This window comes from Phocoena phocoena, chromosome 19 (assembly GCF_963924675.1).
Source record: "Phocoena phocoena chromosome 19, mPhoPho1.1, whole genome shotgun sequence".
NCBI classification, from domain to species: domain Eukaryota; kingdom Metazoa; phylum Chordata; class Mammalia; order Artiodactyla; family Phocoenidae; genus Phocoena; species Phocoena phocoena.
In genome coordinates this window covers 1,821,430-1,893,042 of record NC_089237.1, presented here as the reverse complement: position 1 = coordinate 1,893,042, position 71,613 = coordinate 1,821,430, and the positions used below count along the sequence as shown (strand labels likewise).

General features: G+C 47.6%; 2 protein-coding genes across 2 annotated transcripts; one reads left to right on the top strand and one right to left on the bottom strand.

The window, feature by feature from the left end:
* Positions 1–14,133: 14,133 nt before the first annotated feature.
* Positions 14,134–29,478, top strand: SLC16A6 (solute carrier family 16 member 6). The gene is made up of 6 exons (XM_065897477.1): positions 14,134–14,303; positions 21,314–21,552; positions 23,921–24,064; positions 24,906–25,034; positions 27,263–28,078; positions 29,228–29,478. The coding sequence occupies exons 1-6, from the start codon at positions 14,257–14,259 to the stop codon at positions 29,476–29,478; spliced, it is 1,626 nt and encodes a 541-aa protein (XP_065753549.1). The 5' UTR covers positions 14,134–14,256.
* An 18,524-nt stretch (positions 29,479–48,002) lies between these two features.
* Positions 48,003–54,935, bottom strand: AMZ2 (archaelysin family metallopeptidase 2). Its single transcript, XM_065897157.1, has 6 exons — positions 54,653–54,935; positions 54,165–54,338; positions 53,933–54,061; positions 50,931–51,091; positions 49,452–49,628; positions 48,003–48,203 (listed from the first exon to the last, which is right to left on the bottom strand). Exons 1-6 carry the CDS (start codon positions 54,933–54,935, stop codon positions 48,048–48,050), a joined length of 1,080 nt encoding a protein of 359 aa, XP_065753229.1. The 3' UTR covers positions 48,003–48,047.
* Between the last annotated feature and the right edge of the window lie 16,678 nt (positions 54,936–71,613).

Genomic DNA, 71,613 nt, shown 5'->3' with positions numbered 1-71,613 from the left:
AACCCAGATGGATGGGAGTGGTTGGAGGTATGTAAGTTCTGGAAGACCCAGATAAACTCAAGGATAGGCAGCTATGCACTTAATCAAAATAAAAGGAATTCCGAGTCAACAGTCATGGTCATCTGGAGGGCAATGAATCAATTGTTCAGCAACGCGAATTCTTCTGTTTTCCAAAAGGAAAGTTATTATTTCAAACTCAATTAGATTCAACTGGTATTTGTTGATCTTGAGGCCCCAAAGACTTCTCCCTTTCTAGAAGAAAGAGGCTTTGCACAAGCAGGGTGCCTAACAAACACTTGTTGACCTGCCTTATTCTACTGGCTTCTGACCATGAGCAACAGTTGCAGGAAGCTTTCCTTCCTAAAGCTACTTAGCTTGGAACACTAGAGCCTCCTCACTCTTCACCCATAATCCACTTCAGAATGACCCAACACAAAACGCCCCGGGGGGGGGGGGAGAAAAAAACCACTTGAGAAGGAAGTTAAAATTAAGGTGGGAACATAAGTAAACAGATTGTTTTTCTTAAGAATTCTGTGGATAAAACATTCCTCTGAGGTTTTCAAAGAGAATCATTAATACTTAAAATTTTTATGGCATGGAAATAAGCTAATTTAGCCAGTACACCATTGCCCTAGCCTTCACGCCCACACCTCCAGGGAGACATTTAATCCTTTCCCCACTTATTGTTTTTAACTAAAGGGAAAAAGCAAGTCAGACATTCAAAGAATGGACTTCAAGCCACGGACCTTGATTAAGATCCAAGCTGACATTATGGAAAACAGTATGGAGGTTCCTCAAATTAAAACTAGACCAAACATATGATCCAGCAATCCCACTTCTGGGTATACATCCACAGGAAGTGAAATTAATATCTTGAAGAGCTCCTGGCACCCCCATGTTTATTGTAGCATTATTCACAATAGCCCAAGTACCCAGTAATGGGTGAAGAGGTAAAGAAAATGAGCTGTGTGCATTGTACACACATAATGGAATTATTGGGCCTTTAAAAAGAAGGAAATTCTTCTCCATTCGTAACAACCTGGATGAACCTGGCGGATACTGTGTGAGGTGAAACAAGCCAGGCACAGAAAGACAAATACCACATGACCTCACTCACATGTGGAATCTAAAAAAGCAGAGCTCACAAGAGCAGAGAGGAGAACGATGGTTGCCAGGGGCTGGGGGGTGGGGGAGATGGAAGGGAGTTTGTCAACGTACAAACAACCAGTTACGTAGAATCAATCCCTTCTGGGACTCCCCTGGCGGTCCAGTGGCTAAGACGCCGCTTCCAATGCAAGGGGCCCAGGTTCGATCCCTGGTCAGGGAACTAGATCCCACATGCCTGCCACAACTAAAGATCCACGTGCCGCAACGAAGATCTCACGCGGGGCAACAAAGATCCCACGTGCCGCAACTAAGACCTGGCACAGCCAAATAAGTAAATAAATATTAAAAAAAAAAAAAGAATCACTTCTGAGGATCTAATGTATAGCACGGTGACTAGAGTTTGTAAAACTGTATTACGTAGTTGAAATTTTGCAAAGAAAGCAGATCTTCAATGTTTCCACCACCAAAAAAATGTATAAGGTAACTATGTACGGTGACGGGTGTGTTAAATTAGCTTGATTGTGGTCATTTTATAATGTGTATGTATATCAAAACATCACGTTGTATATAATTTTTATTTGTCGATCCTACTTCAATAAGGCTGGGTCGTTGTGCTTTTTTTTTAAAAGATCCAAGATCTTTTTTAAAGCTCTTTTTTTAAAGACTACCGGCTCAGTGTCTTATCTGAATTTACTCTCCCAAACTTTCTTTACACGTCACACTCCCCATCTCAGAAGGGAGAGTGAGGACTTCCCTGGGGGTCCAGTGGTTAAGAATCTGCCTTCCAATGCAGGGGACACGGGTTCGATCCCTGGTCGGGGAACTAAGATCCCACAAGCCACGGGGCGACTAGGCCCATGTGCCACAACTAGAGAGCCCGCGCGCTGCAACTAAGACCCGACACAGCCAAATAAATAAAAGAAGGGAGAGTGGACACAGGCAAGGAGCACTCCTGGGGGCTTAGGAAGAAGGGGGAGCATTTGACAAATAAAGCCTTTGCCCCTCCTTCCACTGGGCTGGAAGGTAATCCACCACCTTACTCAACGTGCACGCCCGAGGAAGGGCCATCTGAGCTGACTGGGATAGATGTTGCTGAGCACAGCACCAACCCCGCCCGTGTCCTCAGGAGCTCCGGCTGCCAATCAGCTCTGCGATGGTCTGTGCTCTTTTCCACGACCCCGCCGTAAAGCAAGGCCGCTGGGCCTGCTAACGTCTGGCCTCCCTTTGGGTTCCGGGCTTGCTGATGGGGAAGGGTACTCATCACGGAAACGACTCACAGGCGGGGCTGTGGGCCTTGGAAAGGAGGAGCTGCCCTGAAGATGTGCTCTGCAGGCTGCACACCCGGGCCGGCTGCCCATCACCTGACCCTGGCTCCCCGTGGGCCCCCCGTGGCCAAGCAGCCCGCAAGAGTGCCTTGCAAACAGCTGAAGCAACAAGACAGTCGAGCAGACCTTTCTGGCAGAGGGCTCTGTTGGTTTTCCAAAGACAAAGCTTCGGATGAGCTAAGGCCAAGAAAGACAAAGGCGCAGAGGGAGTGTGATCTCTGGTTGCAGAGTTCTGTGGTTTCACCCGCCCAGTCGGACCACGGTCACTGGGGGCGCTGGCTGCAGCCAGGAGTCACGCGGGGGTCCCAGGGCACCAGCTGCCCACGTCTGTCGGAAATGATTCCCCCCCCGCCCCCCCCCGCAAACCCCGTGCCTTCAGTGATCCATCCGGCGAATGGGGACCGAGGCACAGGTCTCGATCTGGGCGCTGTGCGTTCAGCAGTGAATGACACACAGACCCCACTGCCCTCCTGCCACTTACCTGCTGGGGGGAGGAGGGGAAGACGTGGACCCAGGAAACGCATCAGGGAGAAAATCACCACAGGAAGGGGACTGGGGAGGGCAAGCCAGTGAGCAGGGGCGAGTTAAAGGAGAAGGGCGGGGACCACCTCACTGACAAGGTGATCTTTCTAGGTGGATCCAGGAGAGAAGGGGAGGAAGCTCTGCGGCTCTGGGAGGTTCAGTCGGGAAGGGATGCCGCGGGCAGAGAACCCAGCAGGGCGCAGGGCTGGGGCACGTGAGGGCAGCCGAGAAGCCGCAGGAGAAGCCTCGGAGTGAGGAAGGGCGAGGATTAGTTGGAATCGGGAGGAAGACAGCCTCTCCTGAGCCAGAGGATTCAGGCAAGAGCACCAAGCTCTGACTTTCAACGTAACAGAATCCCTCTGGCTGCTCTACTGAGAGATTAAGAGTCCATTGTCACAGTCCAGGTGAGTCCAGGTGAGCCCAGGTGAGTCCAGGTGAGAGACAGTGCTGGAGTGAGGCAAGCCAAGCGCCCAGGGCGCAAAACTTAAGGAGGTGGCGCTGCAGCTCAGGTGCCCTGACCGCAAGCGCAGCCCTGCCGGTGAGCACCTCCTTAAATTTTGCCTCACCCTCATCCAAGCCCAAGGGCAGAGGAAAATCCAGTTACCTTGGCGGCCAACATCAGATGGTCATTTAACATCTATGTGTAATAAACATCCTCAAGGCCCCTTCCCTTTGCCTCTAGACCCCAACATGTCAGCTTGGGGCTGGCCCAACTCAGGAAGATTTCTTAGAGCGTACGCGCGGGGTCGCAGTCTTAGCCCAACAGGGGATGCACAGGACATCTGTTTTCTGTCATCTTTTTTCTTTTCATTTTATTGAGATATCTTTGACGTACAGCACCTGTGTAAGTCTAACGCACGCAGCGTAATGACTTGACACACATATATTGTGAAACGATGACCACAGTAAATTTAGTTACCAGCCATCATCTCATAGAGACTCAAGAAAATGAGAGACAGAGAAGAAAAACAAATGCTTTTTCCCTGTAGTGAGAACTTTGAGAATCTACTCTCCTAACAACTTGCAAATATTCCACACGGCAGGTTCACTATAGTCACCCTGTTGTACAGTACATCCCCTGACTCATTTATCTTCTAACTGGAGCAAAAGAAATCTTTCAGTACCTCCATCCAAACTGGGAGAGCAATTCCACTTAGATAATTTTTTTTAAAATGTTAAGCTTGAAGACCTATAGCCACACCCTGTTGGGAATATCAACCTCTGTGACCCCAGGGATGCCAGGAAACTCATCCACAGGAACAGATGACATCCTGCCTGGCTTTAGGCTGGAACCACTTGTTGGGACTGACCCAGAAGGAAGCCATGTGGCAAGAGTCAACTTGGGAAATCAGAGGTGACATCACACCACGCATCTAAAACTCAGTAGCCCTGCAGAAATTACATCTGGGTCCTTGAACACGGGTCAGAAAAACAGAGAGAGCAGGTGGGTCTCTGAATAACATCCTTCCTATAAAACTCCATCCTCCACTTGAGAAGAAAAATCATGAGGGGTGGGATCCAATGAAAAGGGCTTACAGTCAATTACCTGAAATCCACTCCCTTAAAGCCTGTTTGCCAAATGTCTAAGGACTTTTTACAAAGCGGTGTTTATTATTAAATTATTAAACTTTTTGTTATGAAAGTTGTCAAAATACAGAAGTTGAGAAACTCACACATACCTACCCAACATCTAGATTCAACAATTGTCAACACAGGGCCAGTCTGGTTTTACCCGTCTCCCCTCCTACTTGTCTTTCCCTCATCCTCCACTTATACTGGATTACTTGGAAACAAATCTCAGATATCATGCAACTTCATCAACAAACATTTCTATGTAGCTCTCTAAATTATAAGAATTATTTTAAAATATAATCACAGGGACTTCCCTGGCGGTCCAGTGGGTAAAACTTTGCCTTCCAATGCAGGGGGTGCAGTTTCGATCCCTGGTCAGGGAGCTAAGATCCCATATGCCTCGCGACCAAAAAACCAAGACATAAAGCAGAAGCAATATTGTAACAAATTCAATAAAGGCTTTAAAAAAATTCAAAAATTAAAAAATAAAATAAAGTATGATTGCAATTCTAGTAAAGCCCCCCTTTTTTAAATAAACCATCATTTGTTAGTATCATCAAAAATCTGATTGGGGCTTCTCTGGTGGCACAGTGGTCTAAGAATCTGCCTGTCAGTGCAGGGGACACGGGTTCGAGCCCTGGTCCGGGAAGATTCCACATGCCGCGGAGCAACTAAGCCCGTGCGCCACAACTACTGAAGCCCGTGTGCCTAGAGCCTGTGCTCCACAACAAGAGAAGCCACCACAAGGAGCAGCCCGTGCACCACAATGAAGGGTAGCCCCTGCTCACTGCGACTAGAGAAAGCCCACGCACAGCAACAAAGACCCAACGCAGCCAAAAATAAATAAATAAATAAATTTGTGAAGAAAGAAAAAGAAGACTGATTGGGGTTCATGTGTCAAAGCTTCATTTTTTCCTGTCTCATTTTTGCATGAGAAGAGGGAAAACTTTCTCTTAAACGCTACCTACTGTCTCTTCTGTTTTTGCAGATTTATCCTTTCCCCAGATCTGTTGCACCTCTGCAATGAAATATGTCAGGTTCCATTATGGACTGAATGCTGGTGTCCTTTCCAAGTTCCTGTGTTGGAGCCTTACCCCTCAGTAGGGTAGTATTTGGAGATGGGCCTTTGGAAGACAATCAGGGTTAGAGGAGGTCACTGAGGGGGCAGCCCTCACGATGGGATTAGTGCCCTTATTTGAAGAGACAGGGGAGAGCTCTCTCTCTTCTCTCTCTCTCTCTCTCCTCCCCAAGAACCAAATCAGCCGGCATCTTGATCTTAGACTTCCCAGCCTCCAGAACTGTGAGAAACAAAGTTCTGTGTGTAAGCCCCCATTCTGTGGTATTTTGCTATGGCAGCCCAAGCCTGATAAGAGAGATTCGAACTAAGTTTGTTTTTTTTTAAATAAATTTATTTATTTGTTTATGTTTGGCTGCGTTGGGTCTTTGTTGCTGCGTGCGGGCTTTCTCTAGCTGTGGCGAGAGGGGGCTACTCTTCGTTGCGGGTGCGCGGGCTTCTCATTGCAGTGGCTTCTCTTGTTGCGGAGCACAGGCCCTAGGTGTGCGGGCTTCAGTAGTTGTGGCACACGGGCTCAGCAGTTGTGGCACACGGGCTTATTTGCTCCGCTGCATGTGGGATCTTCCCGGACCAGGGCTCGAACCTGTGTCCCTTGCACTGGTGGGTGGATTCTTAACCACTGCGCCACCAGGGAAGTCCTCGAGCTAAGTTTTATCTGAGAACCTCTGCGGCTGAAGCAGGGGCAGAAGTAAGGATAAGACCAAAACTTGGGGGAAAAAAAACGCTTAATTCAGGGAATTCCCTGGCAGTCCAGTGGTCCAGTGGTTAGGACTCTGTGCTCTCACTGCCATGGGCCGGGGTTCGATCCCCAGTTGGGGAACTAAGATCCCGCAAGCCATGCGGTCTGGCCAAAAAAAAAAAAAAAGCTCAATTCAGTGAAGTAGTTACTTGGCAAATCTGCTTTTTGGAGAATTGGCTTTGGGGATGTGATGGCCTGTCTGCAGAAGAATATGTGTCCAGGATGCAGAAGAGTCATTTCCTAGCTGTGTGACTTTGGATAGGTTGTGGAATTTCTCTGGGCCTCAGTTTCTCCACTTACCTGAAAAACAGCCATAGAAAAGTTCCTCCACCCCAAACCCAGCATGAGGATGAAATAACCCAACACGAGTGCCTGCTCCCAATAAGTGCTCAGAGATGTGGACTCTTATTCTCCCCTCTCTCAACTGGCTTGAGGATAAGGAGATAACAGACATGAGAATGCTCTGAAAAAGTACCATATGCAAAGTCAGAGCGTTACTACAATTAATATTAAGCAAAACTGTTCCGAGTTAGATGGTGAGACCAGACGCCCTCCAGCTCTTGGCTGACTCTTGGTCGTAACTGTCTGTCAGCATTCTTGGCTGTTGGATTCTGAACCCAGAAAAGGTAAAAGATACAAACACCATGGTTACAACAAGGCCAAAGGGAAAGTGAAGAGTCATCCTGATTTGCATTTTCAAAGCTCCAAACTATAGTTCCTGCTCACACAGTCCCATGGTTGTCGGTGCTGTTTTGGGAAAACCTGAGCTGGGTCCTTCTGTCCCGGGCAGACTCTGGTGACACCTAGCATGGTCCTTGGAGTACACTGCCTACCAGCAAACCTGGTTCTGGACAGCGTAGCAGTACGAGGTCAAGACGTAGAGGGGCTGTGAGGGAAACCGTCCTTTGCTGATGCTGCCAGTTGAAAGTGGGAATTACGTAACACCATTTGCAGCCACATGGACGGACCTAGAGACTGTCATCCTGCGTGAAGTAAGCCAGACAGAGCGAGACAAATACCACATGATATCGCTTATATGTGAAATCTAAAAAAAAAAAAGGGGTACAAATGAACTTACCCATAACACAGAAATAGAGTCACACGCGTAGAAAACAAACTCATGGTTACCAGGGTAACAGGGGAAGGGATAAACTGGGAGATTGGGATTGACATATACACACTACTATATATAAAACAGATAACTAATAAGGACCTACTGTATGGCACCGGGAACTCTACTCAATACTCTATAACGGCCTATATGGGAAAAGAATCCGAAAAAGCACAGATATATGTATAGGTACAACAGATTCACTTTGCTGTACATCTGAAACTAACACAACATTGTAAATCAACTATACTCCCATAAAAATTTTTTTAAGAAGAAAGTGGGAATTACATTTTAATATCAGAAACACCCAAAAGGATTACCTGTCCACGACACTGAGCTAACTGCTCCGACAAGAAAACACCACAACTCTAAGGTGTGAATTCCACGAGGGAAGGGATGTCTATCTGCTTCACACACTGTATAATCCGGTTACCCAACCCAGGAAGCGCTCAGCCCATATTTGCCAAATGAGCGCCTCTGACCTGAACCACTACGGCCGAGCCTCCATTCCACCCTGAAAACTCAGCTTCATCTCGTCACTTCCCTAAATTCAGATGACCTTTCTCAGTTCCCCTGCCTCTGAGATTCTCACTTGCAAAAGCGCCCTTGCTGACGTGCCGCTTTAGGTGACAATCACATATGTGTCCTCTCTTCTAAACTGGAGTAAACACTTTGAGAGTAAGGACCACATCCTCCGAGGTGTGGTTTTGTGGCCTGGGAAAATACTGCATTCGCCAGTGCGCATGAGCGGGCTGTGTGAGCAGAGGCTGTCCGGACAGAGGAGCAATGGACGTGGGCTGGAAGGACGGACGGATGTTGCCTGTACCCAGCCCCGCCCCAGATCCCTACTAAGCATCTGAGCTCAACACAGAGGCCAGAGCCCTCCACCGACCACAGCAGGGCAGTGTCCCTCCTTGCCTCAAACGCCTAACACAGCCCTGGAGCATCCTTCTAGCTTCTTTGCCTCATCCCGCTAGCCACCTGGAAATGCATGGATGCACTGCTCTGACAGGGTTAAAATAGAAGCTTGACGGTGTGTATTGTTCCAGGGAGCAGCCGGACAGGCTGTGCGTGTTTAGACAAGATGGGGAAAGCTAGCTTCTCCCTTTAGGCAAGAAACATAGCAGGAGAGCAGGTTTTCATTCCTTGGACTTTGAGGAACATGATGGGTGGGACGTCAACAATTATCCAAAGGAAGTCTGGTTTGGTGGGGACAAAACCCAGTGGTCCCACACCCAGCACTTGCCAAAACTTCATGACTCACGACCGTGCCATGAGTCTAATATGACATGTATTTGTTCCTGAAAGCAATGTGATTAAAATTACTTGGTTCCGAGAATTTTAATTTTTGTTTTGTTCTGTTTTTAGGACTCTTGCAACAGGCTTGAGATCATTTATAGAGGCCTCCTCAAGGCCATTGTTCTCTCATTTTTTTTCTTTATAAGCAGTGAGAAGATGACAAAACTACAGGAGCAGTAAACAATGGAGACAAAAAAGGACAAATGTCAGTGTTAACATCCAAGTAAAAGTTACTCCAGAGTGAACGCAATGCACACAGTGATACATCAACACTGCCCAGAATGGTAACCAGGCGTGAGAGAATTCAGATCACCAGAGGCCCCTGGTACCCTGGGTGGGGAGGTGACCTCCCTGTCCCCGAATCCAGCATACTCTCCCCCCCCCCACCACCTTCCTCTCATTCTCTTCATCCTTCTCCCCTCCGCCTTGCCAGTGCTTGCAAGAACTTTCCTACCCATTCTAGGCCCACCGAGCTCCATCTTCCTCAACGCCCCCAGCCTCTTACACAGGTTAATTCCGTTAACCTAGCAACACAGCACTAAGCTCCCCACACAACTACCCTCTGAGGGAGGTATTATTATTATTATTATTATCATCCCCCTTTCGTGGATGAGCAGACGGAGGTGGAGAGCAGTTAATTCGCCCAAGGTGACACAGCTACCAGGGCAGACCTGGGATTCCAAGTCGGGCCTTGGAGTCCATGTTCACATGCATCTTAACATTTATAGCATCTTCCACCAAACCTCTCAATTACACAGCCCCTTCCCTTGCCTTTCACAGTCCAGTGTGGTGACTCTTGGGTTTGTTTTCTCTCTCCAGGGAGATCAGGGAACCACATCTTTCTTGTCCTCATACTAATATGGATCCTCCTCATTGGCCTGCAAATGTTTCTGCTTGGGTTATCCACTGAAAGAATCTGGAAAAACAAAACACCCCTTCTGTATTAACTCAAGCTGCCATAGCAAAATACCACAGACTGGGTGGCTTAAAAAATAGGAATGTCTTTTCTCCTGGTTTTGGTGGCCAGAAGTCTGAGACCAGGGTGCCAGCAAGGTCAGGTGCTAGTGAGAGCTCCCTTCCTGGCTTGTAGATGGCTGTCTTCTCACTGCACCCTCACATGGCCTTTCCTCAGTGGGTGCTCACAGAGAGAGACACGGAGAGACAGAGAGATTTCTCTCTCTTCCTCTTCTTATAAGGGCACGAATTCCATCACATGGGCCCCACCCTCATGACCTATCTAACCCTAATTCCTCCCAAAGGCCCCATCTCCAGATACTGTCACATTGCAGGGGGGAGGGGGGAGGGGAGGGGGAGGGGCTTCAACATCTGAATGGTGAGGGGCACAAACATTCAGCCCCTAAAACCCTCACACAGGGTTAAGTTACCTTCATTGCTTCGTCACAATTCTAAATAGCTGCAAAAGTTATCACTTCGATTGTATCCATAAATGTTGACTTCTATAACAAAACGATTAAACCACGCTTTTCAGTGTATCCCATGTCATATAAACACCAGAGCAATTGCGGGATCTTAGTTCCCTGACCAGGGATTGAATCCAGGCCCCAGCAGTGAAAGCGCCGAGTCCTAACCACCGGACCGTCAGGGAATTCCCACCATCATTCATTCAAAAATTACTTGAGAAGAGTTCTCATTAGGCTGGAAATTTTCTATTACTTCTCTTTTTTTCGGAACTGTATTTCCATTCTATCTCAATATACTAGAGCTTTATGTGCAGAAGCAGTGACTTGCCTTACCCTACTTTTCTGGAACACAGACTTTGTGTGGAAATTGAAATTTCATTGCTTATGCTTTGCTCCAAGTGTAAAAAAAAAAAAAAAATCCCTCCTGGGTCGAGCCACTATCCCTACTACTGTAAGTCATTGTTTCGAATCAAACAACATATATTATCAATTTTGACAAACTATTATTAAGCACAAGGTAACTTTCTTGGAAATGCATCTTTAACAAGATGCACTTGGGAGATGGGACACGTTGACTTGAAGAAAGGAGCTTTCCCTGACATAATATTTTGACCTTCCCCCCAGAGGTGTTTACAGCTAGAGCAGGGCACCCTAGTGAGATCTTGGCTCTAAGCAAGAGAAGGCCCACCAGGCAGGAATAAAGGAACAGCGGGCCTGCCCCATGCTGGATTCTCAGGCAAGTCAGCTTCAGGAAAGAGCTGATGTTCTGAAAAGCGATTCCCCCCAAACTGTGCCTCAGAACAGATCTTCCCATTGGGAAATCTTCACATTCTCCCCAAAACATGCATTTCTGTTTCCCTCAAACCGTCAAATGTCAGGGCTGGGGGAAATCCTGTAAACCTCAAGATAAACCCAGCACCTCCACCTCGAGAGTCAGGATTCCTAGAGGGAAAAGTCTGTGAAGTTCCGTGCTGTCCGGAGAAGCAGATATTAACGTTTTAAAGCGAGAGTTTGAGTTCATCGAATACTCGTGGTAAGACGGGCACGTGGTGCCGAGACAGGGAAGGAGGAGAGCGGGCGGTGGGCAGGCTGTCCAGGGCTCCCCCTCTTCCTTGGCTGCTCTCAAGACCCAGCCCTTAAAAGCAGGCTTATAACTTCCCTGAGCTCCAGACAAGATTCCTTTCAGTCTACTTAGCCCAAGTTGAAGTTCTCACGGGCTGGTAAATGCAGGGAGCTTATTTGCAAGCCAGGGTCATATCTGCCTAGCAACCCAACATGCAGACTAGAAGGACTCGGAACGTCGACAGAGACCCGGCAGGCCAAGTCTGCACAAAGGAATCTGTTCTCATGCAAATGAGCCAAAACAGGAGGGCTAGAAAAGAGACAGCAGTGGGGACAGCTCTCGGGAGCCAATGCATTTCCAGAGATGTTGTGGGACTTTCTAAAGGCATCATTATAGCCTTGCCCCCTGTAAACGAAGGGCCCTAGGGGCTCTGCCGCCACTTGGGTTGCGACAGACACAACAGAAGAGGCTAAGAGGGGCGCTGAACCCTGAACTTAATTTCCTGATTTTTCTGGTTCTGTACTCCGGGTTCTAAAGGTCCTTTTGTTCGTATTTAGAACTAAACAGAGTTAGTTTTGTTTTTCTTTTTTTTTGGGGGGGGGGGAGGTAATTGATTAGCATGGTAATGCAGTGCTTTCCCTCCTTTGCTTTCCCTGGAAGAGAGAGAAAAACAGGGGTTTTCACACTTGGTCTCACTAGGATTCAGGGAACAAGGTGAAGCCAGCCTCTAATCATGGTGGGCAAATGTCACCAGTGTGTGGCTGGCAAGACTGGACAGGGGTTGGGTTTCCGGACACCTTTTGCTGTTATCCGAGCGCAGGTGGCAAATGTCATACTTGGAAGCGCTCTCAGTTGCAAAAAGAGCCAGTGTGTCTAAACCTTGGGGAAAATCCCTTCCGTGCTCTGTGCCTCAACCTTTCTCATCTGTAAAATGGAGAGGAGTGTCAACTGTAGAAGGCTGCCGATGGGCTTAAAATTAGATCACGTGAACCACACCTAATACAGGGAACAAAGCAAAAGTGCAAAACAAATACTAATAGGTATAAGTAATACTAACAAAATAGCACTACATTATTATTGTTATCATCATTACAGTCATATGCTCCTCCAACAGCTAGCCATCTCACCTGGTCATACACTCGGATGTGACCTTCCCAAACGTTCATTCACCCCTAGGGCTTTCTGCATTATTTGCCTAATTTTTAAAACCAAGAAGCTGAAGCACCAAGATCTCTGGTGACTTGCTTGGAGTCACTCAGCTATAGTTAATGGGCTGCACCCCTAGGTTCCTAAGCAGGTCTCAATACAGTATGTGCTGTGTCATGTTAAATGTGACATTTCCACACTCAGCAGGGACAGGTCCCAAGGCACCGTAAGATCCTAAGCTATATTTACAGGCATTCCTATTTTAGCATCAAGTGCTTTCATGCCGGTGGTTAAAGTCACATTCTAAATTTCATAACGTGTGGAGTCCTGGAAGAACAGCTCGAAAAAGGACCGCGTGCAGGATGTGTGCTGCAGTCAGCTGTTGGACTTGGAAAGCCACAAACAGCAGTAACAGTAAGAGCTACTGGCTAGTGAGGGCGTACCATACATAACGCCGGTCGCTGTGATCTGTCCTTCCCCGGCATCATCAATTAGATCCTTTGACTCTGGGAATACCATGATTGTCCCCAGGAAGCTAGGTTACTCGGGCAAGGTTGCGAAGCTCATCAGTGGCCCCCGGCTGTACCGTCCCGGTCGTAAGCAGGCACTCTGCGCCAACACACCTGCTCCCCGAACCCGCGCCAGAGCTTGTTAACAGCACAAAATGGCACTTAACCCAGTAGACCCGATGCCAAAATCACGGGAGAAATCAGGCAGCGACCGCAAAGGGCTTTTTATTACGATTCAGACCGCCGACTCCTCCCGGTGGCGACCCTAGGTACACGCACCCCCAAAGGAGGCTCTCCCGAGTTTCTCACATCAGAAGCACATTCTCCGAACCCAATGCGGGGAGCGGCTGGTGCCAGAGTCGGCAGGGGGACGCGGAGAATAAGGCATTCTGCTTCCGAGCAGTTCTCAAAGAGGCCCTGGGGACGTGAGGTGGACAGCAGGCGGCCGAGTCTGTGCCCCCGCGGGCTCCGAAACGCCTGGGACCCAACACACGGCTTTGTCCCCGTGACGAGCTCCTTACTGAGGCTCCCGAGCATCATCTGCTGAGCCCCCTGTGACCCTGGGGTCCGGGACTCAGGGATGAGGGGCACGCACCCCCTCGACGTCCGGGTCCCTCGCCCACCGGAGCTCCCCGCGAGTTCTGCGGCCTGGCACCTGTGTGGACGTCGCCTCCCGCTTGGCGGGGAGGATGCGCGCGCGCCCCGGGCCGGGGATGCTGACTCAGCCCGGCTGCTCGCCCACATCCCTCGCGCGCAACGCGATGCTGTCGCTTCTGCAGCAAAGGGGGGAAAGCAAAGCGCCCGTGACAGCCGGCCGCGAGCTTCCTGGGGCCCGCACACACCCCCCCCCCCCCCGCCAGGGGAACCGCTGGGGTGCGCGAGTTGACGAAATCGGGGGAAGCGGGCATGAGAGGAGGAACTCGGGGTCCGCGGCGCCGCGCGCGCAGCTCACACCCGAACTGGAAGGAACCTGTTCTGCCCGGGGCGGGCGCGGAGCCGCCACAGCCGGGAGCCCAAGCCCTGCGGGCGCGGGCGGGGCCGGCGGGAAGGGAGGCGGCCCGGGGACCCCGCACGTCCGGCCGGACGTGTCCGCAGAGTGGGTGCCGGCGCGCCTCGCTTACAGTGCGGCCGAGCGCCGGGGTCCGGTCGGGCCAGGCGCGCCAGGATGCGCGGGGCCGGGGCGGGTGGGGGGCGGCCCCGCGGGACCCCACAGCCGGTCTGGGGTCTGGCACGGCGAGGCCGTTACCTTCCGTGACCCACGGCCCCGGCCCTGGGCGGGCGCGGGCCCGGCACGGCCTCGTCCACGTGGGCCGGCGCGCGCACGCCGGGCCGGCCCCCTCCTTGGCGGCGCTCCGCGCTCGCAGCACATGGTCGGCGGCGCGCCCCCGAGGCCGGCGGAGACCGGCTGCAGCCGGTATAGGATAAGCAATAGGCAGCGACGCGGGGCCGGGGCGCGGGCGGCGGCACGCACGGCTCGGCGCGGCGCGGCGCGGGCGGCGGGGAGGGGGGCGGGGGGCGCGGCGCGGGGGCCCGAGGCGCGGGAGCGGGCGGGGGGCCGGAGCCGGGCGCGGCGGGGCGGGCGCCCGGGGCTCGCCCGCCGGAGCCAACTTGCCCTAGGCTCGGGCCCACGCCCTAAGGGGTTAATCCTCTCTCGTGTTCCCGAGCGGCTTATAAGGAGGGGGCGGCCTGGCCTCCGCCTTATTGGGAGCCTTTTGGGGTTTATTCTCTTCCCTTCTAACTTGGTGAGTTGGTTTTATCATTTTACATGTTTAAAAGTTGGATGGTGGGGTGTGGGTGGGTTTTTTCTTAAGCTATGTTGGGAGCTTTTGGGGGCTGGTGGTGGGGGAGGCTGGAGGGGGAAGAGGAAACCACCTCACTGCTTAACATTTTGGAGAGGTTATTCCCCCAAATCTTCTCTGACAGTTGGGAATGCCCGGGGCCACCGGGATGGCGCGCTCTCACCATTGCGGGCAGCCGAGAGTTGCCTGTCGGTGGCCCGGGTACAGTCGGTGTCCGGAAGACACCTAAAGGCAGGTTTGGCCTTTGGGTGTCCCCCGGCCCAGGCGAGGGCCCCCAGGCTGTTGGGCGAGGGGGGCGCCGCGCTGAGCTCCCTGCACGGATTTTCCGCATGAAGTTGCCCGCGCGTCACAGGAGCGAAATGTCAGAGGTACCTTCCCCAGGCTCGCGCGCGCGCGCGCGCAGGGCGGCCCCGCAGACAGCGCCAGGGAAAGCGGGGTTCCCGGCCTCCCCCCGCCTGACACGCGCACCCGGGGCGGCCGACGGGGAGGCAGGCATGTCCCCGCCGAGAGCAGCTCGTCCACCTTGACCGTCAGGGCTGTCAGCTGGTCCCGCTCAACTTGCAAGGTTCCCAGGGCTGCCAACCACGGGAAAGCGCCCGGGTAGCTGAGCGGCGCTGTAGCCAGGGAGGATGGTTTTGCAGAGGAAATGGGTTATTTCCTTCTGCTTCTTTCTTTTTCTTGTTTAAACCAGACCGCCACACTCTCCCACAGACAGATGACAGAAGTTTGTTAGGTGGCATGTAACATATCACCAAACACGGGGGGCGTCAGTCTTAGAGAAAAGCTCCCCGGAGCCAACCGGGGAAGAGCAAGCAATGACACCTTGTCATCCTGGAAGCTGGTTTTGTTTGCAGTTATAGCCACACCGTGCCAGCTCCTTCTCAAAGGAGACGGTTTCTACCTTGGGAATGGGATTTCTCGGTAATCTTACTATTTTGCAAATCATACTAAGTGGATTGGGTGGAGGGTCTTGTTTGCAAAAACAGTCCCAAGTGCTATGCAGAGATCTCTAAGTGATGCATCTACCCATGTCCAAGCACCAGTCCCTGTCATGGGTGGGGGCGGGGGGGCGATCAATGATACGTCCTGCCTGCCTGGTGGATACAGAAATACCTCTTCTCATCATTAAGAGTGTCCAAGATAGTTCCAGTATGTAAATAAACAGTGCAGCCAAGTGGAAAAGCTCCTTCTCTATGAGAACCACCAACCCTGAGTTTTCCTTCTGTGGTTTCCCAAAAAGGACCTTCCTCGGTGGAACTCCTGAGGACGACACTTAAATTAGGGGATAGTATTCTACATCACGATCTTGTAAAAGGGGGTGAATCGGTGCTCTCCAGGGATTCAGAGCAGCTGAGGCTGCCGTCCAGGTTAGGTTTGGGGGTTTTGTTTTTTTTTAAAATAGAGAATTGAAGTGAGCTTCACCTAAATACAGACTGGTTTTGACAACTAGGGCTGGAAACAACTTGTCAAAAGCTGTTCTCCAGGCTACGCCTTTAAGAAGAATGGAGATTGGCAGTGGCTCGCTGAGGCTTTGTTCACACCAGCCACACCAGCAGTTGCCACCGCTGCCCATCCAGAGCCTGCGTTTTGAACTTTGCTCTGATCTGACCCTGGACTGGCACCCTGATGGTCTATCATAGTCCAATATTTTGCATTCTTCATGCCTCCAGGGGACAGCTTTTCTCAAGAAATCAAATCGCAGTTGAGAGTCCCAGCTATAGCAGATTTCCAGGCCTTGGCAGAATTCTCATTTATTTAAGATTAGACAACCAAATGCTCACAGGAAATTACTCCAAACCACCCAGTGCATTTTGTCCGTTCTGCTTCCTTTGGGAGAACATTTGGAGGAAGGCGACATGGCTGCCAGGAACCCCCGTTCAGAATCGTAGCATTTTACCCTCCAGACCTCTGTGTCTCACCCCTGCTTTTAGAGGATGAAACTTAGGAACAAAGTCATTTCCCCATGAGCATGCAGCCAGTTAATGGTAAATAGAAATTCAACAAATAACGCACAAGGGCCTCACAGAGACAGACCTGTGGACCTTGCGCCAAAGGACTCAAAAATTAATTGAGAAAGATGAAAGGGTAACTTGGAGCAAGTGGGGGTCAAAGGCTATCAGAGAAATGTAGATTTTTAGGGCAGGAGGAGAACTGAGATCACCTCCGTCTAGTTCAACTCCCTTGTTCACCTCTTGACACTGAAAATCAAGGAGCAAGGTGATTCTCCCAAGGCCGTGGGGTCGCTCCTTGCTCGGCTCTATCCCCTACACAGTAAACGAATATCCCATCCCATCCGGTCAGAGAAATTCACATGCCCGTAAAACCAAAACATTATTTCCATGTTCTGGAATTCTTAGAGCCTTTGAAGCCACAGGCCTTTCTCTCTTTCGTTTGTAGAGGCCAACCCGTTTGTTAAGCCAGTCGTCCTGCTGAGGGGATGGTAGAAAGGAAAGAGTCCAGGGGAAGGATTGATTATGCAAGCAGGGACTTCCTCACTTGATGACTGGGCTTTAGGAGGCTAGAGCCGTGCATTGCTTCAGGAGTGCCCCAAGACGCATGCTTTGTTTAGTGAACTTTTATTGAGCACATACTATGTGCCAGGCACACGGCCAGGCACTGGGTCTGGAAAGAGCTGCCGACTGCCCTGTGTGCAAGGCGTCCTCAACCGTATGTTACAGAAACCAGGTTATTCTATTATCATTCTGCACTGTGATCTTCAAAGCTCAATATACCAGGGCATGGGATGCTTTAGGATGATGAAGGCGTAAACTTGGGAGTATCAGTGGGTTCTGGGGTGTCACCTTTCTTTTACGATGATCCCAGGAAAAGAATAAAAAAGCTGTCCTCCCCAAACCTAAGAATGCAGGTGAGAGTTATATTTGGATCTAGCTTCAGGGGAGTAGCCCAGATGTAAAGTTTAAAGAAACAAGGGAATTGAACACCCAGAAGGAGCTCAGAGAGTAAACAGAAGGAAAGCAGCCGGACAGCCGCCGTCTTCGAGCCGGCTGTCCTAGATCAGATGTAGCCAACGTCCGGCTCCTTTACACCCACGTCTGTAAGAACCATCTGGCGCTTGCACTTTCCTCCCGGCTCCCAGGTCTCCTTGGCCACTAGGTTTCACCTGAGCAATCAGGTGGTTGAGAACTCAGTGCTGAATAACAGAAGTGTCAGCTGCCAAAGCTGGGGGAGCTTTAAGGGTTCCCAAAGCCAACCTCTTACTTGACGAGTGAGGCACTCTGGCCCAGAGAGGTGCAGTGACTTTCTCCAGGTCACACAGTGACGCGGTGAAAGAGTCCTCACAACCTCTACAGGAAATGCCCCCTCCCTGGCCTTCAGAATGCTGTTCTGCCTCCTGATACAGCGGGGCCCCGGGGAGACAGGAGATCAGATGCTGGACCATTTCGGTCCAGTCCCTTCCCCTCTCTGGGGGTCGGCTTCCCCATTTTGCAAAATGAGTGGGATTTTACAAAGAGGAGATGGACCCAGGTGGGCTCCAAATCCCATTTTGGTTGTAACATTCTGTAATTCTAACTCCACCCACGCCGGGGCCTCCAGCCCCACCCATCTTGCACATTCAAACCACCGACGGCAACAGGCAAAGAAAGAGAGAGATGGGCACCCATCACCAGAACTGAAGCGCTGGCCTCGCCCAGAGCCTTCCCATAGTAGGTAACCTCGTCTTTCTACAAAAACTGCAGTCTAGTCTTGACCCTCTGAAATGCAACCCAACCAAAAGGTTCTGCACCTTGGTCCTGCCGTGCTTTTAGGCTAGAGAGGGCTTCCGTTTGTCTCTCTGGGGCCTTTATCAATTTTAGCCCAATGTGTTTTTATTCAAGTTGGCCCCGAGCCCTCTCTTAAAACGCTAAGATCTTATGGGCACCCTTCGTGCCAACGTGGCCTTGGACTTAGTCGCCACTGCTTGTCAGAAATGTCCTGAGCTCCGGGAGGACATGGCTGAATGGTTTTAAAATGTGATGGGATTTCAGTCTTAAGGTTCCTTATCATTATCAACAAACAATTTCATCCATGGAGGCAGAGGCCATCTCTGTATTGTCACTGTCGCCCCTAGCATAGGCCCTGGCACCCAGCAGTTACTTTGTTGGAAAGAATTAATTAAAGCTGTGTGCAAGGTACCTGGGCGGGGCGGGGGTGGGGGGCGGTGGGCGGAAGGGATGCAAAGAGAAATAGGCCCCAGATTTGTTTTCCGTGAGCTTACAATTTAACTGAGCAAATAAGATAAATGCATACAAGTGGACAGTAGCCCATTATTAAAGGGCGCCTGTCCCGTGAAGAGAGCTCCTTAGGTCGAGTGGATCAGAGGAAGCCTTATGCAGCAGGAGGATGTGGTGAAGCGGGCCCTTGCGGCGCCAGCCGTAGGAGGGCCTCCAGCCTGGGGAAGGGGCGCGCCACAGGCAAGGTGGCTGGCGAGTCAAGCAACAGAACAGGAAGAACTAAGGCTGCTGAGATCCGTGGGGGGCAGGGGCTTCCAATTAGGAAGGACTTAAAGTCAAGCTGATCTCGTGGATTTTGTCCTTCAGAAAGAGGAAAGCCACTGAAAAAGTCCGAGCAGAAAAATGTCATGACGATGAGGCATTTCAGAAAGATTAATCATACCAGACGGTTGAAAGACCAGTAAAGGAGTCTTGGGCTTCCAAGGCGAAGCTCAAAGGAGTGGCCCAGTAGGGGGGGGGCGAGATGGGAGGGGGACCTGAGCTATGGACTCCCCCCCCCCCCGCCCCGCACTGCCCCTCCTTCCCTCCTACCCCGCTCCCTAGGGCTGAACACGGTTCCAAAGCAACACTGGCATGTACTTTTTTTTTTTTTTTTTCTTCTCAATCTTAAGCCCACTACCATTGTCAGCTCCTCTGCCCCAGGTGCCTCATCTTGGGAGCAGACTTTGAAAGTCTTAACGGAGGAGGGGACTTGGGAAAACCTCAGCTGCTGGAGGGCTCGGGGTTCCCATGTTAAATCAGCTGCTTTCCACGTTGGGAACATGAATGACAAACTGGTCTGTAATTGTTAACCCTACACCCAGAGCCACTTAAGTGCTCTTCCCACCTTTGCCCTCAGCTCTCAGGCATGCCACACTGACACGCATCAAAATGCAGAGGGCTTTGCTGCAGGGAGCACAGCGTCTTAAAGCATCTTATGCCCTATTTATGCAACCAGATAGCCAACAGTAAGAGAGTAATAAGTGGGCATATAGTCCTTTCAGAGTACTAGGCCACCATGCTATCAGTAGGCTGAACAATATGAAATTAGGTCAGATTTGCTGCTTTGTAAGATTCTCAGAGCAAATTCCGAATACTGGATTCCCGTAGCAGAAACTGGGAAGTCTACTGTCGGGATGAGGTTTTGTCCTGTTATTTCTCAATTGCTCTCCATTTTCAATAAAACCTGCCTTCGTATGTGAACGTGACAACTCGCGGCTAGGCCATCCACGCATCCTGAAAATTCACCTGGCTACAACTGCATAGTTATAGAGAATTCTTAAACTCAAGGTGCGTTGCCATTAAGAGCGCAGAGACCACAGACTCATTTGTTATTTATAGGTATTAATTTTTAGTTGGGTTAAAAACACACATGACTGTTTCAAAGTGTATGTAATTGCAGAGGTTTTGAAAATGTCTGCGTTTTATGTGCTCGAGCCTGCCTCCAGTGTTAACTATAGTTTCCCCTTAGTGGTGATACGGCACAGGGATCTGATGTTCTGATGTTTGTTGCAACCTGAATGGAAAAGCATAGCAAGGTCAGGAGTAATTTGGTTTAAGTTCCCTGGCTGTCCAGACCCCACACATTGGTAGTGCCGCATTTGGTCATTATATCCTAGAGTACTGGTCCTGTGTGGAAAAGTTCCATTCCTCATACACCACGTGGCGACCGACTTTGAGGACCCCGTTCACGCTACACCGGCACCGAGACGACAGAATCCCCAAATTTTAATGTGCAGTCACGTTCCGTTCACAGAGGTACAGCCATAGGGGACCCCAGACCATAATCAGAATGTTGCCGAGCAGGGGGTAGGATGGTCTGAATGACCAGGGGCACCAAGCAGAGATGCAGGATTTCTCCAGCACTTAGCTGCCCCTGCAAGGTGGCCTCTGAGCCTCTCTTTGCCGAGGCTTCATTTCTGATCCACATTCCTTACAGTCAATTCAGTCTTCCTTTACCTAACTTGTCTTCAGGTTCAAGGTCTGCACTGATCCTTGGTCTGGTGGCCATTCTTTGTCCTCCAAAGTACCTCTAAATATTCTGCCCAGGCTCTTTATGTTTTTTTTGGTTAGTTTTTCCATTTAACTGCCATAGCTTGGAAGTCTGCCTTCCCAAAATCTTTCGCGGCTCCATATACGATACAAACACAGTTAGTTCATTAGATAGATACGACGGACAGATGATAGATGACAGAGACAGATAACGATAGATATAAATGTGATGACAGATAAAGGGTGACATAGATGTATAGATAGATAGATACTATTATTCAGAGACTTCATACTAACTGCACATGATTTAAATATTCATCAACCTAAGAAATGTAGTGAGTAGTTCTTATCTGTTGAGTGTTAGAATCGTCCACCCTCATGCCATTGCTGGTCTAATTTTTTTTTTTAACTCTTTCTTTTAGATTAAGAATGACCCAAAAGAAATCACAGCTTTGCTCCAGAGCCAATGTTTATACTCAAGTGCCTGATGGAGGATGGGGCTGGGTGGTAGCTGTTTCTTTTTTCTTCGTTGAAGTCTTCACCTATGGCATCATCAAGTCATTTGGGGTCTTCTTCAATGACTTAATGGACAGTTTTGATGAATCCAATAGCAGGATCTCATGGATAATATCCATTTGTGTGTTTGTCTTAACATTTACAGGTTAGTACATCTTCCAGCTTAAGCGCTATATAAGCATATGCCTCTTTCAGTCTGCCTAATTATGTAAGAGGCGCTGAAGGAAAAAGTCTACTTGCCAGACTTGACTGCCTTCATTTAATGCACACGTATTAAATGCCTACTGTATGCACTCTCTTAGGATACTGCAGATTATTTTGAGGACAATAGCAAACCCCGGTTCAAGGGGAATGTGGTCATTTCCTAAAGAAGCATTAAAAGTTCTTGGCATCCTGGGTCCTGGTCTCGTAAAAACATGCTGAGGAAACAGGTTGGGAACATGAAAATGTGACTACATGAAGGAGAAAGATGGCAGGTGTAAAAGGGTATATGGGAAAACTACCCATATTGCCCAGAGAGGATATTCTGAATTCCAAACACCTGTTTCCCTAAAGGACTTCACTGGCTAATCGGTCTGCCCAGCTCCCAGATCCAACAGCATCAGATGAATGGGACTGCAGTACAATTCTTAACATACTAATTTTCACTTGGTCCCATTCAGACCTAATTCAGCACATCTCTGAGGTCTCATGACTGTTCATCCATCTGTCAGGGGCCGCGCCAGGGTCGTCTGAGAAAGCAAGGCCGTTGAACTTACCGCGGACAGTTAACGGGGCTGAACTTCAGCTTCCCTAACTTTACCCTAATATCCTGTCACAGAACCATTGCCTCTGAAATTTTCTAAGCCTGTCTTTAAAGGTACTTAGTTTTCAGCCCTATACTGTCTCACAAAGGTAGCTCCATTGTTCTCTGCTACCGAGTAAAGTCAGAATTTCTCCCGTTAGCCCTGATACCCTCTCCTACACGGTTCATGGAAGTACTTCTAGTTCCGGTTTGAGTATTAAGATACTTAATTTCTTAATTGGCAGGATGTTTACTTTCTTGGAAAGATAACTTACATGAATTAGAACCAAAATTTTACATTTGGTAACCAAAATAAAACGAAAATCCCAAAGCTGAACTTTTAGCCGTTTTCTAACCAAAGATAATATAGTCAACAAGAAATTCCCAGCTAATACTATTATACCAGAAGATAATTGCTCTTCATGCTGTTGTTCCAGTCATTAATGCCTTGAGTCTACACACTGCCTGAAGATGATCCTAGTGATTCCATTGTCTGCTATATTAATATATTAGTTCACATTCAGCTCACGTAAGAGATAGGTATGCACCAACCCCAACACAATTTACTCCTTTTTTAGCTCTTTCTATCCAGCACGTACGATGTTGTTCTTCCTCCCCCCACTCTGGAGGGTTCCCTTATCTCGTTGTACTCAAGGCGGTATCAGTGGGAGCCTAAGTAGCATCTAACTAGGAAGCTCATCTTCCAGATTTAAATGTCCCAGAGGATACAGAGCACAGAAGCTACGCCAACTGTAATTCATCAGCCACTTTGAACCATCTATCCCATAGCTAGCCTCCTTTTGGTATGCATAACAGAATTCACCATACTTTCGTACCATTTGCAAAAAAGTCAAATGGAACTTAGCTGGAATTTGACCCTAACCGGAGCCTTTTAAAAAAGAATCCAAAGCAGTGAGTATAGAAAAAAAAAAAAAAAGTGCCTCGTACAATCATAGGAAAAGCCCATTTTTATTACAGAATAACAAATTTAATGCATATCCAATTTTATAGGGGCTCCTGGTGAGTCAAAATCTTTCATCGGAGACAAAAGATATGTTTTATACTCTGACTCTTGATTTCTCTTCAAGGAGCCCCCAAAATATATTGTCCAGCTTGTGCAAATAGTAAAATAAGTCCTGAACTGACTTAAGGAACCATTGCACAAAATGTATACTGTATCTTACATCATCACGTCCATGTTAAAGGCTTAAAAGACGGAATCTTACCACAGACTCACGTACACAGAGAACAAATGTGTGGTTCCCGACGGGGAGGGGGAGGGGGAGGGAGAGGGATGGGGTGGGTGGATGGGGTGAGCAGGTGCCAGTGAGTGTATACCGGATGGAGAAACACCAAGGCCCCACTGTGTAGCACAGGGAACTGCATTCTACATCCTGGGAGAAACCATACGGGAAAAGAATAGTTTTAAAACACGAGTGTATATACATGTACGTATCACTGAATCACTCGGCCGTACGCCTGAAACTAACACAACGTGGTAAACCAACTACACTTCACTAAACGTCAGAAAACGTAAAATTAAACAAGACAGAATCTTAGGGTATATGTAGAGCTGATTCACTCTGTTATACAGCAGAAACTAACACACCATTGTAAAGCAATTAAACTCCAATAAAGATGCTAAAAAACTTTTTAAAAGGAGTCGTCCTAGGGAGGCTAAGGCTTTTTCGCCTCTGGGAGCTGAGACCCTGTTATGCTCTTGCTGCAGCTCCTGTGTCCACCGTCCTGAGCATTGGGTTTGGACACCGTCTGGTGGTGATGGTCGGGGGGCTGCTGGTCAGCGTGGGCATGGTGATCGCCTCCTTCTCACAAAAGGTCTACCACATGTACATTGCCATCGGCATCATCTCTGGTAAGTGCTTCTCCTGGGCTCGCTCATTCTCCAGAGACTTAGCTTCTAGAACAATGCGGGGGGGGGGGGGGGGGGGCGGGTAGGGAATCAAATCCAAAGTGTGTTTCTTTCTCTCTTTCTCTCTTTTCTTTAAAATTAATAATGTCCCAGATCAGTGGTTTTGAACTGGTCTGTATGGGCTCCAGGATGTTCCCCTGGGAACCTCTCCTCAATCAATGCCCAAGACTTTTTGTCTGATTTTTTTTTTTTTAATATTTACCAATGAGAAAGAGAACTTCTCTTTTGTGATAGTTTGCAGCCCAAAGACATCATTTTCACAAAGCAAGGTTTGCGTTTCTTTAGCTGAGATTTCCCAAGTCAGGCTGTGAGGACCCTGAGCTGTAGGGGAGGGTCTGTGCCGGACTTATTCTTCGGGGTCTGAGAAAAATTTTTCCCTTTCAAAACACTTTAAATCTTTTCATATGTTTCTACACATACCAAAACTCATTTATTTCCAAATAGAAGTCTTAAATAAAAACTATATTCGATAAGAGTTCTGTCCACTGTGGATTATATAAATTGGGGGGGAAAAACATTGCAGAAAAGTACGGAAAAAAACCAGAGAACAGGTTTGTTTTTTTAACTCCTAGCTTTCCAAAACAGCTCTTGCAGTTTCTCCAGACCTCTGACGAAACCTGTTTTGTTTTTTTTTTTGCTACAGCACTATTTTCCAGAATGAATTTCTGGGCTCCCAGAACTTATCATTTTAAATATGAACACAAAAACCCCAGATCTTTGAATGCATTCTTCTGGCATCAATGAGGATGTGGTCCTTTCTATCGTTTTTGACTTTCCATCACAGGTCTGGGATACTGCTTTAGCTTTCTCCCAACTGTCACCATTCTGTCACAGTACTTTGACAGAAGACGCTCTGTGGTCACGGCTGTTGCTTCTACAGGAGAATGTTTCGCTATGTTTGCTTTTGCACCAGGTAAGTGGACAACTACAGTCTACGTGTTCACATGAACTAGCTCTTCTTGCTACACTGACTCTTGCCAACCATCAGTTAATAGACTGACAGCTTCGACTGCGTGCAGAAGGAAAGGTTAATTGTCTTCTCTTCTCCAGCACAGTTTCAGGATCTGTCTTCCCTAACCCCAATTTTAGGAATTCAAACATTTTCATACTGGTCCAAGTTTACATAAATAGGAATATACAATGGCACATATTCAGTGGTAAGGCTTGAAACAGCCATTCCAAAATAGATGATTGAATGATTTCGGATTGTTCCTATTATTCTATTTCTCTCCTTGGTCAAAAGAGCCATATTCAATGCGGATTTAAACTGTGCTAGTAAAGTCCCTTTCGTGAATGGTGTGTGGATAATCTCACAGTGTTTTTTTTGTTTGTTTGTTTGTTTTTGCGGTACGCGGGCCTCTCACTGTTGTGGCCCTCTCCCGTTGCGGAGCACAGGCTCAGTGGCACGTGGGATCTTCCTGGACCGGGGCACGAACCCGCGTCCCCTGCATCGGCAGGTGGACCCCCAACCACTGCGCCACCAGGGAAGCCCTCAGAGGGAGATTTTTATCCCTGGTTTATTTCCCTATCTTAACGAGAACCTGTGAATTTCACTAGCCAGTGGTAGACAAATCACCTTAGAGACTTAGATTAACCTCTTACTCTGCCATTTCTTGGTGAATGTGGCAGTGGATCGTGGCGGATTTGTTCAAAGGAGATACATGTAGTAGTATTTAGGGGTGACGTGTCTTATCTGAAGCTTTTCAGATAGTTCAGAAAAATTAATGTATGCTTGCCTATAAATAGGCAGACAGAAAAATGTTAACTGTTGAAATTTGCTGAAGTGCGGGCAGGCAGATAGGTATCATTCTTCGCACTTTTCTGTCCGTTTGAAATTTTTCAGAACAAAACACTGAGGGGAGAATCAGTGGCCTGTGAACGCCCTGAAGGTAGAAACTGCATCTTGGTTGGCTTTGTTCCCTAGCCCATCCCTGGCACCTGGTAGGCAGGCACTCGAGGAATGCTGAGTTGGAGCATAGAAGAGCAGACCGATCGTTGCCAGAGGAGGGTCAAGCACTTTGAAATACCCAAGCCTGAAAGATTTTGCAATTCTGAGTTTCCCATATTAACAGGGGGAGAAGAGGTGTGAGCAAAGCATGCTACGACAGTAAATGGAGACCCCGTGCCCCGGAATTCGGGGCTGTCTTGCTAAGCTGATCTTCTTTCTCGGGAACCAACTTACCATGTCTCTTATACCTGACTGTCAGCTCTCAGAGAATGAGAATCTAGTGAAATGAAATTCTAATGAACATCATTTCACCTCTGTGGGATGATGACGGAAACTCCTGAAGGTCTCGTGGGGCCTGCATTATCCTCTTGTAACTATGGGTCCTGAAGCTCCCTTTGGCCTGACACCACCCAACCCCCAGAGGACCCCAGCCAGGGCCCAGTCCCCCCCTCCAGGCTGCCTCTGGGCTGGCAGGAAGGTAGTTAGAACGTTCCACAAAGCAAGCGGAGAACTGTAGCGATACTGCACAGGACCGTACTGTATCCACACGGTAACTGTCTTAATTCCAGGATAATCCTATGAGCTTTTAGATACTTCGTTTATCCTCTCCTTCATCTGTTACTACTAAGGGTTGAAGGAGTGGATGGAGAACGATCTAGCTCAGAGGGTGGAAATTCTGTCTTGAAGAGGCCAGAGGGGAAATATTTCAGGCGTCACGGGCAAGTCCTTGTGGGATCCAGTCCTCTCTGTGGTGACAGCACAGAAGCAGCCGTAGACGACATTAAAGAATGATCTCGGCTGTGTTCTAGTCAAGGTTTATCATCCAGTAACAGGCAGCGGGTTGGATCTGGCCCGCAGACGGCTGTCTGCCAAACCTCGATGTGGGTCACGGACTTGGTTCATCTCGAGTCTCTGCCTGGCGGAAGGCACCCACCAGAGCTCTCTCAGAGGCCTGGGCTGAAAATGTGTATCCCTGCTCATCCTTATGCACCTTCCTCCTTCTCGAGTCCTAAAAGCCCCCAAAACCTAGAAGAAAAGGGTAGTGCCTGTCGACTGCATTCGCACGGCCAAGTAACTTTTGTTTACCTGTTTCCCGGTCTGCGTTTCTTCTCGCTTCCCCCCACCCCCGCCCCCGGTCTTGAGTTCGTTTCTGACCTTGGCTTTCCTTTCTCCTTCGCTCCTGCCCACCCAAGCCATCACGGCCCTGAAGGAGACCATCGGCTGGAGGTACAGCCTCCTCTTCGTGGGTCTCCTGCAGCTCAACCTCGTGGTCTGCGGGGCGCTGCTCAGACCCATCATCATCAGAGGACCCGGGACCCCCAAAACCACCGCCCACGAAAGTCGGAAAGAAGTGCAATACATGCTTGAGAACGAGAAAACCCGCACCTCGATAGATTCCATTGACTCAGGAGTAGAACTAACTACCTCACCTAAAAACGTGCCTGGTCACACGACCGTAGAGCTCGAGCCCAAGGCCGACCTGCAGCAGATCCTGGGCCAGCCCAGCTCCAAGCCCGGCTGCCAGAAGGCCCCGCTGCTGGACTTCTCCGTTTTGAAAGAGAAAAGTTTTATCTGCTACGCGTTTTTTGGTCTCTTCGTCACCCTGGGGTTCTTCGCCCCGTCCTTGTACATCATTCCCTTGGGCCTCAGTCTGGGCCTGGACCGCGACCGCGCTGCTTTCTTATTATCAGCGATGGCGATCGCAGAAGTGTTCGGGAGGATCGGGGCTGGGCTGGTCCTGAACAGAGAGCCCATCCGCAAGATCTACATCGAGCTCATCTGTGTCGTCTTACTGACCGTGTCGCTGTTTGCCTTTACTTTTGCCACTGAATTCTGGGGTCTCATGTCCTGTAGTGTATTTTCCGGGATTATGGTTGGGACGGTGGCGGGGACCCACATCCCGCTGCTCGCTGAGGACGACGTCGTGGGAATCGAGAAGATGTCTTCAGCGGCTGGCGTCTATGTCTTCTTCCAGAGCATCGCAGGACTGGCTGGACCGCCACTTGCAGGTAAGTTAAATACACAAAGTAAAACCCTTGTCTGCTATCCTTTTACAATATTTTACTTTTCCACGATGGTCTGTCCCAGGATATTGAATATAGTTCCCTGTGCTCTACAGTAGCAGCTTGTTGTTTATTCACCCTGTATCTAATAGTTTGCACCTGCTAACCCCAAACTCCCACTCCATCCCTCCGTCATCCCCCTCCCCCTTGGCAACCACAAGTCTGTGAGTCTGTTTCTGTTTCGTAGATGAGTTCATCTGTGTCGCGGTTTAGATTCCACCTGTAGTATACTGTCCTTTTATTAATAGTGCCAGCTTCCTATTCAAGTCGAATAGAAAATAAAACTTGATTTTTATACTTGCAGAGAATTTTAGAGGTGTCGGGATAGAGGTTACCCGAGCCACCTCTCTTGACTTAAATATGAGGAAAGTGAAAGCCAGAGAATGTCAGCGTACAGCCCAACGGTAAATCAGTGACCAAGTCAGGATTAGAACCTGGGTCTGCAGCCCAAGCTGCACGGGCTTTTTCTACCAGTTGGCCTTGAAAAATGCTCGCAGCGGGGGCGGGGAAAGCTTGGATTTCTGACCTCATTACCCTCTGACTTTTGGGATAACAGAACTAAGGGTCTTCTGTAAGCCAGCTTCCCTTCTAGGGAGGGGTCTTAGGGAACTGAACCTAGAACAGCACTCTGCAGAGCGCTTCACTAATCACTACAGAACATTTCCCTGTAGGAAGGACATGGCTCTGTTTTACATGTTAGCCCTGAAATAAGTCCTTGAGGTTATTGTGATTAGAAATCTTACCCCATGTGAAAAGATACCTGAAGTGAACTCGAGTGAAAATAAAAGAGCTCTTTCCTCTTAGGAGAGGACGTCAGCTTTCCAAAGGAGTGGGCATCTCACCATTCCCAAGTTTTAGATCAGCCCACAAAGAACATCTGAGTGACAGAATTTTCTCAGGTGCTAAGTAGGTTGTACGTTTGTCTACATCTTCTCTCCCGTCTAGAAAAGACTCCTACCTTCCACGTGCTTTTTTCTTAAAAACAAACAAACAAAAAACAGACAAAACAAGGAAGGCAAAGAGCCTGAGAAGTGGCTGAGTTTGGGGGAGCCTGGTGGGGGGGTCTTTGTGGCTAATGTGTTGACGCTCCCGCAGGGCTTCTGGTGGACCAGAGCAAGACCTACAGCAGAGCCTTCTACTCCTGCGCGGCTGGGATGCTTGTGGCCGCTGTGTGCCTCGCCCTCGTGAGACCCTGTAAAAGGGGGCTGTGCCGCCGTCCCCAAGCCGGGGAAGGGAAGGCCGAGAGTCACTGTGGGAAAGCTTTACAAGACATCCCAGAAGACTTTCTTGAAATGGACCTGGGGAAGACTGAGCACAGAGCTCCTATGAAAACGGAGCCCGTGTGACACGCTTGTCATTCACACCAGCCTCCCTGGGGGCTGGAGAGGGTGGGGGACAGGGGACCCAGGGCAGCAGAGATGTGGACCACCCACCCGCTTTCCAGACTACACTCTAAAGGGAATGTATGCGTGAACACCACTACCAACATCCTTTTTTTTTCTTGTAAGTTTTCCTTTTCGCTTGTTTTTTAAGCCAAAACAAAAACCACCGAACACCCTTTCCGTACATCAACCCGGCTGTATTCAGTAGCAATACGAAGATGCACAGGACTCTCGGGTTCGCATTCCGGTTTTAAAAGAGTGACATGAATTGGCAAAGTGGTTTTAAGAGCTCTCACATGTGATAAACTACTATCTTGGAAAAGGACATCTGGCCGAGGCCATTGCAATGAAATTGGCCATTACAAAAAAAAAAAAAAAACTTACATCATTTAAAACATTTCTCATTTTCAGAAATATGAACAAATTGTTTAAAACCCTTTGAAAAATACTGAGGTTTCCATTAACAAATTAGGGCCTCTGAATTTTCCACATAGTTCATGGAAATGAAGTACAGTTTGAGACCAAACATTTGGCTAGTAAACGGAAATTTAAAAAATATATGTAACTTGAACTTCATAAATGTGAAGATGACCACTTTTTTATGGCCAGTCACTACCAGAAGCATTTCGATACAGAACACACAGCACAGCATTCAAAAATGTGTTTCCTATTGCTTTTAATTATTCAGAAATATGTGATTGTAGTGTCTTTAATTTAAACCGCTATTTATTATTAAGTTATTCTAGAATGAATAAAGAAATCAAAAGAAAGAAAATCTGAGACATAAGCAGAATTTCTACCCCCTTTCTGCAATCCTTTACATGCCTCAAAGAATACTTCTTAACTTGTAAAGTGACTCTCGTAAAAGGCCAAGTTTAAGGATTCTTCAGTTTGATTAACGACAACGTGCGTCATTTCAAGGGGGGGGACGACGATGAGTAGCAAATCGCCTTAGCTTTTTTAAATGATTTGTTTTATCACCTAAGAATACTTGAGGATCTTCTTTGATCAGAATTATATTTCATTGAATTGTTGAAGCATTTCTGATTTTTTTTTTTAATCTCACCGTTGAAGCATTTCTGTATTTCACGTGGGATAGCAGAGACATTTATTTTACCATCATGAGTTATATCATATAAACCCTGATTGCTCTATGTTACCAGAGTTATTGGGTTAACTGGTCACTGGGTTTTTTTTGGAGTTACATTACATGTATAGTATTTCTCATGTGCACATTTTTCTGTAAAAGGGCAAGTATGAGGGTAACAGGTTGGCTACGTACTCATAATGTCCTGAATCTCACTCTACAGGTGATGGTCAGTACCGCTGCTCCATCTTTATTCATTTACTGTTAATTTATGACAACTCAGGGGGAAAAAAAATATAACAAGCCTAGTTTGGTTACAGGTACACACAAGCTTGACTATTTCTCTGCACTGAAATGAAAGTGGCATAGTTCATCACCACCTGCTACGTTTCTGTACAGTGTTTGATCAGCCATAGAAATAGGACAATCTGTAAAACTTTGGGGAGGGGCTGGGGAGGAAATGACAACGTGTCTGTCAAAAACAGACACGCCTAGAACAAGCTGGATGTAGCAAATCTCTGTCACTACCAGAGAAGGACTTGGAGCTTGTGGCACTTTTGCAGACTTCATGACTTCAGCACTTTACAGTCTTTTTTACTATGAATGTTCAATACAACTTAATATTTATATCTGGTTTCAGAGCGATCTGCTTAAGACGTCCATTCTGTTAATTGCATGGAAAATAAAATGTATGCCAGTTTCAGTACGTCAGTAATCAAGGGTTTAAATATTTGGCAGAAAATGAAAACAGGATTGCTGATTTGTTCTGTATTCTGTGACATTCTGGTACTTCTAGATTTGCAATAAATGTATGGCTTTTTTATTTAAAGAAAGTGATTCGGTTTTTTATTGACTCCTTGGCGTTCATTGTTGGATCCAGTTAAAGTTATAAAAGCTCAAGGAAGATTCATGTCAAATAACGTTTTTGAAAGCTTTTGTGCAAAATCTTTTAACTGCACTAGAGACACATAAACGTTTCCAAGACGTGTTAGTTGAACATCATTATTTCATAAATGAAAAATAAATGAATGGGGACTTCCCTGGTGGTCCAATGGTTAAGACTCCACACTCCCAATGCAGTGGGGCACGGGTTCAATCTCTGGTTGGGGAACTAAGATCCCACATGCCACACAGCATGGCAAAAAATTAAAAAATAAATGAATGAAATGATATCCTGGTGGCCACAGAGAGATAGCTCAGCCTATCAAAAGTAATAAGTGAAAATAGTTAAGACTAACCATACGTAGTTACAGAACAGGCCTAAGAACTGCTCTAACCTGTAAGTAAACAGCACGGACTTTCCATGCCAGGAGTCTACAAAATCTTTTTCTGTAAAGGTCCAGATAGTAACTATTTAAGGCTTTGCATGCCACACAGGCTTGGTCACAACTATTCAGCTCCGCCTCTGTAGGGCGCAAACAGCCATAGACAAAATGTAAATGAATGAGCATGGCTGTCTCTATAAAAGTTTATTTTTGGATACTGAAATTTGAATTCCATAAAATTTTCACACACTATGAAATATTGTTGATTTTTTTCAGCCACACAAAAATGTAAAAATCATTATTAGTTTGCAGGCGGTCAAGAAAAGTCGGCAGTGAACTGGATTTGGCCTGTGGGCCCCAATGATCAGACAGGTACCACCAGTAGCAAAACTGTAAACTAGCTCTCCTGACTGATGGGAAAGGATCATCTTGGCCAAAGTGACCCTTAGATCACAGGTGCCAAAGATAGGAAAGATCAAACAGCTGCTAGCACATTATCAGGTTTCATTGCCTGTGATTAAAGAGATTTGGCTTCCACGTTACTGACGAAATAATTTCACTACAAATGTAGACCACTTCCCTTCCCAAAATAAAATCATTCCAGTTGTAAAAATGAGATAAGATCATGTGTTCTTTTAAGGCAAATGCATCCTTAACAGATACAGTGTCTCCAAGCTTTTGAACCAGGTTATCAATTTTCGACTCCAATAACGTGTAGGGTAGCTTTTGTACATTTATTTGCCTTTCCTTTCACTCAATACCTGGTGATAAAATATAGATTCTAACTCAGAGTTCCGTGGCCGAGTCATCCATTCAAGTCACTTGAGGTATTTATTACATTTAGATTTCTTTACTTCTCAAATATTATAAATCAGAAATGATCATGAATCCCTTCTTTTTTTTTTCCTCTCTTCTTGGCCGCAACGCACTGCACAGCTTGCGGGATCCAGTTCCCCGACCAGGATTGAGCCCAGCCCACGGCAGTGATAGCACCGCATCCTAACCACTAGGCCACCAAAGAAGTCCCATGAATCCTTATTTTTAAAAGCTCCCAGATATGGGGTTCACTAATACGCCTAGAATTTAGAAGCCACTGCCCTTAAAATTTTAAATGGTTATGAGCATTCATTAAAACGACCAACTTAAAGACAATTCAGACATGGTACACGCTAAAAGATCACTCCTATAAGTATACATCGCACTGCAAAACGAGAAGCTGTCCTGGGTTTCAGGTTTATGGTTAATACAGGGGAGGCCTACAGTCTCCAACAGGTGGGCCAGACTCTGTTGCATAAGTAAGGAAACTAGCTCCCCCTGGTGTTCAGTGTCTGTCATGACCGCCTGAGGGTGCTGAACAAGAAAAGTGCCAAGGTCAGCAACTTGCAAAATTTCGTTTTTCACGTACGAAAAACTCTCACGGCCAAATCACAATGACCACAGTGACTATAGATCTCCTAGAGGGGAAATGGGACAGCAAAACTGATACCCCAGAACACTTTATCTATAAAGGCTTTTAAAATATAGTTCACCCAAGGTTATGGGAAAAAAATACAAATTGTTGTGGCCATGAATTTATATTATGTATCTACCTTTCCGGCAACTCAAGAAGAGAACAAGCTCGCTAACCATCCTAGCAACTTACTCCCCTAGACTTCGACCCAAACTCTACCTTCTCGACACTGGGGACTCTCTTGCTAAGTCCCCACTTCACTGCGGGTCTCCCGACTGTGTGAGGGCAGCAGGGCCATCCTAACCTGTCCTCAGCAGCAGAAGCCTGATCCTCTCCCCACATCCTACCGGCTCTGCTTGCTAAATATATCCAGAACCTGACTGCCTTTGCCAACTCCGCCAGCAGCCCTGATCCGAGTCAATGTCATCTTTGCTCCATCACTGCAATCGTCTTACAGCAGGTTTGCCCACTTCCCCTCTCCCCACACATGTACCCCAGCCCACCCTGGCCTTCGTTTTCCAGACAGAAGCCTTGTAACAATCCTTTTAAAGCATGAGTTGTACACGACCACATGCCCAAGTCTAGTACTTTCTGCCCGGCTCTTACTGCACCTGCTTTATTATTGTTCCTTGAAATCACACGCCTCAGGCCTTGGCATCTGTGGTTCCCTTTGCCTGGTCCCGCTTCCCTGAGATGTGCACATGACATGAGCCTTTAATTTGGTTCCCCCCGCAAAAGTCACCCCCCTGAGGAGGCATGCGTGAATATCCTATCCAAAACAGCACTTGTTTCTACCCCTTTACTCTGAGGTTATAAAAGTATTGTTTACTCACTTATTATCATTAAGGCATAGCAGTTTTTTGTTCACCGCTATATCCCCAAAGCTTTGAGCAGGGCCTGGCACATTGTAGGTGATGCTCCAAAAAAAATGGATGAGTTAATGAGTGCCTCATTTTTCATTGACATTTTCCAGAGGAAAAAAAAATGGTACCTATTTACGATTACACTCAAGAGTCTGGTGCTTCTACGAATCAGCTCGACGGCCTGAAAGCACGGTGCTCAAAACCTGCTGGTCCCAGGCTCGTCCCGCATTCTGTACTCCTCCCTCTCCCCTGCTTGAGTGAGTCAGAGCCCCTTAATCAGCTGCTTCTTTAACCCCGTCCTGTCTGAGGGAAGAACAGATGCCCTCAGGCGACCTACACGCACAGGAGAGGCCAAATCCAAAGCTGAACCCTAGGAGCTGTACGAACAAAGAAGAGAAAGGGAAATCTCTCCCAGCAGCCTCAGGAGCAGTGGATTAAATCTCCACAATCAACCTGATGTACCCTGCATCTGTGGAATGCCTGAATAGACAACGAATCAACCCAAAATTGAGTGGTGGACTTAGGGAGCAACAGTAGACTTGGGGTTTGCGTTCTGCATATGATTTGTTTCTGGTTTTATGTTTATCTTAGTTTAGTATTTAGAGTTTATTATCATTGGTAGATTTATTGATTTGGTTACACTCTTTTTTTTAATATTTATATATTTTTTTTCTTTTTCTCTTTTTGTGAGTGTGTTTATGTACGCTTCTTTGTATGATTTTGTCTGTATAGCTTTGCTTTTACCATTTGTCCTAGGGGTTTTTTTTAGTATAGTTTTTAGTGCTTGTTATCATTGGTGGTTTTGTTTTGCAGTTTGGTTGCTCTCTTCCTTCTTTCTTTTATTACTTTTTAATTTTAATTTTTAAGTTTTTTTATTTTAATAACTTTATTTTATTTATTTTTTTCTTTCTTTCTTTCTCCCCTTTCTTCTGAGCCATGTGGCTGACAGGGTCTTAGTGCTCCGGCCCGGTGGCAGCCTGTACCTCTGAGGCAGGAGAGCAGAGTTCAGGACATTGGTCCACCAGAGACGTCCTGGCGCCATGTAATATCAAACAGCGAAAGCTCTCCCAGAGATCTCCATCTCAACGCTAAGACCCAGCTCCACTCAACGACCAGCAAGCTACAGGGCTGGACGCCCCATGCCAAACAACTAGCAAGACAGGAACACAACCCCACCCATCAGCAGAGAGGCTGCCTAAAATCATAATAAGGTCACAGACACCCCAAAACACACCACCAGATGTGGTCCTGCCCACCAGAAAGACAAGATCCAGCCTCATCCACCAGAACACAGGCACCAGTCCCCTCCACCAGGAAGCGTACACAACCCATTGAACCAACCTTACCCACTGGGGGCAGACACCAAAAACAACGGGAACTACGAACCTGCAGCTTGCAAAAAGGAGACCCCAAACACAGTAAGATAAGAAAAATGAGAAGACAGAGAAACACACAGCAGATGAAGGAGCAAGATAAAACCCACCAGACCAAACAAATGAAGAGGAAATAGGCAGTCTACCTGAAAAAGAATTCAGAGTAGTGACAGTAAAGATGATCCAAAATCTTGGAAATAGAATGGAGAAAATACAAGAAATGTTTGACAAGGACCTAGAAGAACTAAGGAGCAAACAAACAATGATGAACAACACAATAAGTGAGATTAAAATTCTCTACAAGGAATCAATAGCAGAATAACTGAGGCAGAAGAACAGATAAGTGACGTGGAAGATAAAATAGTGGAAATAGCTACCGCAGAGCAGAATAAAGAAAAAAGAATGAAAAGAATTGAGGACAATCTGAGACACCTCTGGGACAACATTAAACGCACCAACATTTGAATTATAGGGGTCCCAGAAGAAGAAGAGAAAAAGAAAGGGACTGAGAAGATATTTGAAGATATTATAGTTGAAAACTTCCCTAATATGGGAAAGGAAATAGTCAATCAAGTCCAGGAAGCACAGAGAGTCCCATACAGGATAAATCCAAGGAGAAACACGCCAAGACACATTTTAATCAAACAATCAAAAATTAAATACAAAGACAAAATATTAAAAGCAGCAAGGGAAAAACATCAAATAACATACAAGGGCATCTCCATAAGGTTAACAGCTGATCTTTCAGGAGAAACTCTGCAAGCCAGAAGGGAGTGGCAGGACATATTTAAAGTGATGAAAGGGAAAAACCTACAACCAGGATTACTCTACCCAGCAAGGATCTCCTTCAGATTCCACAGAGAAATTAAAATCTTTACAGACAAGCAAAAGCTAAGAGAATTCAGGACCACCAAACCAGCTTTACAACAAATGCTAAAGGAACTTCTCTAGGCAGGAAACACAAGAGAAGGAGAAGACCTACAACAACAAACCCAAAACAATTAAGAAAATGGGAATAGGAACATACATATCGATAACTGCCTTAAATGTAAATGGATTAAATGCTCCAGCCAAAAGACACAGACTGGCTGAGTGGATACAAAAACAAGACCTGGAGATTGGTTCAAGATGGCGGAGTAGAAGGACCTGCTCTCACTCCCTCTTTCGAGAACACCAGAATCACAACTAACTGCTGAAGAGTCATCGACAGGAAGACACTGGAACTCACCAAAAAAGATACCCCACATCCAAGACAAAGGAGAAGCCACAATGAGACGGTAGAAGGGGTGCTATCACAATATAACCAAATCCCATAACTGCTGGGTGGGTGACTCACAAACTGGAGAACACTTATACCACAGAAGTCCACCCACTGGAGTGAAGGTTCTGAGCCCCACGTCAGGCTTCCCAACCTGGGGGTCTGGCAATGGGAGGAGGAATTCCTAGAGAATCAGACTTTGAAGACTAGTGGGATTTGATTTCAGGACTTCAACAGGACTGGGGGAAACAGAGACTCCACTCTTGGAGGGCACACACAAAGTAGTGTGCACATCGGGACCCAGGGGAAGGAGCAGTGAACCCAGGGGAGACTGAACCAGACCAACCTGCTAGTGTTGGAGGGTCTCCTGCAGAGGCGGGGGGTGGCTGTGGCTCACGTGGGGACAAGGATACTGGCAGCAGAAGTTCTGGGAAGTACTCCTTGCCGTGAGCCCTCCCAGAGTCCACCATTAGCCCCACCAAAGAGCCTGGGTAGGCTCCAGTGTTGGGTCGCCTCAGGCCAAACAACCAACAGGGAGGGAACCCAGCCCCACCCATCAGCAGACAAGCGGATTAAAGTTTTACTGAGCTCTGCCCACCAGAGCAACAGCCAGCTCTACCCACCACCAGTCCCTCCCATCAGGAAACTTCCACAAGCCTCTTAGATAGCCTCATGCACCAGAGGGCAGACAGCAGAAGCAAGAAGAACTACAATGCTGCAGCCTGTGGAACAAAAACCACATTCACAGCAAGACAGATAAAATGAAAAGGCAGAGGACTATGTACCAGAAGAAGGAACAAGATAAAACCCCAGAAAAACAACTAAATGAAGTGGAGATAGGCAACCTTCCAGAAAAAGAATTCAGCAGAATGATAGTGAAGATGATCCAGGACCTCGGAAAAATGATGGAGGCAAAGATCGAGAAGATGGAAGAAATGTTTAACAAAGATCTAGAAGAATTACAGAACAAACAAACAGAGATGAACAATACAATAACTGAAATGAAAACTACACTAGAAGAAATCAATAGCAGAATAACTGAGGCAGAAGAACAGATAAGTGACCTGGAAGACAGAGTGGTGGAATTCACTGCTGCGGAACAGAATAAAGAAAAAAGAATGAAAAGAAATGAAGACTGCCAGAGACCTCTGGGACAACATTAAACGCAACAACATTCGCATTATAGGGGTCCCAGAAGGAGAAGAGAGAGAGAAAGGACCCGAGAAAATATGTGAAGAGATTATAGTTGAAAACTTCCCTAACATGGGAAAGGAAATAGCCACCCAAGTCCAGGAAGTGCAGGGAGTCCCATACAGGATAAACCCAAGGAGAAACACGCCAAGACACATAGTAATCAAATTGGCAAAAATTAAAGACAAAGAAAAATTATTGAAAGCAGCAAGGGAAAAATAACATAAAAGGGAACTCCCATGAGGTTAACAGCTGATTTCTCAGCAGAAACTCTACAAGCCAGAAGGGAGTGGCATGATATACTTAAAATGATGAAAGGGAAGAACCTACAACCAAGATTACTCTACCGGGCAAGGATCTCATTCAGATTCGATGGAGAAATCAAAAGCTTTACAAACAAACAAAAGCTAAGAGAATTCAGCACCACCAAACCAGCTCTACAAGAAATGCAAAAGGAACTTCTCTAAGTGGGAAACACAAGAGAAGAAAAGTACCTACAAAAACAAACCCAAAATAATTAAGAAAATGGTAATAGGAACATACATATCAATAATTACCTTAAACGTGAATGGATTAAATGTTCCAACCAAAAGACACAGGCTTGCTGAATGGATACAAAAACAAGACCCATATATATGCTGTCTACAAGAGACCCACTTCAGACCGAGGGACACAAACAGACTGAAACTGAGGTGATGGAAAAAGATATTCCATGCAAACGGACAACAAAAGAAAGCTGGAGTAGCAATACTCACATCAGATAAAATAGATTTTAAAATAAAGAATGTTACAAGAGACAAGGAAGGACACTACATAATGATCAAGGGATCAATCCAAGAAAAAGGTATAACAATTATAAATATATATGCACCCAACATAGGAGCACCTCAGTAGATAAGGCAACTGCTAACAGCTCTAAAAGAGGAAATCGACAGTTATACAATAGTAGTGGGGGACATTAACACCTCACTTACACCAATGGACAGATAATCCAAACAGAAAATTAATAAGGAAAGACAAGCTTTAAATGGTACAATAGACCAGATAGATTTAATTGATATTTATAGGACATTCCATCCAAAAACAACAGACTACATTTTCTTCTCAAGTGTGCACAGAACATTCTCCAGGATAGATCACATCTTGGGTCACAAATCAAGCCTCAGTAAATGTAAGAAAATTGAAATCATATCAAGCATCTTTTCTGACCACAATGCTACAAGATTAGAAATGAATTACAGGGGAAAAAACATAAAAAAACACAAACACATGGAGGCTAAACAATACGTTACTAAATAACCAAGAGATCACTAAAGAAATCAAAGAGGAAATCAAACAATACCTACAGACAAATGACAATGAAAACATGACGATCCAAAACCTATGGGATGCAGCAAAAGCAGTTCTAAGAGGGAAGTTTATAGCTATACAAGCCTACCTCAAGAAACAAGAAAAATCTCAAATAAACAATCTAACCTTACACCTAAAGGAACTAGAGAAAGAAGAACAAACAAAACCCAAAGTTAGCAGAAGGAAAGAAATCATAAAGATCAGAGCAGAAATAAATGAAATAGAAACAAAGAAAACAATAGCAAAGATCAATAAAACTGAAAGCTGGTTCTTTGAGAAGATAAACAAAACTGATAAATCATTAGCTAGATTCACCAAGAAAAAGAGAGGACTCAAATCAGTATAATTAGAAATGAAAAAGGAGAAGTTACAACAGACACCGCAGAAATACAAAGCATCCTAAGAGAATACTACAAGCAACTCTATGCCAATAAAATGGACAACCTGGAAGAAATGGAGGTATAACCTTCCAAGACTGAACCAAGAAGAAATAGAAAATATGAACACACCAATCACAAGTAACGAAATTGAAACTGTGATTAAATATCTTCCAACAAACAAAAGTCCAGGCCCAGATGGCTTCACAGGTGAATTCTATCAAACATTTAGAGAAGAGCTAACACCCAACCTCCTCAAACTCTTCCAAAAAATTGCAGAGGAAGGAAAACTCCCAAACTCATTCTATGAGGCCACCATCACCCTGATACCAAAACCAGACAAAGATACTACAAAAAAAGAAAATTACAGACCAATATCACTGGTGAACACAGATGCAAAAATCCTCAACAAAACACTACCAAACAGAATCCAACAACACATTAAAAGGATCATACACCATGATCAAGTGGGATTTATCCCAGAGATGCAAGGATTCTTCAATATAGGCAAGTCAATCAATGTGATACATCATATTAACAAACTGAAGGAGAAAAACCACATGATCATCTCGAGAGATGCAGAAAAAGCTTCTGGGGCTGCCCTGGTGGCACAGTGGTTGAGAGTCCGCCTGCCGATGCAGGGGACATGGGTTCGTGCCCCGGTCCGGGAAGATCCCACATGCCGCGGAGCAGCTGGGCCCGTGAGCCATGGCCGCTGAGCCTGCACGTCCAGAGCCTGTGAGAGGCCAAAACAGTGAGAGGCCTGCGTACCGCACAAAAAAAAAAAAAAGCTTCTGACAAAATTCAACACCCATTTATGATAAAAACTCTCCAGAAGGTGGGCATAGAGGGAACCTACTTCAACATGATAAAGGCCATATACGACAAACCCAGAGCAAACATCATTCTCAATGGTGAAAAACTGAAAGCATTTCCTCTAAGATCAGAAACAAGACAAGGATGTCCACTCTCACCACTATTATTCAACATAGTTTTGGAAGTCCTAGCCACGGCAATCAGAGAAAAAAAATAAAAGGAATCCAAATTGGAAAAGAAGAAGTAAAACTGTCACTGTTTGCAGATGACATGATACTATACATAGAGAATCCTAAAGATGCCACCAGAAAACTACTAGAGCTAATCAATGAATTTGCTAAAGTTGCAGGATACAAAATTAACACACAGAAATCTCTTGCATTCCTATACACTAATGATGAAAAATCTGAAAGAAAAATTAAGGAAACACTCCCACTTACCAATGCAACAAAAAGAATAAAATACCTAGGAATAAACCTACCTAGGGAGACAAAACACCTGTATGCAGAAAACTATAAGACACTGATGAAGGAAAGTAAAGATGATACAAACAGATGGAGAGATATATCATGTTCTTGGATTGGAAGAATCAATACTGTGAAAATGACTCTACTACACAAAGCAATCTACAGATTCAATGCAATCCCTATCAAATTACCAATGGCATTTTTTACAGAACTAGAACAAAATATCTTGAAATTTGTATGGAGACACAAAAGACCCTGAATAGCCAAAGCAGTCTTGAGGGAAAAAAATGGAGCTGGAGGAATCAGACTCCCTGACTTCAGACTATACTGCAAAGCTACAGTAATCAAGACAATATGGTACTGGCACAAAAACAGAAATATAGATCTATGCAACAGGATAGAAAGTCCAGAGATCAACCCACACACCTATGCTCAACTAATCTATGACAAAGGAGGCAAGGATACACAATGGAGAAAAGACAGTTTCTTCAATAAGTGATGATGGGAAAACTGGACAGCTACATGTAAAAAAATGAAATTAGAACACTCCCTAACACCATACACTATAAAAATAAACTCAAAATGGATTAGAGACCTAAATGTAAGACTGGACACTATAAAACTCTTAGAGGAAAACATAGGAAGAACACTCTCTGACATAAATCACAGCAAGATCTTTTTTGATCCACCTCCTAGAGTAATGGAAATAAAAACAAATGGGACCTAATGAAACTTAAAAGCTTTTGCACATTAAAGGAAACCATAAACAAGACGGAAAGACAACCCTCAGAATGGGAGAAAATATTTGCAAATGAATCATCAGACAAAGGATTAATCTCCAAAATATATAAACAGCTCATGCAGCTCAATATTAAAAAAACAAACAACCCAATGCAAAAATGGGCAGAAGACCTAAATAGACATTTCTCCAAAGAAGACATACAGATTGCCAACAAACACATGAAGAGCGGCTCAACATCATTAATTATTAGAGAAATGCAAATCAAAACTACAATGAGGTATCACCTCACACCAGTTAGAATGGGCATCATCAGAAAATCTACAAACAAATGCTGGAGAGGCTGTGGAGAAAAGGGAACCCTCTTGCACTGTTGGTGGGAATGTAAATTGATACAGCCACTATGGAGAACAGTATGGAGGTTCCTTTAAAAACTAAAAATAGAACTACCATAGGACCCAGCAATCCCACTATTGGGCGTATACCCTGAGAAAACCATAATTCAAAAAGACACATGCACCCCACTGTTCACTGCAGCACTATTAACAATAGCCAGGTCATGGAAGCAACCTAAATGTCCACTGACAGATGAATGGATAAAGAAGATGTGGCAATGGAATATTACTCAGCCATAAAAAGAAATGAAATTGAGTTATTTGTGGTGAGGTGGATAGACCTAGAGTCTGTCATACAGAGTGAAGTAAGTCAGAAAGAAAAAAACAAATACCATATGCTAACACATATATATGGAATCTAAAAAAAAAAAAAAGATTATGAAGAACCTAGGGGCAGGACAGGAATAATGACGCAGATGTAGAGAATGGACTTGAGGACACAGGGAGGGGGAAGGGTAAGCTGGGACGAAGTGAGAGAGTGGCACGGACATATATACACTACCAAATGTAAAACAGCTAGTGGGAAGCAGCCGCATAGCACAGGGAGATCAGCTTAGTGCTTTGTGACCACCTAGAAGGGTGGGATAGGGAGGGTGGGAGGGAGACGCAAGAGGGAGGAGATACGGGGATATACGTATACGTATAGCTGATTCATTTTGTTATATAGCAGACACACACCACTGTAAAGCAATTATAGTCCAATAAAAATGTTAAAAAAAAAAAAAAAAAAGCCCTGCTGGTCCAGGGACTTCCCTGGTGGCGCAGTGGTTAAGGATCCACCTGCCAATGCAGGGGACACAGGTTCGAGCCCTGGTCCGGGAAGATCCCACATGCCACAGAGCAACTAAGCCCGTGTGCCACAACTACTGAGCCCACATGCCACAGCTACTGAAGCCCACGCACCTAGAGCCCGTGCTCCATAACTAGAGAAGCCACCGCAATGAGAAGCTGGCGCACCACAACAAAGAGTAGCCCCCGCTCACCACAAGTGGAGAAAGCCCCGCACAGCAATGAAGACCCAACGCAGCCAAAAATAAATTAAACTAACTAAATAAATTTGTTCAAAAAAAAACCCTGCTGGTCCAACATCTGAGATGGGTGTCAAAGGGCAGTAAGGTCCTATATGGGCAGGTCAGCTCTGAGGAAGAAAACATAAATCCATCGGAGACTAAACAAACAGTGGGAAGAAATCACCACTAGGGTAGGTATGTCAGTCTTCAGTATCTGCTGGTTCCACATCTGAGGAGCCACCCAACTGAGGATTGAAAACATTTGGGAAAAAAAGCATCCAGAAAGTTCCAAAAATCAAAACTTGAATTTCCCACATGCCTGGCAACTATTTAAATAGCATTTACATTGTATTTACAATTCTTTATATTGTATCAGGTATTATAAGTGATCTAGGGATGATTTAAGGTATACTGGAGGATGTGCATAGGTAATATACAAATACTACACCATTTTGTATCAGGGACTTGAGCATCCACAGATTTTGGTATTGGGGGCCGGGGGCAGGTCCTAGAACCAATCCTCCTGCAGATACAGGGAGCCTGAATGCGAACGGAATGCTGTGAGTTTGAACATACACTGCTGGTGTAGAATTTGTTTTAACTTAACCTATTTTCCAGCAGACTTTTTTTTCATGATGCCTCCCCGCTCACCCGCAATGGACCGCACACAGCTTGTGGGATCTTAGTTCCCTGACCCCAGGCCCTTGGCGGCAAAAGCACAGTCCTAACCACTGGACCGCCAGGGAATTCCCTCACAATGCTTTTTTTTTTTCCCCCAGTGGCTCAACTGGTAGCAAGTGCTTTTCTATATATTGAGCCTCTTTTTTTTTTTGGTGCTCAAGCACAGCACTGTGATTTCTCGGACTTTGAGCAACCCCAGATGGCCCAACTTGAATAGAAAAGAGGTTGAAAGAAAGTTTAATCTTATAAGCTCTTCTCTAAGCAATGTGAAAGAACTGGTTAGGTGCCTGGCTTGTGGTATTTTACTTCTTATGAGGTCACACAGCACAGTGACCACAAAGCAGAACCTGAAATTGGGGAGACCTGGTCCCATTTTTGCCATCGGTGTAACTAACTACACAGGAGTTTACTTCGCTACTGCGGGCTTGTTTGCACATTAATACTTCCCAACTCTGCTTTCCAAAAGTGGAAAGGACGCACCAGGCCCTTCGCAATGGGAGGAGACAGTAAAAACTCCATCCGCCACAGGGAAAAACCGCAAGGCCCCAAGGCAAATCTACAGGGAATCCAGAGGCCCTTACAGTGTTCCCCACCTTTCAGCCTGAATGTGAACCCTCTCTGTACACACTGTCTGAAGACCCCGTGACCTTTTTCCTTTCAAAGCCTCACTCCCTTGTTACTTCAGCTTCACAGGGAGATCTTTGCATGCGGACTAGAAATCGGTCCGAACTGAGCTCCGCCCCGTCCAATACAGCAGCCAGGACCCGTGGGACCTGCTGACCACTTGAAATGCGGCCAATGGGAACTGAGAGGCGCTGCCCCAGTAAAATACACGCGGAATTTGAAGACTTAGTAGGTGAAAATAATGTGAAGTGAGGTAAGTCAGAGAAAGACTGATGCTGTATGCCATCACATACACATGGGCTTTACCAGAGCAGAACTGATACAAACAGGGAAGAGAATGGTAGTTATCAGGGGTTGGGGGAGGGCGAACAGGAGCGAAGGTTTAAGGATCCAAATTCTCAACCAGTAGATAAATAAATCCTGAAGATGAGTGCACAGTACCGGGATGACACAGACAACAATACCGTATTATAAACATCAAACCTGCCAGGAGACTAGGTCTTAGTTATTCCCAGACACACACACACACATACACACACGCAAGGAATGTAAAATATGTAAGTCTTATACCCATCACCCGTTGGTAATATTCTGGACGTACTGGAGCACGCAGACTACACGATTACATTAATTTCACCTGCTTCTCTCTGCACGCGCTCACGGGGCTCCTAGAAACATGCCCTGCCACAGTGGCTCGTGTTACACCGGCGGGAGCCGCTCTGATCACCCATCTGAGCCGAAGCAAGGAATGAGGTTAAGGCTCCACAGGCCTCGGCACCGCTGGGTCCGCACGGATGCACTCACGGCTCTGCGCCCGCGTCCCTCGCCCGCCGGCCTCCAGCCCCGCCTGCGGCCCACGTGGCTGCGCTGCGCTCGGTCGTCCGGTCCCGCAGAAGGGAGGCCCGTTGCGCCCCGCGGTCCGGTCGGTCCGGACGGGGGAGCCCCGGGCGGAAGCTGCCGGGAGCTTCCTGCGGGGGAGAGGGAGGAGGAAGGAGAGGGGGAGGAGGGAGGTCGGGGGACCAGGATGGGAGCGCGCTCGTTCGCGGCGCGGGCATCTCTGCTGCGGGGCCGGGGCCGCGCTCGGCTTCCCGCTTTAGTCTCTGCGGCCTGAACTGAAAACGTAACCCTACCCTTGCCCCGAGAGACACTGCTGAGTCCCTGGGCGCCACCGTGAACGCTCCAGATTCACTGTTTTCTAGAATGGTGTTCACCCGTGGAAAACTACTCTCTTTACTCCCAAATACCTTGTTCCTTCAGCACTTGCAGAGCAAAAGCTGCATAGGTTTCTGTTTGTCACTAAGTGAAAATCATTCTTAAAAACTACAAAGATTTACCTACAGTGTATAAATTTAGTTGCAGGAAACAAATTATCTAACTTAACCCTAAGAAATGTTCCAAAAGTAAATGCAATGCAATAATCGGTTATACATACTTCAGTGATGATTTCTGAGTTAAGCGTCCATGACCTAAAACTTCTGCTCATCCAGCTTGTGACAAGAGTGAATGATTTGTTTCAATAGACCTTTTTCCTGGTCTCACAGTGCAAAGGCGGTGCAAACAGGCTTCTATCTTGACCAAATAACTGTAACCCCCACTGACACACACAGCCAAATCTGAGTTCCTTTAGGCTTGTAACTAACGCTGACCTACACGACTAAAGCTGTGCTTACCCTGTAGGAAAAGGAAAGAAAACTGGACGGAATGGAGAAGAGTTAAAAGCGCATGACTCCAGGAAGATACACAACCCGTAATACAATCCACAAAAGTCCACGCTGCACTGGGTTCTCTCTGCAGTATTAGAATGACCAAGCGTCTGCCCTCCAGTTAGTTTTAACGGCAAACCACCATTTTCTAAATGACTCAGGGAGGTTTAATCGAGTAGGAGAGTGAATGGAAGAGAAACCGTTGGTTCGGTTCTAAAATGTGCTTTAAATCATACTGCAATAAATAATAAATGAAAGGATTTAGGCATCAAAGTTAAAAAATTACCTTTAGTTTCACCCTCAAGATTAAAGGAGAAGTGGGAATCTGCTGGGCATGCAGTCATGTGATTTGCTCTAATTTCTAGATTTCCAGGAGACTCGGATCCAGCTGAGGCAGGCTCTCCGGCTCTCAGGTCTGAGGTCTTCGCCCTGTTCCCCACGGTGGGAATCCAGCCCATGTTCCCAGCCGGACAGGCTGTCGTGGGCATTCCTAGCACACCCACGGGGAACCCCACCCGGCGCTCTCACTCAAAGAAACAATGCAACAGAAAAAGTGCAACACTCACAACCGTAAGGACCAGTATGTAAGAGGGAAGAACCAACCTGACTCCATACTGGATCTGTGTCTTTCACTTTAACCTTCCTGTTCTGCCACTTTGCTATCATTTAAGAATGTTGCCTAGAGCCTGAAATATACAGAAGAGCCCATTCTCAAGGCTCTGACCTTGAAGGGTGTAACACTTTTCCATTCATATACAGAGGAAAATATACAGAAGAGCCCATTCTCAAGGCTCTGACCTTGAAGCGTGTAACACTTCTCCATTCATATCCAGAGGAAAAGCTGCAGAAGAGAATAACATTTGTCTGGTTGGAGGTTCACAGGACCATCCTGACCTGACCTAAGGGGACAGCTGCAAGAACAAAGGATGCTGACACCAAGAAGTCTGCAACAACCAACCACGGCCGCGCCCCTTTTAGTATAAAAGCCTGAATTCTACCAACCACATCCCCGCCCCTTTTAGTTTAAAAGCCTGAATTCTAACTCCTTTGGGACACTAGTCTACCATCTTCTCGGTCTGCTGGCTTTCCGAATAAGGTCACTATTCCTTGCCCCCAAAACTTGACTTACTGGCCTGCCATGCTGGCCAGCGGGACAAGCTTGGACTCCGTGACAACTACAACAAATCATCTGCAAGACCCCTCACAAAGGGCTCTCTCTGAAAGCTGAGAACTGCAGTCCCCACAAGCATATGGTGCAGTGCAAGTGCCGCTGGCATTTTCACTGGAAAATATTCTTGAGAAGAGGACATGTTTTAAGCTGCTAAAAACTGAAGTGCGCTGTTGCTTCTTTCAGGGATGAGCTAACAACCAGCAAAGGAAAAAAAGAGGTAAGGCAGCCCCCAAGGGTGGAAAAGTTTGCAAAAAAGCAGAAGGGGTGTGTGAATGGAGAAAGTGACTTGGCCCGGTCAGCAGACGGGGAGCACCTCTTTCTAAAAACTGAACCAGAAATCATCCTCTGGAAATCATGTTCCTTGGAAACCCTTTCTCAGGACGGGGAGAGCTATTTTTCCAGGACTCGTTAGTTACTAGTTAGGGCTGGCCCTGGCTCTCTCAGGAGACATAAACGTATCTGAATGGAAATGTCGTGCTTGCTGCCACACACCAGGCTACTAAGACAGAAGAGAAAGCATTTCGAATTGTTATCATTGTAAATGAGCCCCAGTTCCAAGTTCCAAGTTCCAGTGCTTTGAAAAAAAATCCCACTGTTACTTTGACACAGCGCAGAGTCAGCGTTAACGGTTTATTCCAAGGCAGTACAGCACTCCACCCAAATGAAAGCATGGTGTGCAAGCGTTTATTTGAGTTACTCCTATCTGGAGGTTCTTATGTCTGGAGAACAGCAAGGCATTTTGTTATCCACTCCTTCCATTCTTTAAAGGCTTCCACAGGTTTTGGCAAACTCAGAGGATCCTCACGACTATGTTTTGGAGTAACTGTAGGTGTGTCGGTGGACTCAGCATCAACCCACCTCACCAGCGCCTTGAAAAACAGATTCATCTTTTAACAAATCCCAGCAAAACAGACTTAGGCAAGAGGAAAACATTAGCTTCCAAATCAAGTTATCTACATCGGTGACTTATGCTACCCCACGGAGATGTTCCATTTGACAAAGATGGTCACGAAAGTGAGACCACGCTTGTCAAAGGGCATGCACCAGAAACACGCCAGCTGTGAGCACCTAGGACAGTCATGAGGATGCACAGAAGAGAAGAATTACACTGAGTCCTCACAGTTTTCTGAAGGTGGGAGGATAATTATTTTCTTTTCTCAACTTGCTAAGTGTTCCACAAGGCATTATTATACCATGGTTGCAATTTGACGGGGATACGTATACACCTGTTAAGTGTACACATAGGCATGCCAGATATACATATGTGAAGACACACGTGTACACAGGGATTGCAGTCGCTATGTTTGTGGACACACATTCACTTGCACACCGAGATTAGATACTTTCCCTCCTTCTTAAAATCATGCCTTCCTCCTAATGAATATCATACCCTTGCCCCATATGTGGAAAGATAAATCGCTTCCACATATTCATAGTTTTGGGGGGTTTTAATGTAAATTTATTATTATTTATTAATTTATTTTTGGCTGTGTTGGGTCTTCATTGCTGTGCGCAGGCTTTCTCTAGTTGCTGCGAGCGGGGGCTACTCTTCATTGTGGTGCATGGGCTTCTCATCGCGGTGGCTTCCCTTGTTGCGGAGCATGGGCTCTAGGTGCGCGGGCTTCAGTAGTTGTGGCACGTGGGCTCAGCAGTTGTGGCTCGCGGGCTCTAGAGCACAGGCTCAGTAGTTGTGGCGCACAGGCTTAGTTGCTCCACGGCATGTGGGATCTTCCCGGGCCAGGGCTGGAACCCGTGTCCCCTGCACTGGCAGGGGGATTCTTAACCACTGCACTACCAGGCAAGTCCCTTCATAGTTTTTAAACATGAACTTTCCCTCACTTATCAATATTTATTCTGCTCTGCAAAGTCAAGCTCTCTGGCCCTAAATGAACGGGAGACACAGAAACCTCTTCCACCACTTCTCATTGAATTCTAAGTGTAAGGCAAGTCAAAGTTTTTAAGGAAGATATTTCTTTGCACTTTTTTTAAACCCACAGCTTCCTGCTTACCTTTGCACTAATTTCCTCTGATAAATCACCTCCAGAGAAGGGCCTAATTGAAAATGGTAGTTTGCTACTTAAATAACCACTTCCCCCTTTATGGCTTCCCCCACTTACTTTGTATCTGTCTTTAAGGTGGAAGCCGACAGCACTCTGCAACTTGCGTAAACAGATGGGGCAAAGGTCGAGGGGACGCTGGTCAGCTTCTTCCAAGTGGTTGGAGCCTTGCATCAGGCATGCGAGCCACTGGCAGTGCCGAAGTCCAAAGATATGTCCAATCTCATGGGTTAAAGTCTGCAAGACATTCACGTGGAGGCTTACAGTGCCACGGTCATCAGCAACAAGGTACACCCCCTTCTTTGCATGCTCTTCCAAGAAACCAATTCACAGGAATGAGCTCCCTTACCATCACCACCAAAACCTCAATCTGCCCCAAGACTTAGTCCCTCATTTCCCTGAATGTCTTACTGCCTTCCTCTCTGGGCTTCAGTACTCCCCCACCCAGGGTTTCTCCACCTCGACACCACTCACACGTTGGACAGGATCATTCCTTGACGGAGTCGGGGTGGGGTGTCTTGTGCGCTGTAGGGTGTTGAGCAGCCCTGGCCTCCACCCACTAGACGCCAGTAGCATCTCCTCCCCCGCTGTGACAACCAGAAATGTCTCCAGACACGGCCAAATATTCCCTGGGTGGCAAAATCACCCCTGGTTGAGACCACTGCTCTGGACCAGTGGGATGCTTGCTAACATGTAGATTCCGAGGCCCTTCCCCCAGAGATGCTGAGCTGGTGGGCAGCAGGGGAGCAGCTTGACCTGCATGCTAACAAGCAGATCAATGCAGGGCACGTACAGCTGACCCTTGAACAAGGAGGGGTGGGGCACCGACCCCCCTGCAGTCAAGAACCTGCTCTGGCTTTACAGTCAGCCCTCTGCATCCGCAGTTCTGCGGGCCCTTGCGGTAGGGCAGTACCTATGGCACCAGTGAGGAACACTGCATGTAAGTGGACCCATGCAGTTTAAAGCCATGTCGCTTAAGGGTCGGCTGTACTCTGAACCCGTCATTCCATCAGGTGTTCTCTACCCCCGACACACAGCAGTGATGAAAGCAGAAAAGCCTGTCTGGCTATGAAGAAAGGGGGAAACGAGGAGACAGGCTTCCCACAGAGCAGGGCAGGGGGAGACACGAGGAACCAGCAGCTGCAGCAAGCAGCCTGGAGCCCAAGGGGAAGGCCCGTTCCCTGCCAGGAGCTAGAGCACAGGGGTCCCGCAGGCCCCCGGGAGTTGGCCCGACTTGACGAGCACAGTGTCCCTACCTGCCCAGAATTCTGGAATTAAGCTAATGGTCAGGAGACGGGTACAGCCAAGGCCGCGTGTCACTAACAGGACAAAAAACCATCACAGATACTGTACATTTCAGTACGAAGGTACCATTTACATTCTGGTTTTACTGATAACTTCAGTCAAGCAGTATCCACCAAAAGTATACAAATGACACAAAGTTATTTATAAACCTACCTTAAGGACTGTGGGTATATAAATGCAGGGGATCAAGATCTCTTAAAAAAACACTCCTGGTAGATTGTCTGAACAGCTCACCTTACAGGACCGAAGCAGCAAAACACTAGTCACTTCAGGAACGTAATAATTATCAAAAACCGAGTAGTCACTTGAAGACTTCTGCAGCTTCTTCAGTTTGCCTTCGTAGTGGGAGCTGTAAAAATCACTGCCGTACCTGGCAAAGCTGAATATCCCCACACCTAGGAAAAGAAGACAAGCAATGACGGAGTAAGAGGAAGATTCCTGAAGACTGAAAAAGAGCCCGCCTGGGCACCTGGCTGGGGAGTGCCCATCTGTCCTAGTGAGTGTCCGCAGCCCCAGTAAGCTTGGCTAAGGTTCACCCGGACAAAGGAGACTTCTGCCCCAGATTTCCCGATCAGAATCTTCTGCTAACCAACCTGCTCTGCTCTGTAAAACTTAATGATCTTGACGTCAAATTCTTGAGAAATTTTAAGTTCCACAAAGTTTTTTTCCCCACAAAAGAAGTCATTTTGGGGGGAATTCCCTGGCGGTACAGTGGTTAGGACTCTGCGCTTTCACTGCCGTGGGCCCGGGTTCAATTCCTAGTTGGGGAACTAAGATCCCACAAGCCAAGTGGCAAAATAAGAATAAAAAAAGAAGTCATTTTCTTAAATAGCCCAAATAAAGTACTCCAAAAGGAGCGACAGAGTGAATGAACCGCAGGCTCATGAGCTCACTCTGGAAGATCACGGTAAACAGGTCTCGGGGCCGTGCATGTCACTGAGGGTCCCGTCCTGCCCTCGTGCCCTGCTATACAGGAAGACATCCGGCCACTGCCCCACTGCCTTGGGGACCATGTTTGGACCCTGCCTTCAGACAGAAGAACCTCTCCTGTCCTCCCCGCTGTAAACTCGGCACAGCTCTCTCTGCAGCTGTGCCGGTGACCAGAACAAACCCCTGTAACTGACTTCCTGTGACATCTAGGCTAGTTTCAACCATCTCTGCACAGAGGACAGACTGACGCACCACTCGTTCTAAAGGGGACCGACTGCTTTATGATTCCGCTTGTTTACACTGTTGCTTTCACGTATGCCTCCTTCAGTTGCTCTTCGAAAGTAGTAAGGAACATTTGTGTTAAGGAAGTGAATTCGTAGTAAGTTTGTCCAACCTAATTTGATTCAAAAAGAATGCACCTCACTCCACCTTGGTATTTGAGATTTAGGGGAAGAGAGCATTCTAGAAGTTAAGAAAAAACTAAACCTACTCACATCACAAGTGACCTCCTCTGACCAAACAAGTGTGGGTATATTTCACTATAATACCTTCAGCAAGAACATTTTTTTCTTCTAATAATCCTACCAACAGATTATTTCATTTGGTAATTAAATATTTCTCAATTTTAAAATACCAATCTTTATAAACTTGGAGAGAATGAAGTCACTTGCAGTAGGATACTGTCTCACTGCACGGCAGATCAACCCTGCTCTCCTACTACATCTTTTCTTCCATCACACAATATTTAAGAAACTTACTGAGAAAAAAAAAAGAAATAGAAACATTTGGGGGGAGTGCTTCCTGACCTCCTCAAACGCATAAGATAGATTAGTTAACAATATCTAGATAAATACATTGTTTAAAATTTTTTTAATGGTTCTATCTCTATCAGGTTAATAATAAAAGGGAAAATAAAGATTTAGCTCATACAAATTTATTTCTGATAGAAAGCTCGTACAAAAGCTCAGGGGGACAGCAGTGACCCAGGTCTCTGAGAGAGTGGGTTAGTTAGTAAGGTCATGGGGGCAGGGGGAGCTGGCGCTGTAAGAATGTAAATGGAGAGTGAGGATGAAGGGGTGGGAGAGGATGAAGGTGTGGGTGGGAAGAAGAGGCTCCACAGCACCCTAGGCCCCCACCTCTAATGAACTGGGAGGAGAGGTGTGTCTCTAATAGGAAGAAACGTTTGTTAGCGAGAGCTCCCACCCCAACAAACCCTGGGGCTGATGTAACAGCCAGTCTATAACCTCTGTACTCGTACGGGCCCTGGTACTTGCTCCCCATACCTAGAATGCTAATGCACTACCATGCCCCTCAGTTTACTGGACTTTTCCCCTTGAAACCTGTTTTAGATCCTGGGGGAAAAGGGGAGAAAAATAAGAGCAAAAACGGAGGGGTGGCGAGAAGGCAAAAAGAAAACCAAAATAGGCAAAAGTATGATCTGCTTCTGGGTCCTTCCCCACCCCCAGTGTTATCAAGCAGGGCTCGCAATGGGTCAAAGGTTATTTTACTTCAAGTCAAAGACTGAAACTGACCATAAATAAAATAACAAAATGTCCTGAGACACTGGATATGAAGCACACTTGTAAATCAGTCTACAGCTGCCTCATCTGTGCAAGAAGACTACTAAAAGAGCTTAAAAACGATCAGCAAGATTTTCACTTACATTAATGACAATTCAAATATCCTCATTTAATTCACCTTGCCACTGAATTACCTACACTCACCACCTGTTGTGCTGAATGCCTATATATGTGCCAGGCATACGTACACACTTTTTTTTTTTTTTTTTTATAAATTTATTTATTTTATTTATTTATTTTTGGCTGTGTTGGGTCTTCGTTGCTGCATGTGGGCTTTCTCTAGTTGTGGTGAGGGGGGCCTACTCTTTGTTGCGGTGCCCGGGCCTCTCATTGCGGTGGCTTCTCTTGTTGCAGAGCGTGAACTCTAGGCACGTGGGCTCAGTAGTTGTGGCTCACGGGCTTAGTTGCTCTGCAGCATGTGGGATCTTCCCGGACCAGGGCTCAAACCCATGTCCCCTGCATTGGCAGGCAGATTCTTAACCACTGCACCACCAGGGAAGTCCCTACGTACACACTTTTTACAGATCAGCACTCTTATGTAAATAATCTCAAAATGACACTGCGAAATAGGTATTATTAGCTTCCAGGTCACACAGGCGCTGAACAGCCAACCTGTGGAGAAACCCAGATCAAAGGGTTCTATCAGCAGCACCCTTCCCTTTACGGCAGGTGCCGCGCCAGAGATACTGTACAGTCTTAGGCAGCAACAACGTCAAAAAGGAATACCATCTGTCAAAGAGGCCTGTCCAAAGACAAAATTCCAGGAGTCTCTTGGGTAAAGATCGATCATTGTTATTCCCACAACACAAAAAGCATCTTCAGGTTTCTTCTTTTTTAAGAACTTCAGGATCTGCCCTATTTAAAAAGAAACACGCGTGTGATATATATATATATATACACACACACACACATACATACATATATAGCTCAATTCAAAGTGTAAAGCTGTTTAATTCACCTGCATGAATCTGTAGGTTCTGCGTGTTATCATTGATTCTAAAGGAGCACCTTGTTGCAGAGACAGGAACTGGTTCTAGGAGTTTTACTGTCAAGCCATAGAAAAATGCTTCACAGTAGCCCTTGAGCCATTTCACATATTCTTCACTGATACTTCTGGTGTTTCCTAGCAATCCTATAGCATGGAAGAAAATTTAAAGACAGACTATGAGATGATTAAAATAGCCGTTACCTCAGTCTACAATTAGAAATTTGGAATTAGACACAAACCAACTGTAAATTTTCAATACACCTTTATCGTTCACTGAGGTGGATACGAATTAGAAAGAAACAAAACATCCTCTTTTAAGGCAGTTTGGCTACAAAACTTCCACCTTGGGAATGAATGTCAAAAATGATTATAAAAACTGCCCGCTTAAATGAGATCGACACCCCAAACTATCCCTGGCCACAGCACCATTGCAAAACCAAACCAAATCCAATATATACCAATGCACTGTATATAAATACTGTGCTTCTGTGGAGAAGGTATCTTTCTGTAAGGATCACTGAAAAACTCTTCAAAGTCTTGGGGAGCCTCAGGATGGGAGGTTATCCAGTCTGACTGCGAATGCAAAGTAATGGGTCCAAAGAGATCACTGTCTGGCCGGAAGGCTTCGTCCATCAGACGCTTTTCCCCAGCATCTAACTTCTCATACTGTGACACAAGCGCTGGGTTCTTTGAGATGAGAGCTGTCCTCAGTGTGCGCTCAGAGTGCCGTACTGTTTGCATCTACCGGAAAGACACAAGTAGTCAAATATAAAATGCACATCCATACTGCTGACTCTAATCTATGTACATCCTCCACAGACATCTTTTATTTCTCCCTGGCACGGAATGACTGATCGATTGCTAATGCCTTGGAGTGATCACTCCAAATTACTGTTTGCTTTGCCCATTTCTAATCAATTTCTTGGGGAGGGTCTCTGAAAGAGTGAAAAGACAACCATGATATTCATTTCTCCATCTCTTAGGGAACCTGCTCCTGTTATAAAAACTAGTGGAAACCCTAAGACGTGACCTGATTTCCCATTTCCTTCTGCCATTTAGGTAATAATATTGTGAACTGACTCACTAGGGCCACAGGAGAAATACTCATCCTTTCCAGTGTGACCCAAAGATGTTCACCACCGAACGGAAAGAGAACTAATGTAAACCTCGCCGCTTCTGTAACTTAACTGCAGGCTAATAATGTATCTCAGCCACTGAAGTTCATCGTCTCCGGGTCGTGTCACCCTGAGGAAGACACCAGGTGACTAAAAGCCAGACTCACAGTGACAGGCCTCTTCCACTCACATCGCGTGCCTGCGCAGAGATTTCAGCCTTCCCTTTGAACGGGGCAGACAGCTGTTCCACCGCGAGGCTGTGTGAGGGAGGAAAGGAAAAAAACTGGACGTCACTGTCTGGAACTACCATACTTTCTAATTATCTACATTTCCTCCAGTTTAATGATAGGCAATTGATGGGCAAGTTTAAGCGAATGGCTGTCCTGGCTGGACATCTGAACTCCAGCGTTCCAGCGTGTGGAAGAAACCCCCCAAACGAAGCTCTGTCTTGTCAAAGCTCTCCTATGAGCAGAGGCTCGTCCTCACTGCTCCACAATGGGCCGAAATGCGACTTCTCCCCCAGGACAACGTCCTGTCGTTCTACCCACCTTCAGGGAGAGGACGGCTCCCTCTCAAGTTTCTGCCTCACAAGGACCGGCATGTCTGGGCCTGGGCGGGAGCGCGTGGTGCCTTCACCCTAACGGTAAAAAGGCGGTGTCAAAGGTCAGGAGGCCTCCCAGGTGGGGGTCACTTCGGGGGATGGGGGCCCGAGAGCTGCCGGCGCGCCGGGACCGGAAGCGGACGGCCACCCTGGCCGGTTGTCCATAGCAACTCGCTCCTTGGGCTCGGCCCCGCGCCAGCGCGAGCCGGCCCGGTAGGGGGCGGCCTGGGGGATCCCCGGGGACCGTCGCTTCGTCTTTTCCACCCAAGGAAGCCTGGCCTGGCTCTCCCGAGATACTCCCGCCCCCGCCGTCCTCCCCGCTTCCGCCACGGCTGCTCCTCCCACATCTTCCTCCCTCCCCACCGACCGCGACCGTCCTTATCCTCTACCAGCCGGCCGCCCGGCCAGGAGGCCCCAGCCCGGCCCCGCCACCCTCACCCCGTCACCCTCACCCCATCACCGTCATCCCGCCGGGCGTCGACGCCGCCCGCCCCGTGCCCTGCGCCTTGCCCTGTGCCCGACGCCGTGCCCCGCCCCCTCGCGCGACGCCACGCCCCACCGTAGCACGCACGCACCGTTGTGCCCCGCCCCTGACGCCCTGTCACGGCCCGCGCACCATGCCCCGCCCTCGCTGCGCTCCACGCCCTGTCGTCGCGCTCCACGTCTGGCCGTCGCGCCCCACGCCCCGCCCACGCACCCCGCCCACGCCCCTTGGCGCCCGGTCACGCCCCACCCACGCCGCGCTCTACGCCCCGCCCACGCGCCCCACGCTGCGCTCCGCGCTCCACGACCCGCCCGGCTGCGCGAGGCAGTCTCGGGGCCCGAGTCCTAGTGGCCGTCGTGGCCCCAGGTTCTCGGGCGAAGCGCGGTCACGAGGGGGCCACGAGGCGCTGAGATCAGCCCCGCGCTCGGCCTTTCCGCCCTGACCTCCCGGCGCGCCGCTCTCCGGGGCGCTCCCCGGCCGCGCCCGCGCCGCAGGGTTAGCTGCTCGTGCATGTGCTCGGCTGGCCGTGGGTGTGAGCAGAGCCCTCGGCGTGACAAAGTCCACCGGCGCGGAAGCGAGTCCGCGGCGGCCGCAGGTGGACTCACGGCCCGGCGCGGGTATGCGCCCACTGGCGGCCTCCGAACAAGCCCCCGCCTCCCACTCGCTCCTTTCTGTCCAGCTCCTGTCATTCTTCCCCAAGTTCGCACCGCGCTCACCAGCCCCTCTGTCCTGACGGCTTCCTAGGATGGAACCTGGGGAACACCTACCTGGCCCTTTGTAATCCTGTTTCCTCAAACCCTTATTCACGACCTCACCTAAAGGGACGCCCAGCTGCCCCCTGAGCCAGCCCCAGACATGACTCCTGCCCTCCCAGCCTTAACTCTAAGATACTCCTAAGTCCTGTTTTTCGTTCTAAGCCCCTGTCCTACTGCTGCAAAGCAACCTCTGGAAGAGGTTCTCATGTTTAGAATCATCCGAGTTATCCAAAAAGAAAATTTGTGGGCTTCCCTGGTGGCGCAGTGGTTGAGAATCTGCCTGCCTATGCAGGGGACACGGGTTCAAGCCCTGGTCTGGGAAGATCCCACATGCCGCGGAGCAACTAGGCCCATGAGCCACAACTACTGAGCCGGCGCGTCTGGAGCCTATGCTCCGCAACAAGAGAGGCCGTGATAGTGAGACGCCTGCGCACCGTGATGAAGAGTGGCCCCCACTTGCCGCAACTAGAGAAAGCCCTCGCACAGACACGAAGACCCAACACGGCCAAAAATAAATAAATAAATTTAAGAAATAATAATAATAAATAAATAATAAAAAGAAAATTAAAAAGAAAATTTGTAACAAGATTAGAAGACTGCAGAACGGGGTAAAGAAATGCAAAGTATATGGCAGATGAAGGATTTTTAAATGACTCTAAGGAGATGGACATCATGACATGAAAACGAGCAAAGAACAGGTACTTTGAATGATCCATTAACATAAAAGGGTTCAACTTTACTCAAAATAAAATGAAAAACATTCCAATGCTTTTTTCTTATCGATCAAGTGACAAAACTGTTTACAGTTGACCCTTGAACAACAGGGGTTTGAACTGCAGAGATCCACCTCTGCACAGATTTTTTTCACTAAATACATAACAGCAGTGCTACAAGATCCTCGGTTGGTTGAATCCGTGGATGTGAAGCTGAGGATACAGAGGGTTGACTGAAAAGTTATATGCAGATTTTCTGACTGCAAGGGGTCGGTGCTCCTAATGGCCCATGTTGTTCAAGGGTCAACTGTATTTTGAAAGAATTGCAAGCTTGGGACCTCCCTGGTGGCGCAGTGGTTAAGAATCCACCTTCCAATGCAGGGGACACGGGTTCGAGCCCTGGTCCGGGAAGATCCCACATGCCGGAGAGCAACAGCCTGTGTGCCACAAGTACCGAGCCTACGCTCTAGAGCCCGTGTGCCACAACTACTGAGCCCACGTGCTACAACTACTGAAGCCCACACGCCTAGAGCCCATCCTCCACAACAAGAGAAGCCACCGCAGTGAGAAGCGCACGCATCGCAATGAAGAGTAGACGCCGCTCACCCCAACTAGGGAAAGCCCGTGCGCAGCAACGAAGACCCAACGCAACCAAAAGTAAATAAAATCGATTCTTTAAAAAAAAAGAATTGTGGGCTTCCCTGGTGGCGCAGCGGTTGAGAGTCCGCCTGCCGATGCAGGGGACGCGGGTTCGTGCCCCGCGTCCGCAGGTGGACTCACGGCATGCGGGAAGATCCCACATGCTGCAGAGCGGCTGGGCCCGTGAGCCATGGCCGCTGGGCCTGCGCGTCCGGAGCCTGTGTTCCACAACGGGAGAGGCCACAGCAGTGAGAGGCCCGCGTACCACAAAAAAAAAAAAAAAATTCTCGGTCTGTGATGCCGTTTTTGTCACCAAAAGGTGACACCTGAGCTCAAGGTCCCCTGAGAGAGGAGTCCTGTCGATACTGGCGGGTGGGGGGGAGGAGGGTGCCGTTCGTGAAGTTCAGCCTTATATGAATGGGACCCATGAGCACAGTACACGCGCACCCCGATCTTGCGATCAGCTGCTCACACAGGTATAAACCCGTACTACATCAGTGACCAATGACCTATAGAGTTCAGCTCTATTTTTACTATGGGCAAGCACAAAATAGGTATTTTTCCAAGTTAGCATTGTGTTCAGGCATATACTAAACATTCCTCCACGGGTGAAGGGTTTAACATTCATTTTTCGAACATTTTTAATTCAGGCAAGAGTGTATAGAAAAAACGGGGTCCCAGGTTGCCCCATCTCATTTTGGCCCCTAGAGCGTGAAAAAAGAGGAACACAGTGTGGCCTCTGCCTGAAGCTGGTTCCGTTAAGGGCCCTCCTGGGACCTGTCTCAGTAGAGAGGGCGCCCTTGCAAATCTGACTTGCCCAGGTGGGTTCGCTAGGGTGACAGGCAGCAAAATTAATTCAGGAAGGCATTTTATAAGACTATCCCCTCCAAGGGGGAGGAGGGTGGAGGAGGGACGGACTGGGAGTTTGGGATTACTGGATGCAGACTATTATGTAGAGGATGGATAAACAACAAGGTCTGACTGTAGAGCCCAGGGAACTATATTCAATATCCTGTGATAAACCATCATGAAAAAAATATGAAAAAATATATAACATATATGTATAACTGAATCACTTTGCTGTACAGCAGAAATTAACACAACATTGTAAATCAACTAAACTTCAATAAAATAAATTTTAAAAAAAAGAATATCACCTCAAAAAGGAATTAAAGATGTAGCCATCTGGGAATTGTCTGGCAGTCTGGTGGTTAGGACTCCGAGCTTTCACCACTGAGGGCCTGGGTTCAATCCCCTGTCAGGGAACTCCCGCAAGCTACGTGGCATGGCCAAAAAAAGAAAAAAGACGTACACATCTGAATGCAAACATGCAAAACAAAAACTGGGGCGAATACTGCTAATTGTGTCAGTTTGCCTCTGTTTTGTGCCCTGTGAGCTACCCAGGAGGCTCGATCCACCCAGAAGAACGGAGAGTCGCTGAGGCTGCCTTAGGGGTGGGGAGTGAGGGTATGCACATCTCTTCTGGGAAAGTTTCCGGATGCAGTGTAGCTCTGGAGATTGGTTGCTCTGTCTCGTCTGTCTTTCTGTCTCTCGTCAATCCTCTCCACATTCTCCAATTCACTCCAGGGAGCTGCTCTGGTTAATCCAATTGCTCGCCCAGTAGGAGGGCACCCTGATGGGCCATCAGTCAGCCAGTGGATGGGCCCATTTTTGGCAGGCGCCCCTCACCCGTGCAATGAGTCATCCGGGAAGTGCCCAGTCCCACTTCCCTTGTACCTTCTGGGGGGCGGCAAGCATCACACCTCACGTGCCCAGAACACGTGTGTCAGGAGAGTGTGTTTGACTTCAGATCTTTGTTCTGGAGCATGGTCTTGGGTCTGCCTTAGATAGCGAGGGTCGTGTAACCAAGCCGGCATTTCTTTTCACATTTCAGCTGCTTAATTTGCTCCTAAAATATAGGGTGGGAACATTCTGAATTAGCTTCTGATTCTGGCTCTAACTTCAGGGACCAGCTTTAAGGCGGTGAACAAGCCACCGCCTCTTAGGGTCCCAGTTTGTTGCCCTGTGACATGTCTCAGGACATAGATGCTCAAAGCCCCATTACGGGACTAACAAGCTCTACGTGCAGTTGTGATACGTAGTAGCTTTATAACTTAGGGCACTGAAAGAAAAGGTACCACTTCCATCACCAGGACCTGCAAGCTTGTGTGGGTGTCACGTTTAGGAGCATGTGTTCAGCTGGGACAGAGGCCGGCGCAGTGGTTAAGAGGGTCACCCCTGGAGTCACCCACCTCTGTATAGCTCTGTCACTCGCCAGCTCTGCGACCTCTGAAGGGTTGTCTGACCTCTGTGCCTCATCTTCCTCCTTTGGGAAGTGGGGATTCTAACAGTCCCTGCCTCACAGGCTCTTCAGAGGGCTGAGAGATAACATACCCAAAGCACTTAACCTGGGGCCCAGGTGAGGGACCTGGTGGTGAGTTAAGAGTCCGTGATTGAGGGGACGCCCAGTGTATTCATTTCCTGTGGCTGCTGGTAGAAATTACCGCAAAGTCTTGGTGGCTTAAAGCAACAGAAGTCTTTCGTCTCAGAGTCCTGGAGGCTGGGTGTCTGAAAACACTGTCTCTCGGCTACACCCCCTCTGGCAGCTGCAGGGGTGAATCTGTTCTTTGCCTCTTCCAGCTCCTGGGGGCGGCCGCCGTTTCTCGGCTTGTGGCCGGCATCCCTCAATCTTCAAGGGCAGCATCTTCAAATCTCTCTCTGCTCCGTCTTCACATCACCTTCTCCTCTGGGTGTCAAATCTCCCTCCACCTGCCTGTTATAAGAACACACATGGGGCTTCCCTGATGGCGCAGTGGTTAAGAATCCGCCTGCCAATGCAGGGGACACGGGTTCGAGCCCTGGTCCGGGAAGATCCCACATGCCGCGGAGCAACTAAGCCCGTGAGCCACAACTACTGATCCCACGAGCCACAACTACTGAAGCCCACGCACCTAGTGCCCGTGCTCCACAACAAGAGAAGCCACGGCAATGAGAAGCCCGCACACCGCAACGAAGAGTAGCCCCTGCTGGCCGCAAAGACCCAGCACAGCCAAAAAAAAAAAAAAGAGAGAGAACACACATGAGGGCATTCAGGACCTACCCGATAATCCAGCATATCTCCCATCTCAAGACCTTTACTTAATCACATCTGCAAAGACCTTTCTTCCACGTAAGGTAACCTTCACAATTTGGGGGGATTAGGACTTGGCTGTCTTTTTTTTGTTGGGTTTTTTTTTGTTGTTTTTTTGTTGTTGTTGTTTTGCGGTACGCGGGCCTCTCACTGTTGTGGCCTCTACCATTGAGGAGCACAGGCTCTGGACGCGCAGGCTCAGCGGCCATGGCTCACGGGCCCAGCCGCTCCGCGGCATGTGGGATCTTCCCAGACCGGGGCACGAACCCACGTCCCCTGCATCGGCAGGCGGACTCTCAACCACTGCGCCACCAGGGAAGCCCTTGGCTGTCTTTTGGGGGGCCATGGAGAGAATGGCTGTGATATTTTTGCCTCCACTGCCCATTTGAAGATGTGCCCTTGTCCCCTTTAAACTTCCCTAACGGCAAACATGTCATCTTTCCCCCCCAACCCAGCTCTCCCTTCTGACTTCCGGTTTCTGCTGACAGCTGCCTTATTTTCTCCATTCCCCGCCTCAGGACTGTCTTTGATCCTCCCATCTCCTTCCCTTCCTGACACCACCCTATCCACACTTGACATTAGTCACCAGGTCTCAGAGATACCAAGTCCCTGAGCACAGGGGAAACTTCTCCCCTAACACCTTTGATTCACGGACACAGAGCTGAGCCCTGCAGAGAGGCGGCAGCTTGCCCACGTCACCTGGCGATGTGATGCCCAGGCTGGACCAGAGCCCGTGGCCCGGGAGATGCCCTCCTACCACAGCTGCTCATCCTGGTCAGGTTCTTCCCGAGGACAATCCCCCATCCTTTCTCTGTGCCTCTATTCAGCAAACATCTATTGAGCATCTCTTGTGTGCTAGCTGCTGGACAGTCAGTGATGGGCCAGACCCAGGCCCAGCCTTGCATCGCAGTCTGGTCCCTATGCCACCTTGGCCTGGCCTGCTTGTTTTTCACCTGTCCTCCTGTCCCAGGCAGCATGTTCCTGTTTCTGCACCTTCGGGGGTGTCCCTGGGTGCAGAGCACCCTGCCCCTTCCTGACCCCGTGGAAGTGTAAGCTGCTTTCAGAGCCCCAGGCTTGCCCCTGCCCGGGAAGCCCTGGCCCCCAGTCCAGGCCCTAAATGTAGGCCCCATCCGGGTGGGTCCCCTCCTGCCACTCTCCGTCCTGCTTCCTGTCCTGGGGTGACTGAAGGAGCCCCCAGAGCTGCCTCTGCTGTTGAATAGGGTGGTTCCCCCCTCCCCCTCCCCCTCCTCGCCTCCTATCTCTTTTCATTCTTGCTGCTTCCCAGGAGGTGAGGGCCCCCCGACTTGGTCCCCACCAAACCTCCCCAGAAAACAGCTCCCCGTGTCCTTGCCTCTCTGGGGGAGCACAGCGAGGGTCGAACAAAGCCGGGGTGGGTCCCTCAGCCCAGGGCTGCTGAGCGAGAGCTGAGAACCCCCCCAGGGGCTGTCACCCATTCCTAGCCCAGAGCCCAGGAACCTGCGGTCCTCAGGGAACTCCTGTTTGGTCCCCAGTAGGAAGTGCCCCTGCCTGTGGTTTAAACTGTACACATCCTTTCTTTTGACCCTGAGAAACCCGACCAGCTGGACAGCACAGATACCTGACATATTTTTTGGGGGGGATGGTGTACCTTTCCTGTGAGTGTGGGATTTCATGACCCAGTGCTGTACCCAAAACATCAGAGCTGAAAATAGCGGCGATGCTATTTGCTCACAAATCTGTGGGTCGAGAATTTAAACAAGGCCATTGGGTGGCTGGTCTCTGTCTGGGTGGAACGTCTGAGGTGTTGTCTCCGCTCCTGTGTCAGGTGACCCAGAAGTGGAGGTGGGTGGGGACATGGGAGAGGTGGCAGGGTGGCCTGTAACAGGGACAAACGTCCAGCTGGGTCCTCGGTTCTCCACGGAGCCCAGGGCCTCTCCCTCTCCACGTGGCCTCTCCAACAGGATACAGGGTGCAGGCTATGTGGTAGCTCAGGTCTCCCAAGAGAGCAAAAGCAGAATCCCCCGAGCTTCCTTAAGATGTTGGCCTAGAGCCAGTCCAGAGTCACCCCTGTCCCGTTCTATTGCTTGAAGCAGCCCAGATTCAAGGATGGGTACCTTGCACATCAAGAGGCCATGAATACCAGGAGGTGTGCTCCACTGCAGGCCTGTAGTGTTCACTGTCACAAGCACTCTATGTGCCTTATCTTTCCAGGTGCATCCTAATTCTTCTGCGATGGAGGGCTGTTCTCCCCCTCAGTACACTTCCTATGGGCTGGCTTGCTCCTAGGACTTGCTTCATCTACATTGTCTTATCAAGAAGGGACTAAAGGGAACTGCAGGTGCCCTGGGGCCCTCTGAGCGGGACTGTTATCCTGCCAACCCCTCCCTCACCAAGAGCTTTCTTTTGGGTCAATTGGAGGAAAACGTAGTGATTTGGGCCACACTCCCATTTTACAGATGAGAAAACTGAGTCTCACCAGGGTTTTTAGCTCACACACTTGCTAAATTAAAGGTGACATAAGAAATGAGCAAATTAGGTTTGAGAGCCCAGGACGCTCGTTTTTTAATTGAAAAATTGGGAAATAAATTTACTTTTCAGAAATTCATTTCCTGGACAGCTTCTCTGGACTGTATCTAATCTGTCAAGCAAGCGATATCCATGTGGTCTTCCACGGCCACCTTTGCTTAGACGTCACTTGGCCAGACCTGATTCTCTCTCATACCTTTCGCTGGACCCCAGGAATGAGTTCACCCACAGAAGCAACCTTTTGTGAAAGGAACTCACTCTCAATGGGATGAAACCTTCTCCTCGAAGGACTAGGTAAGCCCCCACCTCCTCCTCTCCCAAGAGAACATTTGGGAATACTTCCTTATTTGAAAAGTATACGCACAAAAAGTTGGGGTGACTCTGGGTTCTTTCCTTGGCTTCTTTTCTGTGGTTCTTGAACCTCACCTCCTCTTTCCAGACTTACTTCCCCTTCTTTGTCTCTTGATGTCATCTACATTCTGCCCAAAGAAGCCACCAAGTATGCATGAAGTTCTCCCTCGACTTTGCATGCATTTAAGTCACTCCTTCCACTCAGTGACATCGAGGAGCATCTAAATGCCACCCCAACAAGGAGCCTTTCTCCGTATGGCCCCATCAAGCCAATGCCATGTCCTCTCCCCTGAACTGGGAAGGCGTGGAGACCTCCGCAGGGCTCTTGTGATCTGCTCTGGTTTTTGCGGTTAATTGCACTATGGTCTACTCTGCGAGCTCCCTGACGGCAAAGACTGTGATCTACCAGCCTCTTCTTTCCTGGAGCCACCCAGCAAAGCCGTGCCTCGCATGGGGAGATACTTGCTGTTTGTGTGGAAGTGTGTCTGTGCATAAAGAATGACCATGCTTACCTTTCCAGGACTGTGTATATGTTATAGAAGCATCTCCGAGGTCACCCCCTCCAAGAATTTGGAAACAGGGAAATAAGATTTTTATTTGTTTTATTTTTAATTATTTTTAGTTTTTATTTTATATTGGGGTAGAGTTGATTGACAATGTTGTGCTAGTTTCAGGTATCCAGCAAAGTGAAGCAGTTATAAATATCCATGTATCCATTCTTTTTCAGATTCTTTTTCCGTACAGGTTATTACAAAATATTGAGCAGAGTTCTCTGTGCTATACAGTAGGTCCTTGTTGATTATCTATTTTATATATAGATAATAACAATCTATTATTATCTGCGTATCTGTTAATCCCAAGCTTCTGATTTATCCCCCCACTTCCCCTTCCATAACCATGTGTTTGTTTTCTATGTCTGTGAGTCTGCTTCTGTTTTGTAAATAAGTTCTTTTCTATCTTTGTTTTAGAGTCCACATATAAGTGATATCATGTGATATTTGTCTTTCTCTGTCTGACTTACTTCACTTAGTATGACAATCTCTAGGTCCATCCATGTTGCCGCAAATGCCATTATTTCATTCTTTTTCATGGCTGAGTAGTATTCCATTGTATATATTACCATATCTTCTTTATTTTTCATGTGTCGATGGACATTAGGTTGCTTCCATGTCTTGGCTATGGTAAATAGGGCTACATTGAACACTGGGGTGCATGTATCTTTTTGAATTATGGTTTTCTCCAGGTATATGCCCAGGAGTAAGATTGCCTACAGCCATACCACCCTGAATATGCCCAGCCCAAGCTCTTCTGATCTCAGAAGCTAAGCAGGGTCGGGTCTGGCTAGTACTTGGGTGGAAGGAAATAAGATCTCCCATGGACAGGAAGTTGCCAGATATATACAGCAAAGAAAAAGACAGGATGCCCAGTTCATTAGAATTTCAGAGCAGCAACAAATAATCTTTTAGTCTGAGTACGTCCCATCACATACTCATACATGAAAAATTATTCGTTGTTGATCTGAAATTCAAATGTAACTGGGAACCCTGTCTCGTATCTGGCAACCCTACCTGGAGAGTTAACGCATGAAACTAACACATGCAGATTCGAGCAAAGTCATCACCTTAAGAAGTCAGCATTGGGTCCTTCAGCAAGACGATGTAACTGGAGAATACAAGAAAAGCATACTGACAAAACCACTTTAAACCTTCTCTTGTAACATAGCTTAGGAATGGGCCAGTCAGAAAGTGGAGGGTCAAAGAGACAAGCTTTGCTCACTATCTCCAAGTTTGTCCAGGAGAATCAACTTTGAGGTCCGGGGCGGCTCTGATCCCTCATGTCTCTGGGTGGCAGGGGCCACTGGGGTTGTCCAACGGATTCCCCGGGTTTCCCAGGAAGAATTGTTAGAATTTGGCTTCTTGTGCCTCGTGGGGAGTGAATACGCTGACCTGGGAACTATGACCTCTGAGGGAGGCAGCTAAATGACATTGGTTTTTCTTCCGCCCCATTCTCTCTGTGAACTTGACTCTGATCCATTCTCCACGCGCCGGGTCACCCCCATGGGACATCCAATGTCAGTAAGTCGTGTTTTACTTCAACTAGTGCCCTCTGTTTTCTGGGTCTCTGCTACAGCCGAGGGCAGCATCCGTTTCTTCAAGGTCCAAGGGCAGCATTGACGGAGTGCCTCCTTTATGCCCCGTAATCGTCACACTAACTCTCTATCCAGCTTCAGAGACAAAGAAATAGAGAGGTTTTGTAACCCCTCACAAGGGGTACAGCTGGGACTTAAACCCGTGGCTGCTTCCCATGGTTATTAACCATTATTAACATTCTGGCCAACATGTTTTTAGGACAATTTTCAAAAATTTTTATACAATTTTGAAAGGTCTTTCCATTTACAGTTATTACAAAATATTGGCTATACTCCCCGTGTTGTACATACATTCTTGAGCCCTGTCTTACACCCAATAGGCTGCATCTCTCACTCCCGCACCCTTATATTGCCCCTCCTCCCAGAGCCCACTGGAAACCACTAGTTTGTTCTCTAGACCTGTGAGTCTGCTTCTTTTTTGGCAAACAACTTCTTGAAACACAGGTACACCCACGTTTTTACATAAGTAAGCTCAAGTTATATATATGTGTGTGTGTGTATATATATATATATATATATATATACACACACACACACTGTTTGAAACTTTAAAAGAAAATTCAGCCAGATCTTGGGGAATCTTCTACGTCTGTGCTTCTAACAGCCAGGCTACAGAATCCTGCAGAGAAGAGCCTTCAGTGTGATCCAACATCATGACAATTCGGAAAACAAGCTCAAGAAGCTTCCAGAGAGGAAATGCAAACATTTAGGAAGGAGAAATTTTCGCCCTTGAGAGAAAGTGACGTTCTCACGCCCTTTCCCACCTAGGCCCATCGACCGAAGCCTATTCCTTTCTGAGGTCCCTTCGTGGAGTCCCCTACTTTAAGTAGACTCTTCTCCCATTTGTGCTTTACAGGTGGACTGAACTTATTCGAACTGCCATTTGAAGTAATTTACCCAGGTTACCAGGCCGGATCCTGAATCAACAGAGGTGTGTACGTAAAAGAAAGGACTCCAAACGGAAGCAAATATGAGAGAAGGAAATTCAGGAAAGTCAGAGGACGGAGACCCTGGGACTTTATATTCACCACCTGGTGTTTCAGAAGGCTGTTACTTTCTGGACTGTAAATTCATCCTCCCGGATGAAAATGATTACAAACCACTGCTGTCTTTTCCCGAGAATGTACATGTCTGCAACCCATTCTTAGGAGAGACCTTGGCCTTGAGACTTAAACCACCCGGTGACTCATGTCAACAGGCTGTTTTGTCAGAGAGTTTCCATAATTAGAACCTGTGACTGACATGTCTGACCACGAGAATGTATCACAAGGACTTTTCGTGAGCGTGGGTTTTTTAGCAAAACCTGACCTGTTGAAATGTCAGGGCTTGGCGTTTTGGCCTTTGGGGTTTTTTCAGGCTGTCTGTCCTTCCTGGAATCAGCTTCTTTGGATACAACCTTCTCAGCAACCCTATGGGGTAAGGTTCTTATTGTCCCATTTTATGGATAATGACACTGAGGTTCAGAGAGGTAGTGTATTTCATCTGAGACAGGCCATGGCGGGGAGGCGGGGATGTCTCACCTTGAGCCCAAGTCCACTGACCCAGATTCTAGGTTCTCTCTCCCGTGGTGCCCAGGCCTGAGCCTCCAGGATATTATGAATGAGGTCGGTTGAATCTTCATGCTCTCTACAGAGTCTCCGCCCGACACCACCAAGGTCACTGTCCAGTGGCTCATTCCCTCAGGGCCCCAAGTGCCTGTATGGTTGACTGGAGCCACTGCAGCCCAGAGAAGACAGTGACCCAGAAAAGCCAGGAGGAAATTTCAGAAGGAGGGAGCGCTCCGTGGTTTCAGATGCCAGGGGCGATAGGCTGACAAACGCACCTTCTTTGTTGTGACTTTGTGCCTTCCTTGGGGACGTGCTGTTCCCTCACTCCGGACTGTCCTGCACTGGCCAGTCCTCCTCCAAGACTCAGCCTGAAATACTGCCCACCCTCACAACGGAAATATCGTTATTGTTTAAGATATAACACAGTGTCATGATTTTATAAAAAAGCACCCACCATAACAAGTTTTTAAACTTGCTTTTAGGAATTTCCCTGGTGACACAGGGGTTAAGAATCCACCTGCCAATGCAGGGGACGCGGGTTCGGGCCCTGGTCTGGGAAGATCCCACATGCCACGGAACAACTAAGCCTGTGCGCCACAACTACCGAGCCTGCGCTCTAGAGCCCGCGAGCCATAGCTAATGAGACCGTGCGCCTAGAACCTGTGTTCCGCAAGGAGAAGCCACCGCAATGAGAAGCCTGTGCACTGCAACGAAGACCCAACGCAGCCAAAAATAAATAAATTTATTTAAAAAAAAAAAACAACTTGCTTTTATATACGTGTAAAGTGGATATGTAAATTTCATACTTAACCTTTGTAATGTATATATTTTTGTACTCGCAGATTATATATATAAAATATGCCAATTTGTGTATAGAAATGTTAAATACCAAAATGGTACCGTATTGTGTATAGGTTTTCTATCTCCTTTCACTCACTTTATTTATTTATTTATTTATTGGCTGTGCCGCATGGCTTGTGGGATCTCTGTTCCCTGACCAGGGATTGAACCTAGGCCCATGGCAGTGAGAGCCCCGAGTCCTAACCACTAGACCACCAGGGAATTCCCTCACTCACTTTATAGTGGATATATTTGATATCAGTAAGTATAGATTTACCTAATTTTTTTTCTCAAAATGAATAGTTTTAAAAAACACAAAACTAGTAAATGTTCCTTGCAAAAAATATGTGAATGGTACAAAAAATATATAAAGTAAACAGCCAGACAGTCCTCCTTCTGGAGGGAACCATTATTAAAATTTTGGCAAACATCCTTACACACACAGACACCCACGTTTTTATATGAATGGGCTCAAGTGATACATACTGTTTAGAAAACTTTTTTAAAAATTCAGCCAGATCTTGGCAACATCCTTCTATGTGAATCACAGCATGAGATCAATCTTTTTAATGACTGCATTCTATTTTACTGGGAGATTATAACTGCTTGACTGAAACACTGACGATGAACATTGGCTTTTCAGGTTTTCCGGATTATAAACAATGCTGTGATACACATCCTCAGAGGCAGAGAATTCTTTCTGGGAAAAGAAAGAAATGGATTGAAAAGCCAGTCTGTACCAGTTTGGAGGTCCCGGATGATTGCAATTATGTTGAAAAATGCACAGCACGAAAACGTCTGAAGGTTCAGCCAATGTTCGCCCAGGTTATTTCTGGGCAGAACCAGGAGTGATTTTCTTCCTCTGTGTACTCTCCTGTCCTTTCGAATGTTTCTATTCTAAGCACGTCTCACCACTGTCTTTCGTTACGTGGACTCCAGTAGAAATGTATTTTTACATGGCATAAGAAATGTGTGCTTTCTCACCACTCAAGCATCACCCTGGCGATGCCCTCTTTCCTGTTTCCTCTGCACCAGCCTTTGCCCTCCATCTTCACATCTGTCCTCTCCCTCAGAGGCTGTCAGTCCTCCTCTGTCCCTAAGGTAGCACCAGCTGCCCTCATGGCGGGGGGGCAGCTGTCTGACTTGGAGAGCGAGCTGGACTCGTGGTCCCCCTCGGATGGCACCTCCATGGGCACAGCCTGGTTTCCCCACGTCGGGAGCTCAGTGGATTGCAGCTCGTAGGGAAGAATCCTTGAGGGTCACACGGGGGCCAGAAGGCCTCCCCGCCTCGGGCACATCCGGCCCCAATGCCCCACGCACCCTCCCCCAGAGTTTCTTCTACCTCCAGGCAGGTGACCCCGATGACCTGGCCAGGAGGAAGCTGGTTGCTTCTGGGCAGCAGCTGCCCTCGCTCCCAGAAGGTCTAAGAGGACACAGAGGGTGTCCTCAGTATTTCCACCGAGGTCACTGGTCGAGTGGGGTGTTGGATGTCTCCTTAGTGCTGAGACACTTCCTCTTTCATTTGTGTCTCATTCATCCCCCACCCCCCCACTGTCTTGGAGACTGAAAAAGGGGAACGTGAAAGAAAAACTGTACATTTCAGATGCAGCTCCAGCACGGAGACTGTGTGACCGTCTTCAGCAGAGGCCGGGGCAGTGGGTGGGGTGGCCAGGGTGGGAGTGGGATCGCGGCATCCTCCAGGGGTCCCGAGGTCACTGGACCCGGCCTTTCTTCCTCCCCTCCTGTTCACTTTCTTAGCTCCCGCCCACGGAGTCCTCAATGCCACCCACAGGAGGTCCTTGGGACCTCAATTCCTATTTTTCAGGGAGTGACGTTCTTAAAATGAAAATCAAAGTCTGCGTTTGCTCATTTCACTGAGTTTACTATGTTCATTTGCAAGATAGATAGATATAGACACACATCTGTGTGTATACATATGCGTGCACGCACACACACACACACACACAGATTGTGGCAGCTTTTTGGAAACTATCTGAGGCTCAGAAAATAACTCGCCTGACAAGACATCAAAGAACTACAGAAAGAGGCCACGGCACCAGAGGCCGTGGCGACGGACTGCTTCGCAGTTCGCAGGGTGACGGATGATAAGCATCTATCAGCTCCAGCAAGCTGAAGTAGAGCTGTAACATTTTGCTTGTTCCGGGAAACAATAACCGAGTCACAAACCACAAATAATAGAAGTTAGAAAAATCCCCTTTTAACCTAATGGACTAAAAGATTTTAGCTTGCTTCTCATTTCTGCTAATGGCCTCTCTCCCTTGGCACTGCCGGAGCTGGCCCATTACAGGCAAATCAAGCCTTGGTTTGCAAGTAGGACAGGATCCAGAAGATCATTTATAAGCTGGGTGTTTGGGATGCAGGATGTGTTTCCCCTAGAAACTGTCTTCCCAGAGTGCCTGGGTTCTCAGCTTCACTACACAGCCCAACCCCCGCTGTACCTGGGCTGTGAGTTTTTTGTTTTTATTTATTTATTTATTTATTTTTGCAATACGCGGGCCTCTCACTGTTGTGGCCTCTCCCGCTGCGGAGCACAGGCTCCGGACGCGCAGGCTCAGCGGCCATGGCTCAC

Bases quoted from the DNA above. Each gene is read 5' to 3' on its own strand.
- SLC16A6 (XM_065897477.1), top strand. From the start codon at position 14,257: ATGGTCGGCGGCGCGCCCCCGAGGCCGGCGGAGACCGGCTGCAGCCG. The intron at 25,035-27,262 runs GTAAGTGGACAA...TGCCCACCCAAG, and splicing joins TATGTTTGCTTTTGCACCAG to CCATCACGGCCCTGAAGGAG. The intron at 28,079-29,227 runs GTAAGTTAAATA...ACGCTCCCGCAG, and splicing joins GGCTGGACCGCCACTTGCAG to GGCTTCTGGTGGACCAGAGC.
- AMZ2 (XM_065897157.1), bottom strand. From the start codon at position 54,935: ATGCAAACAGTACGGCACTCTGAGCGCACACTGAGGACAGCTCTCATC. The intron at 54,339-54,652 runs GTATATATTGGA...TCCATGCTATAG, and splicing joins TATTTATATACAGTGCATTG to GATTGCTAGGAAACACCAGA. The intron at 48,204-49,451 runs GTAAGTGGGGGA...CTGTTTTTCAAG, and splicing joins ACCTTAAAGACAGATACAAA to GCGCTGGTGAGGTGGGTTGA.